The following is a 72,089-nucleotide window of genomic DNA, read 5'->3' on the forward strand; positions in this document are numbered from 1 at the left end:
GAGCAGCGCGCTGGGCTAGCTTGCTGGGCTGGCCGCGTGAGTTGGGCCGGCCTACGCGCGAAGCAGGGCTGCTTGTGGGGCCGGGTGCTGCCGCGCACGTATGCTGGGCTGACTGGCTGGGCCGGCTGCTGCTGCGCGCTAGCGGGCCGAGCGGGCCGAGCCAGCTGCGGGTCTTCTCCCTTTCTTTCCTTTTTCTGTTTTTTTTATTTTTCTTCTCTTTTGTTTAAATTCAAATTTGATTTTGGAATTTGAATTCAAAATTGGTGTACCTTATTCATTGGAGTTTTGGGTATGAGGTCCACAACATTCTTTTTATATATATTAGGATCTTTATTTAGCTATTTTGTATAACAAAAATAGGTGTAGTTTTGTTATACAAAAATAGAAATAGTTTCCTCTTTAAGCATCTATTCTTTGGTTTGATTAATAATTACTTTATGGTTTATTTCTTTAAAGGAGTTGTTAGGCATTACATAAAACAAATGAAAATCCAAATCGCCACTTGAGTTAACTATGTATGCTATGTTTTATTTGTCAGTATTTAAATAATCATAATTAACAAATGACATGCCATGCTCATGAAATTGTTTAGTTGGTTTACAACTAATGCAACACCTAGGGTTGGCTCCTACAGATGTCACTCAACATTGCATGGGGTAACAACAAAATTTTTTGTAGTTGTGATTTTTGGTGTGTGGATTTTTGGGTTGTTACAAAGAAGCTTCCGTCAGACTCCCATCGCCAGACGAGGCGGTCCGGTGCGTTCGTGAGGATGATGTCCTCAATCGCGTGCCAGACCTGCAAGTATTCCGCGGCTGCTGGGGCAGTTACTCCGCCGAATATGGTGTGCACCCAATGCCTATCCGTGAGTGCTTCCGCCACCGTTAGCCTGTAGATGACTCGTTTGGGGACAAAGTGCATCAAGGTGGGCGCCATTGCTCTGATTGACACCCCATGAACCCAGTTGTCTTGCTAGAATAGAGTATTCCGGCCATTGTCGATGATTGTGTAAGTTGATGCTTGGAAGAAGGACCTCGCTTCATTAGATTGCTGCAGTGGCAGCGATGTCCAAGCTCTATCGGCGTCAGTCTTCTGAAGCCACAGCCACTTTGCTTCGAATGTCGTTGCCTGGAGTTTCAGGTCTGTGATTCCCAGCCCCAGAGCTTTTTTGGCCTTGTGCACGTCTTCCAGGCCACCATGCATTTCCCCCTGACATCGCTGTTACTTCAAGTCCATAGGAATCGTCTACAAATTGAGTCGATCTCTGCCCGTGCCCATGGAGGCAGACCATCAGCTATCATGCAGTAGACGGGGATTGCGGTCAGCACCGATTTTACCCATATCAGCCTCCCACTTCTAGCCATGAGGGGGACGTGGCATGCAGGCAGTCTCCACGCGACGACGTCCACTGTCTTCCGGACGTGTTCTTTGGGTAGCTTGGTTGTGCTTAGGGGCAGCCCAAGATAGCGGATGGGGAAAGGCGTCACTTGGCAGCCAAGCACCTGTCGGACATGTTTGATGGCGTCCTCTGCCCCATGTATGTTGGTAATCGAGCATTTGGCCATGTTGGTCTTTAGCCCTAAGGTGTCCGCGAAAATTTGTAGAATCCCCTTGATAGCCAGGGCCTCGTTGGCGTCCGGGTGCGCGAACAGTATGACATCATTGGCATAGATGCTGCATTGGAACTTGATTCCATCCATGCTCATACTGCGCAGTACCCCCTGCTCTCTCGCCGTGCTGAACAATCTTCTGAGCACTTCCATGGCAATGATGAATAGCAATGGCGATAGTGAGTCACCTTGCCGCACCCCCCGTCGATGTCTGATCGGCTTCCCTGGCTGATCGTTTAGCAGGATGTTGGAGGTTGCCAACGAAAGTAGAGTGGTTATCCAACGCCTCCAGCACGGGCCAAACCCCATCGCCTGGAGCACAGCAAGCATAAATGGTCACTCGACAGTGTCGAAGGCCTTTGCCACGTCCAGTTTGAGAAGGATCTTGGGTATCTTTTTCTTGTGCAGTAGCACTGCCGCCCTCTGCACGTACTTGAAATTGTCGTGTATGGACCTTCCTCGGATGAAGGCATTTTGATTGGGTGAGATCAGGTCGTTCATCCTGGGCGCTAGCCTGAGAGCAAGAATCTTGGACACCAATTTTGCCAAGCTGTGTATCATTGTTATTGGCCTGAATTGGGACAGCTCGTTGGCGTCCGCTATCTTCGGCAGTAGGACGATCAGAGCACCGTTCAGCCTGCCAAATGCCCTGGCATCTCCAAACAGTGCCGCATTGATCCCAGTGACTACCTGGTCCTCGATTACGTGCCACGCAGACTTGTAGAATGCTCCTGTGAAACCGTCAGGGCCGAGTGCTCTGTCAGGAGGCAGTGCCTGAATCGCAGCCCAGGTTTCCTCTTCAGTCAGTGGCTGCTCCAAGTGCGATAGGTCAGCCTGTGAGATACCGAGCTGCTCAAAGTCGACTACCCCGTCCAGACTGTCGCTGACACCGAACACCGCCATGAAGTGGTCGTGTACTGCGCTGGCCATGGTGTCGTGGTCCGATGTGAAGGTGTCACCTACCTTCAACCTGGTAACGATGTTCCGCCTTCTTCTACCTCTTGCCAACAAGTGAAAATATTTGGTATTTGCATCTCCGTCTGATAAATAGCATACTCTGGCCCTCTGCCTTGCTATCGTTTGGTCCAGTGAGGATAGGCCGAGGCATTTGTGTTTGAGCTTGGCACGCAGCTCCGTCTCTGAATCTGACAGTGCTCTCTCTTTAGAGATCTGACTGAGTTTCAGTATGATCGCTCCAGCCATCAGCAGCTGCTCGTGCACCAACCCAATCCTGCGCGTGGCCCAGCTTCACAGTTCCTTGGCCAGCTCCTTGAACATGATGTCCAACCTTACGATCGGATCATGCACAGAGCCAGGACAGCTCCAGCCCCGTTTTAGTGCATCTTGGTAATCTAGGAAGGTGGGCCAGAAAATCTCAAAGTGGAATCTTGGCTTCGTGTAGGCTGTCAGGCTTGTTTAGAGCAACAACGGGCAATGATCAGAGGCGTCTGATGCGAGAGCCTATAGGTGGCAGTCTAGGAACCGCTCTTCTCAATCAAGCGATGCTAGGGCGTGATCAAGCCTCACCATGGTCGGCTGCTCCCTTTCATTACTCCAAGTATACCGCCGTCCATGGAGATGTATGTCTAGCAGCTGTAGAGCAGCCACCGTTTGCCTGAAACGCTGCATCGTCCTTCTGTTGATGCGACTGTTGTTCTTGTCAGAATCCTATAGTATTAGATTGAAGTCCCCAATGATGGCCCAAGGCCCCTGGCATTGGTCTCTGATCGCTTCCAGCTCCTCCAGGAAGTGCTCCTTGGCGGCTTCATCGTGCGGGCCGTAGACTATGGACAGCCACCATGGATCTGCGCCATGCGTTAACACCTTGATCGTGGCGGAGTAGCAACCGATGTGCGGCTCCTGTAGTGCGACATCTGGATAGCGTGCTGCCACAATTATCCCACCCCTGGTGTTAGCCGCTAGCACATACGCGTAATCAATGTAATTCATTCCCAGCATGGAGGCTATTAGCCATTGGTTTACAGATTGTAGTTTAGTCTCAACTAGACAAACAACATGGGCGTGCGCGTCTCTCATCATTGTGCGCACGTTGTCCCGCCGGGCTCTATCGTTGAGCCCGCGAACATTCCAACACACAATGGTTGTGTTATCCATTGTTGTTGTCGACCGGGAAGCGAGCTGTTTAAGCCCGCACACGACGGTGCCTCCTACGGCCGCCGATGTGGCCATTGTCCGGGAACAGTTCCCTGAGCGCCTCGTCGTCCTCCGGGTTGTTTCCGAACAAGGCATCGAATTTGTTCCTAGCAGTGGATGCAGAGAGTGGGGAAGCGTGTCCAAGGCATTTGAGCACTAGAAACTCCCCACGCTTGGATGCCGGAATCAGCAATAGACTCTACGCCGCAATCCTCCGGCTTCGCGTTGGCCTTTTCCTAGGCGTTTCTGCCGCCTTGACTGGTGAAGGGCGCTTTAGTAGCGCCGCAGGCTTGGGCCTCTTGACCTTCACCACGAATGACTTGAACCTTCGCTGCGCTGATGCCGTGTCCTTCGGCGGCGATGGTGTAGTGCGCTCCGGCCTATTGACCAGTGGCGTTATAGCCCCCTGTTCCCCGTCCGGCACCATCCCGTCCCATGGCAGCGATTGGTGGGATATTGAACGATCGGCATCAACTGCTACGGCCTAACTGGCCTCCTGGGCCTCATGGGCAGGTGTGCCGTTGGACTGAGGTGTGCTCCCTTCATGGGTCGGCAGCAGCGGGCTTTTGTCCAGCCCACCCTCTGCCTGTGTTCGGTCCCCCTATGTCGACGTGGCGGCGTCCTTTGCCTTGGCTGCTTCTTTGGCTGCCAACGGACCATCATCGACGTCGTCCACCACTGGGTCCCTTGAAACAGCTGTGATTTGAATCTGTACCGGTTGCGGGATCGCTATCGCTTCATCTGTCACTGCTGTTAGGTCCCCGCCGTCCGCTTCTGTTGTGACGTCGTCGGCCGCCGCCTCCAGTATTTCCGACGCAAACTGGGTGATTGGTGGCCGCTTTGTCCTAGAGCTGCTCATCGGTGGCCAGCTGGCCTCCCTGGGCATCCTAATCTTCTACCAGGTAGGCTAGCTAGGGAGTAGCTGTCCCGGTGCCCCCCATACTGGTGGCAGCAGAGCGGTTGTCAGCCTTGGCAATCTCTGGCTGGGTTGGTGCTGCTTCTTGTCTCTTAGCTTGCTTAGGACGCCAGACTTGCCGCGGCGCCTGGAACTGCTTTCTGCTTTTTTGACCGGGGTGAGGGTGTTCATAGCTTCTGATTCGCTGGGGAGCAGGTACATGAGCCTTCCCATGTGGGCCTAGCCTTTGGTGTGCCGATACACGCCTGCGCGGGCCCTGGCGGTCCCGGTTTCTGTCCTGTTCGCCGCCGCCTGATGTCCCCGGAGCATTGCCGTCCGGCTCACCACGGCGGTAGGGGAAGGGGTAGATCTCTGTGCCAGAGTCGCGGTGGCCGTGGTGATGCATGTTGTTCCTGCCGTCCTCGGCTGGGTTATCGGACAAGGATCCATCACCCCTGTAATCCGGCTGCGGCGAGTAGTCATGAACGCATCTCATGTGGACGATGATCCTGTACCACAGCGTGTCCTTCGTCCACAGGAACGGTTGAGTCCCGCGGAATCTGACCCCTCTGGTCTCCGCTGATCTGACCTCGTGCTCTATAACATTGAGCCATAAGATTTGTGGCAGGGAGCTCGGCTTATTCGTCCATGCTGTGAGGCGGAACGAGGATAGGTCGTCGCCGGCGGCCGTGATTGGCTCGATGCTCTGTATCCAGCAGTACCGCGCGAGGAGCTTGGCTGTGGTGTCTTCACGCCAGACGTGCGGTGGCACCCCCTCAAGCTCGACGGTGAGCTTGTACTGTAGCGTCGATTGGTTTGCGTGCGCCAGTCGAGTCCACGGTAGGAGTACCAGCGATTTGTCGTTGAGCGGTACCGGCGATGCCGCCTGCACCCGGTCCTTGATCGCCTGTGAACTGCATAAGATGATGATTTGCTCTGGGTAGAACTTCTTGACCCGAACATCGTCCGCTGCCACCCCTGATGCGGCCATGACCGCCAGCAAAACCTCTGATGTGGAGCATCCAACGGTGAACCCGCTCGGCTGCGCGATGAGGGCTAGGTGCAGCGCCGTCTTTGCAGTCCGTGGCCAGGTCGCGCTGGATGAAGCACTCGGCCTCCCACGGCCTAGTGTCTAGGTGGCCAGGTGGTGCCCCATCGACGAACTCGGATGCAGGCTCCTCGGAGGATCAGTCGGGGAGTGGCAGTGGCTCGAGAGGTGGCATTGGGCCCCTCGCAGCTGACCCCCGCGGTGTGGTGGAGCCGTCGCGGCACGCCCTAACGAATCTTCGCCCTGCCGGCCTGTCCCTGCCGCCGGCGTGGTCTCTTGGCCGCTTGCAGTCCTTTGCCAGGTGGTGCAAACTGTGGCAGCGGACGCACCGGTGCGGTTGTCATGTCATGTTATTCTCTGTTGTATTACCTTAGTTTTTTTAGGCACATACTACTGGACCTGTGTGCGCGCAGGGCTAGGTTGCGCATTGTAACACGCTCTTTTTTGAAATAGATGTAAATTGAGATAATTTTGAATTTTTGTGCTCATGAAAACATAGGGAAATAATAATTTTTCATTAAATTAAAATTCATCAAAAGGAGTAGCAACATGGATGTGCATACATGCCGATGCATTTGATCTATTGCAATGAGTGGTTGAATCCAAAATTCAAAATGTTTTTGTAAATTTGAAAATGGCTTGAAATAAAAGAAAAGAAAATTAGAAAATAAAAGAATTTAAAAAGTTGGAAAAATTATTTTAGGAAAACTTACTAAAATTTGCTTATTTTTGTTTGAATTGAAAAGTGTATTTGAAACCCTATTCAAACTTGATTTGATTCATATTTGAATGAGGTTTTGAAATAGGGAAAGAAAATAGAAAAGGAATTCTTCATTTTTTCCCTCCCCCTTCCTGGCTTTCTGGCCCGCTCGGCCTTTTTCCTCTCGCACGGCCCATCTCTTCTCCCGAAGGCCAGTACCGCTCTCCCTCCTCCGCGTCACCATGCACACAGGCCCAGATGGCCTTCCGACCTAGTTGCGCCCGCGCTTCCCCTCCCTTTTGCCTTGAGTCGCCGACACCCTGGGCCCATTTGTCAGCACCATCTCCTACCTCCGTCGTCTTCCTCCCAGACTCTGCTCCATCGCCGGGACTCCGCGCCGCTCCTGCCTCGTCCGTTGCTGTGCCGCCCACGTCTTCCCACCCCATAAAAGTCAAAGCTCGCATCGAGCCACCCTCACCTAGCAGCCTCTGAGCCGCCACCCATGCCCTAGTTGCAGCCACCGCAACCCCAGCCACCGTCGTCAAGTTTGCTACGCCGCTGCTCCATTTCGCCGCCATTTGGAGCACTTTGTTGAGCTCTGTGTCAAGGTGACGAAGTTTCCGTGCTCTCTAGCTCTCCTCTTCTTTCTCTGTTGCTTATACGTCGTCGTCGTATCCATGCAGTGCGTCGTTGTCCGCCTCGCCGAGCTCCGTAGCGTCTCCGGCAGACCGTCGTCGCGACCAACACCCTGGGTGAGTTCGTAATCCACCTCGCTCCTCTCCCATGCTTTTCTCAAGTCGATACGAGCACTGTAGAGTCTTTCCTATACACGTCGATGAGCTCTGACTCAACAGCAATGGCCGCTACCGTAGATACGCTGCCGACATTCCCGAACTACCCACACCGGCAATCTGCTGCCCTCACCACCCCTGGTCATGCTCGCCAACTCTTCCTCTCCATCCTGGTGCCCTCTCTTCTGCCTACGGTGATCGAAAATGTCTCCCGGCTGAACTCCGGCGAGGTCCGAGCCTCTTCGGCCATGGCGCCGCCGCACCAGAGAACCACCCTAGCGACCATCTCTCCCCTAACGCTCGCAGCCATCGAATCCATCCCGAACGGCCAGGATTAGAAGATACCTCTTCGGTCCATGAGCACAGTGTAGACCAAGCGCACCGTCTGTGTTAGCACACCACGCAGGCAGTCCACTGTGAATCCACCACTCAGGAGCCGTAGCCTGTCGCCACGTGTTAGCCGAGACCTAGTCAACCTGGCTGTTTTGCTAAAGAGACCCTGCAATTTTCTCAAATCAACCCGTAGTCCACTCTGTTGAAAATAATTCAACATATGCCCTATATTTTCTATTTTAGTCCCTACAGCTTTCCAAAAACAACGCCCGGTCCACTGGACTGTTTTAATTTGTTTTTTAATACGAAATTGATTTCCAAATATTTACAAAAATACCATTGATCTTATTTTATGTGTAGTTTCTCCGTTTTAACCCTGATTTGATCTGTTCAAGTTGCGTTAGATTCGTATTTTTATAATCTACGTATTAGTAACATATAAGCCACTGTTTTCAGAAATAAAATTTGATCATTTTATTCTTAACTTCGAATAGTTATAATTTGATTCCCGTAACTCTGATTAGCGTGATATTCACGTCTATGTGATCGTAGTGATGTGCAGAATCATGTTTCAAACTCTTCAACTTCTGTTTCATTGATTGGTGTACTGTATATAGATGTAATTGTATGCTATGCATGTATATGTTTGGATGTTTGTGTGGTGTTCTATGATTACGTCCAGTCGGTGAGATATACGTGGTGATCAAGAAGAAGAAGGACGTTGAAGATTAAAGCTTACCGAAGGATCGGTGTTTTAAGGCAAGTATAGCATGTGATCTTTCTTGTTATCCTATACACCTTTAATTATTTAATTCATATTGTATGTGTCTTCCTTGACTGCCACTAAGGATTTCCTAGTGCTTTGTTACCTTGTGCCTTGTTATCTATGGGTTATTGCATTGTGTAGTATGATGCTAGTGCTCAACTACAACCATGATCTTGTAACTTGACTAATGGAATATGCAATAAACATTAAAAGATGTTTTTTAGCAACATGGAATCAAGGGGGCTAGAGCATTGGGTTGTTTTTATGGTGCTCTAGATTCCTCTCCCTAAGGACTTATCTGTAAGCGAACATCCAAGACTTATAGTACAACTATGATGGCTACATGGCTCTGGCTTTAGCTCAGTATGAGGACCTTTTCTAGCTCGTTAGAGGTTACCTTTATTGGCGTAAGAATGGCTTGCCGAATCAGGTATAGGACAACCTCTATCCCCTTGTGTATAGGCTGCGTGTCATTATGCCATCGTAAAGGGGGGTTCCTACATCTGTTTGCTGAGTGAATCTAATGGCCCTAACTTGTTAGACGAACCTTTGAAAGGTTTCATAGTGAACCCTACCGACCTTCCTTGAAAGTGGGTCAAAAGATTAGCTGGCTCAGATGAAAGGGTAAATCATGACTCACAGTGAAAGTGTACAACCTCTACAGAGTGTAAAACTGGTATATCAGCTGTGCTCACGGTCACGAGCGGCCTTGGACCCTTATGGAATAGATGATGAACACTGAAGACACTTATGATAAAGATGCTCACTAATGATTACTATTTATGCTATTCATTATTCATGTTTACCTGATCATGTGTTTATGTGGGCTTGTGAATAAACTTGTTGCCACCCAATTGCTAAAAGATGACTCATTAAAAACTAATCGCAGTTAAACTAGTGCCAGCCTTTTGAGCCTTCATGAACCCTATGTTATATTTGTTGAGTACGACATGTACTTACGCTTGCTTTACTTTTTAAATCTTTGGAAAAATCCCGGATGGGTACCAAATTGCTAGAGTTTGGAGGAATTAGGCTTATGATCAACCAGTCAGTTGTCCCTGTGGAATTGGCGTCTTCACCCAAAGATCGGAGTTGTCTTTCTGCTGTTTGCTGTCTAAGGTCATATCCTTTATACTAAGTATGTTATATATTAAGCGTTGTCTATTGATATTACCTTTATTTGTAGCTATATATGAGATTTGACTTCCTAGGCTCACATATGGTGTGTATCTGGTTTTGTTTTTAAAACCGGATGCTACATGTATGGGTTTTATCTTTTGTTTTAGCCCTTAATCAGGTTTGCCTCTATTGGATCAATCCAATAGTTCTATGCATATCATATGATGTTCCTTTTCTATGAAGGATTCTTTGATACCCCACAAAGCTACGTTGCCCTTTAGTTCACAGGAACATCAGTTATGATTCTCGAAGGGTTGATTAAATTATTGTCCCATGGCAACGCACGATCTCATATATTCTCATTTAATTTGCGTGAATCATAAATATATCTCAGTGATGCAAAATAGTATGTTTCAAGTGTTTCAGATGTTTCTGAGGTATGTTACAAGTGTTTTATATTGGTGTTGCAAAAAGTAGATCAGGATGTTGCATATATTGTAATGGCTATACACGTATGTTGCAAGTGTTTGTTCAACATGTTTCATCTATTTTAGATGCATGTTACAAGTGTTTCATTTAGATGTTGTAAAAGCATATTTGGAGGTTGCATATACATGTATGTTGCAAGCGTATGTTTCAAGTGTTTCGGGTGTTTCATATGTATGTTGCAAGTGTTTTATCTAGGTGTTGCATATATTTTGCAATGCCTACACATATGTGAAAGGATCAAGATGCCCAAGAGGGGGTGAATTGGGCTAATTCTAAAATTCTTTGCAATAATTAAACCCTACACTTAGCCCACTTCACCCCTTGTGCCTAGATTGTGTTCCTATTGTTCTACCGCACAAAAGTTTTACACCATAGGTTCCAATCCTACTCTAGCATGACAATTCTAAGAATGTAAAGACAAGAATTGAATTGCTCAAATATAAATGCTTAAAGTAAAGAGAGGAGAAGAAACGCGGCGATGTTTTGTCGAGGTATCGGAGAGTCGCCACTCCCCACTAGTCCTCATTGGAGCACCCGCGCAAGGGTGTAGCTCCCCCTTGATCCGCGCAAGGATCAAGTGCTCTCTACGGGCTGATTCTAGGTGATGGCGGTGAATCGCCCACAACCATAGTGAATCACCCACAACCGCTCACAACTTGAGTTCGGTCATCCACAAGCTCCGCTAGATGATCACTAAACTCTCGATCACCATCAAGCCGTCTAGGTGATGGCGATCACCAAGAGTAACAAGCACAAACTCTCACTTGACCACAACAAGCCTAATGAGAAGGGTGGATGCACATTTGCTACTCTTCTTGCACTAATGAGGCCTTAATCTTGGATTCTCAAATCTCAATCACCTCACTAGGCTCTTGCTCTCCTTAGCACTCTCAAGGGTATTTCACAGCTGAACAAATGGGCAAGAGACCTCCCTTGGATGAATAGAGGAAGTATTTATACCCCCTCATTCAAAACGAACCATTAGGAGGTTGAGTCACCAATCTGCAGGGTGACCAGACGCTCCGGTCAAGGTGATCGGATGCTCCGGTCAGTTATCCCCGCCACAGAGCCGTTAAGTTGTGACCGGACTCTGAACTGAGTCCGGTCAGCACTGACCGGACACGTTCAGCCGCGAAAACTGCTCTCTAGAACCTTACTAATGTCGACCGGATGCTGGTACCTAGAGTCTGATCACTTCGCTATTCAGCGTCCGATCAGTAACCGGATCCTGACCAGCGTCCGGTCAGCACTAACCGGACGCGTCCAATCAGGAAACTCCCTCTCTAGAACCCCTCTGGAGTTGACCAGACTTTGGCACCCAGCGTCCGATCATGTTTCACTCAGCGTCCGATCGCAACCAGACAGCTCCAGTTGATCAAATAAACTGACCGGACTCACCCTTCAACGTCCAGTCATAACCAAACCAGTGTTCGGTCAGTCATTTGACCCTCCATTCACTTCCAACTCGAAATCATATGTGAATGAAGTTTGCTCCAATTGATCTTAGGGCTACTCCTGAGCTACCTAGTGCTAGATTTGATAAGTGTGCACCACACCTAACCCACTAGACTCACCTAGATCAAGCTACTAGTCCATACCCCCCTTAATAGTACGGCCAAAGGAAAAATCAAAGTTCTAAACTACTCTAAGTGTCTCTTCAACACCAAACGACACTTAGAACTAGTCCATTCTTAACCTTGTCGTCCATCATTTGAAAACCGAAACGATTTTCATCGTAGGGGCATGACAACCATGATTGTCCAATCAATTATCATTACCATGACCTAACTTAATTGCCAATGCAAAACACACGTTAGTCATAGTAATCTCGTATTGTCATTAATCGCCGAAACCCAACTAGTGGCCTAGATGCTTTCAATATGTTTTCTGGTGTTTCTGACGTATGTTGCAAGTGTTTCAACTGGTTTTGGACGTATGTTGCAAGTGTTTTATCTGAATGTTGTAAAAGTAGGTCTGGTGTTGAACATGTTGTAATGGGACCCACTTGCTGTGCCTGCCTCTACAGCTACTGGGCGCTAGCGTGGTCACTGTGCGGGCGCCTAAGGCCAGCAGATGGCTTCGTGGCACGCATCCGCAGGTGGGCGGGGCAGGTGACCTGGACCCACATGGCTACAGGCGGGTCTCAAAGCGGAGGGGGCGCGGGCGGGTCCCCAGCAGGTGCATTCGCGCAGGAAAGGAGCGGCACAGGACGGAGCGGCGTGGGGCGGTCCCGTCTGTGCGAGCAAATCCGCGTACGCTTAGGCGCCCGGCCACGGGTGTCAATGCGGCCGTCCAGGCGCTAGCCTTCTTGTGTCTTTTTTTCATTCCTAGTTTCTACCGCTATTTTTGTTTTTATTTTCCTATATCTTTCTATTTTTGCAAAAAAAAAATAATAAATGAAATATTATTGGTATTTGTCTCCTTTACCCTTCATTAATCATTAATAAATAACTATTCTTACTACTAAGTTGCTGATGTAGTTTTGATTAAAAACAAATTCCTCTTAGAATGTAGATTAACATATGGTCCGCCGACTAATAAAATCGTGAACTAAAATCTTGAATATTTTGTTATTCAATGTAATTTAAATAAATGTGTGTCTAACTTATACACATGCACCGGTGCAATCCTCAACGATGACTGAAACAGATATTTAACTCTACCAACATATGGATAGTATAAAAATTAAAACCATTTTTTTTTTCAAATCACGGTATGTACATACGCAGGCACTCATGCATGCACCCACACATATTCTAGCAACTCCGTAACTGAGACTGGATCGACATATCACATATATCGATTAACGAATTCGCCACAGGTGTCTCGCAATAGTTATGCCGCTTGATAAAAGTGTCAACCAAACAGCACCTTAATTCCATAGCCAAGGAAGAAACTTTTAAGCTGTTGAGGTATAGCTGCTACTCGAAAAACAGTAGAATACTTTTAGAAACATACAGTCCAAAAATACCAACAAATCCTAAATTAAGAGCCTTTAGGTCCTTGTCCTCTGTTCCAAGTTCTTATTCCTCTTTTTTCTCTACAGTTTCCCTTTTGTAAGACTATAGATGTTCTTTAAATTTATTGAACTTTTAATGTTTTTTTTTGCATAATGGGTAGGTGCTCTGCCTTTTTATTTAATAGAAAGCAATCGAACAGTGCAACAAAGTTACAGGGATGAAAAAAAAGAAGTTGAGAAATCAACAACTGTAAATGCCCAATTGGGCACCGACCAGGGGCTACTGCAGCTCCTTAGCTTTAGAGGATGTCTATATTATATTGACCAACATGTAAAACACATGATTTTTATGAGAAACAAATTCAGTTGCTTTAGATAACAGTAGCATATGAATTCCACCACCATTAGATCGAAATGCAACGGGCACCATGCTTATTACATATATTTTATGATAAAATTGCAGCTGCAATTTTCGAATCAGGTTATAAAAAACCGGATACACAAAACTATACAGACCTAACGAAATCTAATATATGTTGACACAAAGACAATTAACAAGTAACAATTTTTTTCTATAGCTAGACAATATATATATATATATATATATATATATATATATATATATATATATATATATATATATATATATATAGACACAAAGACAATTAACAAATCACAATTTTTTTCTATAGTTAGGCAAGGACAAAAAATAATATAAATGTTGACATAAAGACAATTAACAAGTCATAATTTTTTTCTATAGTTAGATAAGAATAAAAATAAATAATATATTATAAAATGAGACAATTTTTTTTCTATAGTCGCTGTTGTCAGGGGGGAGACGATGAAATGAAATGAGAGAAGGCATGCGGAACAGCTTGTCTGCGACAAGGAAAAAAAACAGATAGTTAAATCGGTGGGGATCAGACGATCAACTATAGACAGACCCAGCGATCGGATGATCAGAAAACTGTGTGCCGGGAGAGACAAAAAACACAGTTGCCCTTTAGCATTTCTGTAGCTTTATTTACATGGTTTACTGCATTCTAACAAGAATAGCATACAAATTTTTGTGCTCTGAATATCTCGTGGAGGAGTAGCGTTTTTTAGAGGGGCTTGCAAATTGCAAGTATATAGATGTGCAAGATTCAGTATGCCAGCCTCCAAGATTTTCCAAAACATCTGATAAAAAATCTCTAGGCAGCGCGCTGACGTATGACATCGACACAATCGAGCACCGGGGCCTCAATGTCATGCCCGACATCAATATCAATATCAAGCACTGCGTCATGCGGACCGCCATTGCAAACACACTTGTATCTTCAGCCCCTCAGCTCTAGCATATTTTTCTAGATCCGCCACTGGCCAGTAGAGTGTACAAATTGATCTCGCAATCAATCAAGCAGCCGCTAGAAAAAAGAGGCAAGTAAGCAACGACTACTTTGTCCATGAAAAAAATATGTGAAGATTTAAATGTTTCATGCAATCCAAACAAGCCAAAATTTCCATTCGTGTGTGGGATACCGTGGTTTTTCACTTTTTGCTTTCTCTCATTCTTGGGTCTTCTCTGGTCCCTCTCTATTTTACTATCCTTTGTTCGCAATAGGGCTGTAGCGTGCTCCAACTTATATTCATTAATTTTCTTGTAGCGTAATTCTACGACGCTTAGTGTCGGGGACCAATACTAGGGTACCTAAAGAGGAGATAATAACCATTAACATTGATTCAACCGAGCTGTCAACAGCGCTACTACAGCTCTTAACGACCCCTAGGTACGCAAGCTCCGCCTCGCCCGACCCCTGAGGGTGGCTCCGTCTCGCCCGACACCGAGGCCGCGGGCTCCGCCTCGCCCGACCCCTGAGGATCCAACCCCTGAGGGGGACTCGCCGCGGGCTCCGCCTCGCCCGACACCGAGGCCGTGGGCTCCGCCTCGCTCGACCCCTGAGGGTGGCTCCGCCTCGCCCGACACCTGAGGGGGACTCCGCCTCGCCCGACACCGAAGCCGCGGGCTCCGCCTCGCCCGAACCCTGGGTTTGGGCTCCGCCTCGCCCGACTCTTGGGTTTGGCCTCCGCCTCGCCCGGCCTCTGGGGAGGAACTCCGCCTCGCTCGACCCCGAGGCCAGGGGCTCCGTCTCGCCCGACGGAGACCCATACCGCCGTCAACCACTCCATTTCCAAGCGTATGGGCCTAGATCAAAGCTCTGACACCAGGAAGGAGACTGGCACGCCTCGATATAACCCACGACCACGATGGGCCATACCGGAGGGTTCACATCAGGAACAGCGTCGGGCGTACCGGTGCTGTTCTACCTAACCCCCGTACGAACACTGACGGGCACGTCAGTTCACCACGATGTCCGCTAGGACGGGATGGAGCGCCATGACCGGCGGACGACGCCTGCACATGGCGCCATTGACGGATAGGGTCGCGACGTAAAGCTGTCCCTGTTGACGTCTACAGGATCGGCGGGACCTCAACAGAGGAGAAGAGGGACCCGGTGATCCCGAAGAACTTCTTCTTCTCATTCTCTTCCTCCGCTGTAACCCCTGCTTTCCCTTGGCCTATAAAAGGGAAAGCAGGGCGTCCCATTAGGGGACATCGGAACTCATCGCAACACATCACAGGAGACTCGAATCCGATCAACTCATCAAACTCCAAACACACAACCGAGCAGTGTCTGAGCTCTCGGCACCCGTTCACCATTTCCATCAGAGACTTGGGACATGTCCCTCTCTCGCCCGTTTGTAACCCCTACTACGAACTTTCAGTGTTGGTAACACGAGCGGCAGCAACGAACTGGACGTAGAAACATTCTGCCCAAGCCAATATAAACCTCGTGTCATCTTAGCACACCATCCGAGTCAGACGCGAAATATTAGAAATTTACTTGTTGATGGCAACTCGAAACACCGACAATTAGAAATAATGATAGCCATTCATGGCTCTTAGTATAAATTTTGACTTCGCACAACAGAAATACAAACCGTTCTCTCTCTCTCTCTCTCTCTTTTGTGAGTGTAATTAGCAACTGCTTCATTTCAGAAACAAACTGACCATCAAGACTTGATCATTTGCTTTCAGTGTAGTGGTCAAAATGCAAAGTCAAAAAAAGGGAAAAGAAAAAAATAGATGCATTGTTTCATCTCATGTGGATGAAGCAAGCACAAATTATTCCAATATCCACATGCACTACACCACAACACCGCATCACCGTCAGACATCTGACGCTAAAAATTATATTTATCGATGGATGATTTGTCGCTAAAGATAACTCACGGACCATCTAACGCTAAATCCTCATTTACTGATTGATTGTCTGTCCCCATATGGCAACTGATGAATGTCATGATCCAGAAGGAAATGCATGCATTTTGGAATGCTAGAGGCGACCGCAGTCATAGTTGGCATGCCTGAGCGACCTACTGCCTAGGAGTGCCAAGACAGCCACGCAGGCAAGCTTGGTGACCAGCGACGACTATGGGCGCACCAGCGTCCCTATAAGAAAGCTCTCTAGAGACAGCATTGTTACCCTCAGCCTCCTCTCTCGGACATACTCCTGAATCGCGACACTGTAGTCACCGGCGGCGGCTCGTGACAACGACCGGGCGAGCACGACGGCGTCCTCAAGCGCCGACGAGCCGCCCTGGCCAATGAACGGGCCCATGGCGTGCATCGCCGGCGACCGTCACGACGCCCTTGTGGAAGGTGCCGAATGCGACCTGCCATGGAGGCCGGCACCAGATGCTGTTCACGACGTTCAGGGACTCTGGATCTGAGTTCTGGGCCATCTCGATGATCTCAGGAGGGCAATTATCTCGTAGCTTCTCTAGCATGGAATTCTTCGTGGCCATCACGTACGTCTTTGGTGATTATTCCTGGATGACATCATTGTAATAAGCGCTAGTTATTCGGTTATCACGCAGTTTTCTTGTAGTAGTTCAACAAACCATATACATATATACCTGTTGGAGGATTAGGCCTGGTTACGAAGAAATGAACTAGATCGTGGGTTACAGGCAATCTGCCGACAATGAACTCCTCTCCTCTTAATTGCAGAAACTCAGTCCCAAATGGATGTCTATGCGGATATCTAGTGAAACCACGGAGAGCCGTGCGAGGGATTATTTTGGGCGCAGACGTACTTGCTACCACCGAGCTTACGCCATCACATCCAATGAGAACCAGCACGTCGAGATCGATCAGTACATAGTTTCAGACAGAAGAATAAACAAAAAGAGAGGAATCAGATGCGTGAATGTGAAGAACTGGAGATACACCTTGGCCCTGATAGTGCAACCATCGACTGTAGTAAGAATGGCTCCATGGGTACCACCAGGATCTTGGTGGATCGCAACCACGTGGCAGCCGAAGCGGATTGCTCCTGAAGGTATGTTCTTGGCCATTGTCTCGATGAGATCCTTTCTTTTCAAGCATCGTTGTTCCTTATTCCTAACCAAATCAAGATTGGCCGACTTAGTGCCTTTGTCATATATAGGAACATGACTTTTTTTTTGGAAACGGCCGGCAGGAGTTCTGCCCGGCTTATTAATAGAGGAAGTATATAGGAACATGCACCAAGACTGGTTTTATTAAGTTTGTTTCGAGTGCTACTTTGGTATTTGGCATATCGTCGGAAACGTCGTTGTACTAAGTACTGACCTGATTGGTACCTGGCTAGTCTTGTTTCTCTGCTGCCACACGTCATGATGCCTGAAATGCCGAGTTAAAGCAAGCACTATTTATCCCTCAAGAAAAAAAAAGCAACCATATTGATTCTACTACTTCATTCCTCGTTTGATGCAAAGTTGGGACTTCTAATCTGCAAATTTGATACTGAATTGTCGCTTTTCAGTTTTCATTCCATCCGAAGCAATCAAAATGTAACTTTAGGAGCAGTTATCAGGATCAACAAGAGTAGTTGAGAGAAAACCTTGTTTTTTTTTAAACACAACTTCACGTGTATTTCATTAAGAAGAAAAACAGGACAATACAATCAAGAGCTATCCGAGAGAAGATGCCAGGATAGATCAAGGTAGCACTAGCATCAACAGGTAAGGCATACTGGACTACATCTAGACAAACTTTGCGACAACCAGGTAGAGACCATCACAAAGGCTGTGCTGCATCTGCCAGAAATGCCGAGATTGCCGTGAACCCAGCGGCAATCCACTCATCACCTTCGTGCAGCACCTTCCGTCTCGCCTGATCTGCCGTGATCGCCACATTGTCAAAGATGTGCGAGTTACGCTCTCTCCACAGCCGCCAAGACACTAGCAGCACCGCCGAGTCAAACCCCTTCCGCAGATCCCTGGGCACCTGCCGCCGAGCATCCATCCACCACGACGAAAGCGCTGTCCCCATCGGTGGCGTGAGCCGTTCCCAGCCGATGGGGCGTAGTAGGTGCACCAAAGCTCCCTTGCATAGACGCAAGAAGCCAGCAGGTGGTCGACCGTCTCATCCTCCTATCCGCAGAGGGCACACTCAGCAGTATCCTGTAGGCCATGCCTCCTTCTGCGATCCGCTGTCCAAATGCACCCCTGGATAGCCAGCCAAAAGAAGAACTTGACCTTCGGCGGAGCTGAGGCCTTCCATAGTTCCTTAGCTCCCAACAAGGACGACATACCCAGGAAGAACGACCGATAAGCCGACGACGCAGAATCAGCGCCGTCCGGCGTCCATCGCCAAACGAAGCGGTCACTGGCAAGCGGCCGAAGCTGGACGGCCTCCAACTTCTCCTAGAGATCGGCGTACTCGTACAACACCGGTGCGGTCAGTGCCCCGGTGATACGGCGCACCCATCAGCATTGGGCAAGCGCATCCCTGACAGACACCAACAGGAAACGGCGACCAACTGCTCGGTGTTAGATCGATCTCTTCCGATTGGTCCACGGGCCCTTAGATCCGCGTCCTGATTGGGGCACCAACCGCTCCATGGTTGGTAGGCCCCCGTCACACAGTGCCATAAAAAAGGAGGTGGGGCCGGGGCACAAGACACGAGGTTCACCTGAGCCGCCCGATACCCCACCTACAGTCTCTAAACCCTAAATAGATCTAGTGAGCGAGCGTTGCCAGCAACAGAAAGACCGCCACCGGCCACCGCCGCCTCTGCTCCACCGCCACTGCAACAGCGCCTTCACCGCCGAACATCACTGCGCCATCGTCAAGCAACCCCATGGCTAGCTCGTCTTCTACGAAGGCGGACGATGGTTTGCACCTCCGCAACCCATCTCTCTCTCAATCTATCTATAAATCCCGTACTAGTTCATGTTCTAGGACTTGCTGTTTATCCCAAATGTTAGTAAACATACTAGATCTATGGCCAGTTGATCCTATCAAATCTATCAATGGTATCAATCGCCTAACTAGGCGTAGATCTAGCTCATTGGGGTAGAAAACCGAGTAGAAGAGTAGAAGGAGGGGATTCGATTTGAAGAAACGGATCGGACCCCAACCCAAAACCCTAACTCAAGAGTAAGGACGAAGGAGGGGAGGACCTACTCGGACTCTCCACCACGCGTAACCACCGCCATCGCCCGGGTAGAATCCCGCCGTCGCGCGAGAAGGAGCTCCGCCGCCGCCTCGCTAGCGCACGGGGAGAAGCCGAGCCGCGCTTGTCGCCGTGCGCGCCAGCCCGGCCGAGGGCACCGTCACAGGACCGCTCGACGGCGGCGCGCTCGCTCCGGCGAGGGGACCTGTTGCGGCGCCGGTAAAATCTAGGGTTTTGGGGTTGTGCTCCACCGCAGCGCGTGTGGGGGCGTAAAGTGCACCACCGCGGTGCCGGTCGCCGGCGCCGCACACGGATCAAGCCGCACGCGTGCACCGGCAAAGGGCGCCATGGCGGCGCCACCACGCTTCTCTCTCGGGCCGTCGTGGTTTGGAGTGAGAGTGGGAGAGAGAGCCAATGCCGCGACGAAGAGAGAAGAGACAGTGAAGAATGACTTAGGGTTAGGGCGTCCGCGCCGTGCCAGGCCGTTTTTGTATCCGCCGAGAACGATGGACAACTGTCCGATCGCGATGAACGGCTGAGAGCCATCGGGCCGGATACAGCCCAAGCGGGCGAGTGAAATCCCGGCCTAGGCCCAGGTTACGGCCTGGGCGTGAGGGAGCGTGGGCACGAGCCGCCGCCGCATGACGAATTTGTTGCTGGGCCGCGACAGTGCGCAGCGCGCAAGCAGTTTCAGCCCAAGTTGCACAGTTACTTTTTGTTTTTGTTTTTTAATTTTCAGAAGCAAATTTTGATGATTTTTGACTAGTTTAAATTTCTGTTAAAATTTGAACCAACGGGATAATTTTTTCAGAGAGTAGATGAATGCTTTTGAAAAGTAGATAAAGAATTTTTTTTATTTTTCCGCTGCAATGTTAAAGTTTATTATTTTCTAATTAAATTTGAACCAACAGGAGAATTTAATTTGAAGAGCAGTTGAATTTTATTCAGTAAATTATAATATTGTTATTTTTCTGACCAATGTTGATAATAGCAATATTATAATGATTATTCATAAGTTTTTCTATGCATTAATTCTATTTCTGCCCAACGTTGATGTAGAATTAGTATATAAGAAAGTTTTATGTTTTAATTTTGTCCAACGTTAAATTAAGGCATACAATTATTATGACATTTTCTCACTATCTCTGACGGTGTTTTTCAGGACTCAACCCAATGGCTTTTATCTCGCACATATCGCCTCTTGAAGGGGGCAACTATATGGTATGGTGAGAGAAGTATAAACTAGCACTTACGTTGTCTGAAAATGACCTAGCGTTTACCTCCCCATGTCCTACAGAGCCAGTAGACCTAGTGAGGGAAGAAAATGAGTTTGATGTTTATTTCACTGCTCGGCAGCGAGATCATGCATAAGTGCGGATAAAATATGATCTCGAACGTAAGAAATGAGACATTTCAAACCGCAAGTGTTTGATGGTGGCTAAGTCCACAATTTCAGATGCTATAAGGGGATATATCCTAGATTCTGATACCGCCACAGAGTATCTTAAGAAAGTGGAGAGTCAGTTCATTGACTCTTCAAAGGCTTATGCCAGTACTTTGATCAAAAAACTGTTCAATGAGAAATACAATGGTGGCGGTATCAGAGAGCACATACTGAAGATGAGCAACACAGCTTCAAAGCTGAAGCCAATGGATTTTGGGCTCAAGGATGAGTTCCTGATTCATTTGGTTTTTTGCTTCCTTGCCTAAGGAATACGAAACTTTTGTTGTTAATTGCAACATGCAGCCCGACAAATAGGATATAGAGAAGCTCATTGCAATGTGTGTTCAAGAAGAGGAGAGGCTAAAAAGCTCACAGGGTGACTCTGCTAACCTTGTGAAGGACAACAACAAGAACTTCAATAAGAATGTCAAACCTTAAGGAAAAGCCCCTCAGAATGACCACCATCAGAATAACAATAATGCTCAAGTTGAGAAAGATCAGTATAAATGGTGCAAGAAGCATGGACATTACCAGAGGGACTGTCCAGACTTTCTGAAGAGCCTTCTAAAGAGAGGTGAGGATTTCATTATATTCATAGATGAATCATTGTATTTAAGTTATGCAAAATGTACTTGGTGGATTGATTCAGGTGCAGTTGTTTATGTTGTAAATTCATTATAGGGATTCCGTACGAGGACCCTGCAAAGAGGAGAAAGAAGAATTAAAGTTACAAATGGAGTTGAAGCTGAAGTTGAAGCCATTGGAGATCTCTCCCTAGAATTTGATGATGGTTTTAGACTACAGCTTTTAGATATTCTTTATTTACCCTCTTTGCGTAGAAACTTGATAAGTATCTCATGACTTGAAGATGATGGATATGATTGCCATTTTGGTAATGGCAAATGTCGGATTGTGTATAATAATAAGTGTGTTGGTCTTGCCTTCCGACAAGACAAGTTTTATTTATTATCACTTTCTGAGAATGTGAATGCTGTGAGCACTGAGAATAAGAATGCTTCCTCGTCTATGAATGTAACAAATAAGCGAAAAAGAGTGCATGATGTATCTTTGAAATTATGGCACTATCATTTAGACCATATTTCGAGGGGGAGAATAGAGCGATTGATTAAGAAATTAATTCTTCCGCCTTTAGAATTTTTAGATTTAGAGCAATGCATTGATTGCATAAAAGGAAAGTACGTTAAGAAAATAAAGAAAGATGCCAAACGAAGTGCAGGAATTTTAGAAATAGTTCACATAGACATCTGTGGTCCTTTTCCTGTGAAGAGTGTGGATGGTTATGATTCATTTATAACATTCACAGATGATTGTTCTCGTTTTGGCTATATTTATCTAATTAAGGAAAGATCGGAAGCATTGGATAAATTTAAGATATTTAAAGCTGAAGTAGAAAATCAGCATAGCTTAAAGATTAAGATAGTAAGGTCCGACTGTGGAGGAGAGTACTACGGTCGACACACCCCATATGGCCAAGTTCCTAGACCCTTTGCAAGGTTCTTACAGGAAAATAACATAGTAGCCCAGTATTCTACATCGAACGAGCCTCACCAGAATGGAGTAGCTGAAAGACGCAACCGTACCTTAATGGATATGGTGAGAAGCATGATAAGCTACTCTGCCCTATCGATAAGTTTATGGATGGAGGCGTTAAAAACCGTCATTCATATTCTTAATCGAGTGCCAAGCAAGTCAGTGCCCAAAACACCGTATGAGTTGTGGACAGAAAATGATCCCTCACTTAACTATTTATGTGTGTGGGGTTGTCCAGCTAAGGCAAAAGTTTTTAAGCCAAACATAGGGAAGCTAGACTCCAAGATAGTCAGTTGCCATTTCATTGGCTATCTAGAAAAGTCATAAGGTTGTCGTTTCTATTGTCCTGACAGACAAACGAAGTTTGTAGAAATAAGACATGCTGTCTTCTTGGAGGATGATATGATCAGGGGAGGCATGGTAGCATGAGAAATTAGTTTAGAAGAGAAGCGGATATATGTGCTCACTCCTATGATTTAGGAGCCATTCTTCACGCTACCTGTTGTTGCTGTACCAACAGTGCAAAACACTATAGTAACAACACCTGTTGTTAGCTCTCTTGTGGCAACAATGAATGAATATGAGGAGCCTGTCCTTCAAGATCCCCTAGTATCCGTTGTCACATATGAGGAAGAGCAACAACAACCTCATATAGAACAAGCGTCATCTAACGAGGCCCCTAGAAGGTCTCAAAGAGTTAGAAGATTAGCCATTCCTAATGACTACGAAGTTTATGAATGTGAGAAATTTCAAATAGATGGTGATCCCACCTTATTTGAAGAAGCCATGAGAAGCGCTCACTCATCCAAGTGGCTTGAAGCCATGGAAGATGAAATGAAATCAATGAAAACCAACGGTGTTGGGAACTTAGAAACAATTCCTAAAGGAGCCAAGACAGTAGGCTGTAAATGGGTCTACAAAACTAAACATGACTCCAAAGGGAATATAGAAAGGTTTAAAGCGCGACTTGTGGTAAAATGTTTCACGCAAAGAGAAGGTATAGATTACAATGAGACATTTTCTCCAGTCTCATGTAAGGATTCTTTTAGAATCATAATGGCGCTTATAGCACATTACGACTTAGAATTACACCAGATGGATGTAAAGACGGCGTTCCTAAATGGGAATCTAGAGGAAAATGTTTACATGGCACAACCGAAAGGTTTTATTGTGGAAGGAAAAGAACGTATGGGATGCCGCCTGAAGAAATCAATTTACAGATTAAAACAAGCTTCAAGACAATGGTATTTGAAGTTTGATAGTACAATAAGAAAGTTTGGGTTTTCAAGAAAATATAGAGGATAATTGTGTTTATGCAAAGTTCAAGAATGGAAAATACATTTTCCTAGTCTTGTATGTGGATGACATCTTGCTCGCTAACAGTGATGTTAATCTACTACTAGAAACAAAAAAGTTCTTGTTCTCAAAGTTGGATATGAATGATTTCGGTGGAGCTTCATTCGTCCTAGGAATAGAGATTCACCGAGATAGAGAAAAGGGGATTTTAGAATTATCGCAAAAGGCATACTTAGAAAAAGTTCTAAAGAAATACAGTATGCAAAATCGTAAGTCTTCACTTGCTCCCATAGTCAAGGGCGACAGATATGGGAAATTTCAATGTCCCAGAAACCAATATGAGATTGATCAAATGAAAGCGGTTTCATATAGTTCAGCTGTCGGAAGTTTACAGTATGCTCAAGTGTGTACTCGCCCTGACTTAGCATTTGTTGTCGGGTTACTTCACAGATATCAGAGTAATCCAGGAATAGAACACTAGAAATTAGTAAAGAAAGTTTTATCTTACCTGCAAGGTACGAAGGGTCTCATGATAACGTACAGAAGATCTGATTCCCTGCACATAGAGGGGTATACAGATTCTGATTATACGGGAGATGATAGAAAATCCACGTTAGGATACATATTCACTCTCGCAGAAAGAGCTATATCGTGGAAAAGCTCAAAGCAAACCGTCACTACATCGTCCACAATATATGCCGAGTTTGTAGCATGTTATGAGGCCACAGGGTAGGTGAATTGGCTGAAGAAATTCATGCCCGGGTTGAAAGTGGTAGACGACATACATAAACCACTCAAGTTATACTGCGATAATAATCCAGCAGTATGTTATACTCACAACAATAAGTCAAGCGGTGCTGCCAAACACATTGACATAAAGTATTATGTTGTGAAAGATAAAGTCTGGGATCATATAATTAGTCTTGAGCATATAAGAATAGAAAAGATGCTCGCGAATCCGCTTACAAAAGCTTACCACCCAGCGTGTTCAGGGAACACTTAGCCGGTATGGGTTTAAGGGAAAGCCTATGATTCCTAGACAATAAGGGCCTAGTTGAGAATCTGTTTCAAAACAGAGAGGTGCATTGTAGCTGTTTAATCTAATGGCAACTGACCGTGACGATGAGGCACGCTCTATGCACTGATCTGTGATGAGATGGGAACAAGATAAAGTAAGTAAGTTAAGTTTAAGTCATAAGGTGAGATCAAGGGGGCGAATGTTAGATTGATCTCTTCCAATTGGCCCAACGACCAATTGGACTCTTGAATCTATGCCCTGATCGGGGACGTCCAACCGCTCCATGGTTGGTGGGCCCCCATCGCACAGCATCATAAAAAGAGAGGTGGAGGCCGGGGCACAAGGCACGAGGTTCACCTGAGCCGTCAGACGCCCCACCTACATTCCCTAAACCCTAAACCGATCTAGTGAGGGGGCGTTGCCAGCAATGGGAAGACCGCCATTGGCCACCGCTGTCTCTGCACCACCACCACCGCGACAGCGCCTTCACCGCCGGGCATCACCGCGCCACCGTCAAGCAACCCCATGGCCAGCTCGTCTTCTACAAAGACGGCCGATGGTTTGCACCTCCGCAACCCCTCTCTCTCACTCTATCTGTAAATCCCATACTAGTTCATGTTTTAGGACTTATTGTTTATCCTAAATGTCTGTAAACATGCTAATCTATGGATGCTATCAAGTCTATCACTCGGAAGAAGTGCGGTGTGAAGAATTGGATGGACCCCGCTGGCAGCCAGGAGTCAGTCCAAAAACGAGCCGAGACCCCGTCTCCCAGCTCGACGGAGACCGAGCAGCTGAACATGGCACGTACTGGCCATCTTCTCCGGCTTGGATGGGAGCTTAGTCCATGGAGGCGCATCAGGCGCCCTCTTCTACCACTCCCACCTGAGACATAGGGCGAATCCAAGGATCCTTATGTCCGGGATCCCCAGGCCACCATACGGTTTTGGGGAACACACCACCGGCCATGCGACCTTACATTTTCCCCTGGCCACGGTGTCAGTACCGCACACCACATGAAGGCACGACGGCGCTTATCAATTTGACGGATCGCCCAAGCCGATATACAGCAAGTGATAGATACATGTACAGGTATGGCCGACAACGTCGCATGAGTGAGCATCAGCCTTCCTGCCGCATTCAAGAGACCAGCCTTCTAGGTCGGAATTCGCCTTGCGATGGCGTCCACCAGCTGCTGCTCATCAGCGCGGTGTAGGCGCCCCATTGAGAGCGGCGCACCCAAGTAGCGACACGGGAAAGGCGACAACTGGCAAGGGAACACCTGCTGGATAAGTGCGACGTCCTCCTCAGTACATCGGATCGGCGAGATGAGACATTTGTCGATGTTGGTGATCAACCCAGAAGCTCCAGCGAATAAATCCAGTATGACACGAATGCAACTGAAGTCTTCCTGTTTGGGCACGAGGAAGAGAACCAAATCGTCCGCGTACAGCGACATCCTATGGCCAAAGTGGTCACCAGGAAGGGGCGTTAGCATACCCTGCTTGCTGTCTGCTTCCACTATCATGGCATTGAGCACTTCCATAACAATTACGAACAGGAAAGGAGACAGCGGGTCACCCTGTCACAAACCCCATGCATGAAAGATGCGCCGGCCCAAGCGACCATTGACTAGCACCTTTGTGCTCGCAGAGGAGAGCATCGCAGCTATCCAATCTCTCCAGCTCTGCGGAAAACCCATGCGCTTTAATACTTCGAGCAGGAAAGGCCAAGCGACTGAATCGAACGCCTTGGCGATGTCAACCTTGAGCAGAATGCACGCATACTGCTGTGCGTGCAGCCACCGGCAGTAGAGCTACACCGAACGGAAGTTGTCATGTATCCGTCTCCCCTTGATGAACGTCGTTTGGTTGGCACGGACCAGAGCGTCCATGGATGGGGCGAGCCGCAATGCCAACCCCTTGGAGACTAGCTTAGTGAAGCTATGAATGAGACTAATGGGCCTCTGGTCCCTAAGGCCAGCCGGGGTCTCATTCTTTCGCAGGAGAACCATGGAGGTAAAAGCTCCTCCAGTCTTGCTGCCACAACGAGTTGAAGGCGCTACATATATCATCTTTTATAATAGGCCATGCAGCTCGGTAGAACCTTCCGGTGAAGCCGCCTGGACCTGGAGCACGGTCAGCCGGTGATTCCTGAATAATCTTGGCAATCTCGTCCTCCGTGAATGCCAACCAGGTCCTGCAAGTCCAGCCTTGGCAAATCAAGGCGTTCCCGATGAAGCCGCTGGAACCGAGTACCCAAAAGGGCATCTAGTACTCGAACACCGCTCCTAACTTGGCCTCGTCTGTGGTGAAGGTGCGACCCCCGTGTGTGAACGTTGGTATGTAGCTCTTGCATCTTCTGTGGCAGGCTTGGAGATTGAAGAACTTGGTGTTTGGATTCACCTACTAAAATTTAGGAGGTGTGTCGGAAGAATGTTGTATGGGGTGTTTGGATACTAATAAAAAAACAAATTACATAATCCGTCAGTACTTCACGAGACGAATTTTTAAGCCTAATTAATCTATCATTAGCATATGTTTACTGTAGCAAAACATTGTCAAATCATGGGCTAATTAGGCTCAAAAGATTCGTCTTGCAAATTAGTCGCAAACTATGTAATTTCGTAATTAGTCTATATTTAATACTTCATACATATGTCCAAACATTCGATGGGACAACGACTAAAATTTAGAAGGGGCAACCAAACACACGTGTTAGCATCACCATCCTTCAAAAAAACGGTACCGGGACTTTTGCCGAGCAATAGTCCTAGACAAGGAGGCGAGGCCTATATAGCGTGGCCACCTTGAGCTCCCGGCGCAGCTCAAGCTCCTCAGGAGACAGCAGCCTGGTTTCCTGTGCGACTTCAAGTTCAAAAATGACCACACGTGCGGCAGCAAGCTGAAAACGGACACTACCGATACGCTGTGCACTCCAGCGTTTCAGCGCTTTGGCGACATTGCACAGCTTGTAATCCAAGACTCTACAAGCATCAACCTCTCGAAGGGGACAGGTCTAGGCGGTCGCGACCACGTCGAGGAAGCCATCAACCTTTGGCCAAAAGGATTCCAAGCGGAACCGTGGCTGCGCCCAAGGATCCGTGCTGAGTACCAGCAACAAGGGAGCGTGGTCGGAGCAGTCTGTCGAGAGGCAATGCAAATTGTGGTAGGGGTGGCTCTCTAGCCACGGCACCATGGCGAAGACCTGGTCAATTCGTTCCATCGTCAGCCTACTCCTCTCTTTACTCCACGTATACATACGACCGGTAAGGTGGAGCTCGGCAAGCTGCAGAGCGTCAATAGTACGACGGAAGCGCTGCATGAGGCGACGGTTTAGCCTGTCATTGTTCTTGTCTTGCGCCTGATAGATCAAGTTGAAGTCACCGCATATCAACCAGGCCCCCGGACAGGAAGAGGCCATGCGCTGGAGCTCCGCAAGGAAGGCCTCCTTCAACGACTGTTCAGTTGGACCATAGACCGAAGTGAGCCAGCACTCCCCAACATCCACCCCGTCGACCGTCTTTAACAGCACCGCGACTGAAAAAACGGCAATGGTGGGGTTTGATCCCCTCCACATATCCCTGCGCGCCATGTTGAACCAATGGTGACCACCGAGTTCTCGATCTATTGGAGCTGGCTTACAGCCGGTCCGGCTCGTTACCACGAGCCTGCGCTCCCACAGGTCCCAGATCCACCAGAGCTACAACATATAAGGCCTTTGGGTCTTACTCAACCCAAAAGACTAGCCTTATAGGTGAGGGTTCTCCCACCTTATATGTTGTGCTCCCTCACCATCGCTACACGATGTGGAACTAAACCCCAACAATCTCCCCCTTAGTCACACATCGGGGTGCCCCCGCCATATGTGACGCTCGAGATTTTTTTATTGGGTTTAGCTTTTTTGACCATGAGCTCCGATACCAATTGTTGGAACCGGTGATGACCACCGAGTTCACGATCTTGGAGCTAGCTTACAGCTGGCCTGGCTCGTTACCACGAGCCTGTGCTCCCACAGATCTCAAGTCCACCGGAGCTACAACATATAAGATCTTTGGGCCTTACTCAACCCAAAAGACTAGCCTGAATAGGTGAGGGTTCTCCCGCCTTATATGTTGTGCTCCCAGGTTCTCCCGCCTTATATGTTGTGCTCCCCTACCATCGCTACACGATGTGGGACTAAACCCCAACAATCTCCCCCTTAGTCATACATCGGGGTGCCCCCGCCATATGTGACGCTCGAGATTTTTTATCGGGTTTAGCTTTTCTTACCACGAGCTCCAATACCAATTGTTAGAACCGATGGTGACCACCGAGTTCTCGATCTGTTAGAGCTGGCTTACAGCCGGCTCGGCTCGTTACCACGACCCTACGCTCTCACAGGTCCTAGGTCCACCGGAGCTACAACATATAAGGCCTTGGGCCTTACTCAACCCAAAAGACTAGCCTTATAGGTGGAGGCTTCTTCCACCTTATATATTGTGCTCCCCCATCATCGCTACACGATGTGGGACTAAACCCCAACAATCTCCCCCTTAGTCACACATCGGAGAGCCCCCGCCATATGTGACGCTTGAGATTTTTTTATTGGGTTTAGCTTTTTTACCATGAGCTCTGATACCAATTGTTAGAATAGGTGGTGACCACCGAGTTCTCGATCTGTTGGAGCTGGCTTACAGCCAGCCCGGCTCGTTACCACGTGCCTACGCTCTCATAGGTCCTAGGTTCACCGGAGCTACAACATATAAGGCCTTTGGGCCTTACTCAACCCAAAAGACTAGCCTTATAGGTGACGGTTCTCCCACCTTATATATTGTGCTCCCCCACCATCACTACCCCCGACACACCAACAGAAGGCAGGAAGGAGTAATCGAAATCTGGTCCCATTAGTTCATTGATCATGGACACAGAAAATTCAGCAACTTTGGTTTCCTGAAGGCAAACCATAGAAGCACGTTCCTGAACAATGATGTCCCTAACGGCTGTGCGACGTGCCCGGCTATTGAGGCCACGGGCGTTCCAGACTAGAAATTGGTTGTAATTCATGAAAAAAATAGCGGCGCGACAGATGACGACTATCCTTCAGATGTCGAATGCTAGAGCAGCGGTCCGGAGGCCTCCAGCAGGGAAGAGCTCGCGCATGGCCGCACGCTTGGAGGAGGCTAGGGGCTCCTTGAAGGCCCGATGATGGAACCTATCGGCGTAGGAGGCATCAAGACTCTGTGGCGGCAAGGATCTCCCCGCCGGCCTCCACTTCCTCAGCATCACCTTCTTGGCTTGAATTTCCAGTTTTGGGTCACGGAGATGCGTCAGCGATGCGATTCGCACGCTACACCGGCGAGAGGTACGACGAAGCGAAGTGGAGTCAATGAGCGGCTCCTGCAGAGGGAGTCGTTGAAGTCGGGCAGCGACATTCCTGCTGCCTGCATGGCCGGTGCCATCGGCGCCTGGGTTACCTATGCCACAGGCGCAGGGTTCTCGATCTCGTGAAGCAGCCCAGGATTAGCAGTAGATGATGTGTTGCATGGGCCCATATCCTCCGTACCGGGCCAAAGGCAGAGATTTGCCCAGCCAAATCTTCAACCACTGGATCAGAAACAGGACCATGACCCAGCTGGCATTCCTACCCAGTCCGGCATGAACTCGCGCACTCGGGGTCTCAAGCATGAAGCTGGCCCAGGATGTCTCCCCCTCCATTGGGGTCTGCAGGAAACCCGGCCCATCCCGGTCCAAGGGCCTACTGCCATGCACGACCATGAGCAACGAAGGGTCATCGCAGAGTAGCTTCCCTAGGGAGTCAAAGATGTCCTTCCCCAGCTTTTCACACGCCATGAGGGCCTTGATCTTCTCGTCAGGGTTGTGAACGCACGGCTCCGGGATGAAGATGATCTTCTCGTCAGGGATGAAACGTGGGTGCATACACCACGCCGCAACGAAGAACTCGCGGCCATCATCCGCCGACACATCCCTCGGTAAAACAACTTCGACGTCCGCATAGGCGGGACCAAGGATGGTCTGCGCCGTGGAAGCATTCCGGGCATGGAGGGGCACACGCCTCATCCCCACCAACACTCTGTACCTGAACGACCCACCGGAGGCCATCGAGGTCCTCCGCCAAGGCCGCCAGATCAAGGAGAACTGAGCCCCCACCGCCAGAGTGGCGAGAACTCGGTCCCTGTCCTCGCGACGTCTGAACCGCACAACGAAGTCCTCAGGGTCATGGCGACGGACCTCAGCATCTTCCCCCGCCACACCGAAACGTTCAAAGAGGAACTGGCGGACCATGGCTGGCGACACCGGGGGCCTGGTACCACCAACGATAGCGACAAGCGCAAGGCCGAGTTCGTCCTCCGCAGCCTGCAACTCCACGGAGCGAGGAACAACGACAAACTCCGTGCGACGCGGCCGCGCCGAGCGGCCCTCCGGTTCCACAGCCCCGGGGGACCCCACCGGAGGGGGAGGAGGCGGAGTCGGGGGAGCGCAGCAGCGAGGGACTGACGGTTCTAGTGGCATCAGATTACTTAAGTGGTGCATCACTGCATCAGTTCAGTAGCTTTGTAAGGGTACAAGCTTGAGCGGAGATGAGATTGGCAGTTTCCCTGAGCTCTGCAGCCACTCCAAGTTGCTCCAGAACTCTCCATCCGTTGGCATGAACACCAACTGCCACTCCATCTGCTCGTAAGGTCCCAGATTTCTCCAGCACCAGACTAGCAATCCCTTTCCTATACTAGTATATTGTCCGTACTAACGCTACGGTAACATTTAAAAAAATATAAATCATAAAACTAAAATTAATCGTAATACTAAAAAATAAATCAACTATGAAAGAAACACAAATTCATTGTCTCGCAAAGAATGGTCATTTCTCACACAGAAAAAAATAAACACGCCCACAAAACGCTTTAGTGTCAGGTGCACCTGTTTTAGCGTTGTGGCAGTCATCATAGCTGTCAGATACATCTCAGATCCTGAATACATATCAGACACCAATCCATTACACGTCAGAAAATTGAACATGTTAATTTATTAATACATTTCTGGTAGCATTTGGCTACAGCCGTCAAAAAAATCTTCAAGAATTTCCTAGAACATCGAGGTAGATACAGACCGGTTGCCTCCATTCAGACTTGATCATGCATCTTTTAAATCCTGCAACATGGGCAACAGCACCAATTTGGATAAATTTCTTAATAGTGGAGTATTGCCCACAGAAGCAATTGCACATTGGCAAGTATTACTGTATTAATCATGATATGTGTTAAACAAATTGGGCCCAGTTTAGTTCCCCAAGAATTTTGCAAAATTTTTCACATTCCCCGTCACATCGAATCTTTGGACGCATGCATGAAGCATTAAATATAAATAAAAAATAAAACTAATTACACAGTTTAGACGAAATCCACGAGACGAATCTTTTAAGCCTAATTAGACTATGATTGGACACTAATTGCCAAATAACAACGAAAACGCTACAGTGTCCATTTTGCCAAATTTTTTGCATCTAAACAAGGCCTCGGTGGGACTGGCTGAAACTGGTACTGGCGCTGAAACTAAAACTGAAGCACGTAATCAGATAAATATATAGCAGTGCCAAAACTGAAACTGACGCTGGCTCAAGGAGACAATACAGGGTGGTAGCCTAGCCTCATAATAGACTCAACACAAGCACAGATGATGACTGAAAGGGAAATGGTGGATAACACTAACACCTAGCAGGCTGGCACTGCAAATTTGCATTGCCTGGACAAGCATAACAGACAAGAGGATATACTCGGAACACATATGATGGATTAGGTAGGATTAAGCACAAGAATGGTAGCTACTGCTTAGATCAGGAATTCAAGTGTGGTTTGGTTAAAAAAGGAAGGTCAACAAAGATTACCTGATCAGCATATCTCCCAAGCTAACCGGTACAACCTGCACAAAGCAAAATGACAGTATATTATCAGATGGAGAACAAGGGGGCAAAAGAAGAAATCAGCTGTTGTCAGGCTTTCTTTCAAGAGGCAATCTTTAGATGGAGAACAAACTGCTGAAATATGTATATTTCACTCAGATGTGTAAAATATTCATTAGATTAAAGAGCAGCAAAAAAGTAGTCTAGACACTACTAAATACTGTTATGTGATGAAAAAAAAACTCAGATGTGTGAAATATTCATTTGCAGCCGGGCTTCTGGAAGGCATATAAGAGATGGAAATAACTGGAAGCATTGTTGTTTGAATTCCACTGTGTGCACTATGATGAAAGTTGACTAAATTGAAATCCCAATGAAATACGGGATGGGAGTAACAGCTTAAAGGTTTGAAGCCAATTCAATGATTGAGAAGCGTGTAAGTGACAATGCTTAAATGGAGTATGCAGTAAAAAACGCATCATCGTGTACAGTTTTCTACAAGAAGAGCAAGAGTTATATGTAATATAAAAAGTTTAAGGACGCAGAGACTCACATGAGGATCAATTTCCATTAGTCTCTGCTCCAATCTTTGTATTCTAGAAATAAGTGCAGCTTCAACAACCTGAACACATGGAAATCATGATGAAAGATCAGTTCATATTTCCAACCGACACTTTAAATTTACATGAAAATGCAACATTTTCTTAAAAGTAAATTACCCGTGCTAACGCTACGATGGCATCAAAAAAAATAAATCATAAAACAAAATAAATCATGCTTAGAAAAAATAAATCATAAAACTAAAATATGTCATGCAATCGGCGGGGAAGGCCTCGACGGTGGCTGATTTCTCCTAAAGTTTGGTGACTCCTCCATGACTGCAAAGATGATAAGAGAAACCTCATAATGCCCAAAGTTCATATAGATAAGCTGCTCCAGTATGTATATAGCCAGAATGAGCCAACAAAAATCTCCAACCTTCTATGATTTTTTTTTATTTTTCAAAAATTAAAAGTACTCAATGTACTCGGTAGCTAGAATAGAAAAGCTGTAGAAATAATTTTGCTTCATACCTTATCTTGATCATACATTCTGATATCTTTGACGATGAACTTTAGACCAAATCATGAAAGAACGGCCGTCTGAACAGTTTATACTTTAAAAAGATGGATACTTATTGAGTCAATAAAAACATGTTTACCAACCATAAGATCATCATAGAGTCCTGCAATTGGATTGGCAGCTGCAAGAACTGAAGTCCTCGAATTGAGTCCTGTTGGAATGCCAGCTTCGGCAATAGATATTGTCTGATGCTCCATAGCCTCATGAATTGCAACTCTGGAATAGCATAAGAAAACGGGGACTGTGTTAATGTGGTTTCGAGAGCAGACCAAAAAAAGGAGATGTAATATGTTTATTCTAGTTTCACCAAACATATAAATTGATTGATGCCTACCTGTCTTCAAGTCTCATCTTGTCAAATTCATCGATACAAACTATTTTCATCTATCCGATGAAATAGGTATCTCTTACCAGCACAGTAGCCTAAAATAATTCGCTGATCTAAACTTTTCGAGATGTAAAAAACACGCCTTTAAGGTAAACCAAGACGGATGGAGTGGAAGAGCAAACCCTAACCTTCGAACCGATCCCATGGACAGGAAGCGGGGTTCCTGGTGACCGGCCGCGCGAAACCGGAGGCCGCTAAGGACAAGAACCGGGGCAGGGGTCGCCCCCACGGCTGTGTCGCATGAGGCCTCCCATGGAACCGGAACGCGAGCGCGAGAAGCCTTCTCCTCGCCAAGGCAACCCGAGCCGGTGCTCCTGGGCACGTGGCCGACGACGGCCTCAGCTCGCCGTGGCCCTCGCGCGGCTGCCCCGCTCACTACCGGACAGAGCATCTTTGCCGAGGGCTTGAGGATTTGCCGAGGGCAAATGCTCGGGCACTCGGCAAAGAGTCTTTGCCGAGGGCCACGCCCTCGGCAAAGAACAGCCCTCGGCAAAGACAAGCACACGGCAACAATAATTCTTTGCCGAGGGCTAAGCCCTCGTCAAAGGGCCGGCCCTCGGCAATATCGCCTGACACGACTTCCATCCCCTGCCGTCAATCTTTGCCGAGGGCATCACCGTTAGGCCCTCGGCAAAGACTTTTTAACCGTTTTTGAAATTTTTCTTTTTAAAAATTCTTTGCCGAGTGCTCCTGGCCCAGCACTCGGCAAAGACAGTCTTTGCCGAGTGCCAAGCTGGCACTCGGCAAATTTTCAGTTTTTTTTTTGTTTTTTTGACCCCAAATTTTTTGTTGGGCCCGCCTACATTGTTTACAACTTCATGTTCAAATTTGATGTTTTTTCTAGTTTTTTTGTTATATTTGGTTGATTAATTTGATTATGTTGAATTTTTATATATAATTCAAATTTGAACTGCAAGTGCATGGAATATTATAATCTAGTGCTTCGAAAAATGTTATTCATGGTATTTGGTGTATGTTGAGTCTCTATCCACGAACTCGCATCAAATTTTGCGCATCTTCTTCACGTAACATGACGAGCCACTTGGCGAAAAAGTGTTTTAAAATTATATAAAGTCCATACGAAATCCGAAAATCACAAAACTTGTCGAGGTGTCATGTTATCGCATGTGTAGGCTGTGGTAAAAAATTGAGAATGTTTCGAGCAAGTTACGACGTCAGATGCATAAAACCCAGACATCTCCACAAGTTTCGAGCAAGTTGCGACGTGGAGATGTCTGTGTTTTATGCATCTGACGTCGTAACTTGCTCGAAACATTCTCAATTTTTTACCACAGCCTACACATGCGATAACATGACACCTCGACAAGTTTCGTGATTTTCGGACTTCGGATGGACTTTATATAATTTTAAAACACTTTTCCAGCAAGTGGCTCGTCATGTTACGTGAAGAAGATGCGCGAAATTTGATGCGAGTTCGTGGATAGAGACTCAACATACACCAAATACCATGAATAATATTTTTCGAAGCACTAGATTACAATATTCCATGCACTTGCAGTTCAAATTTGAATTATATATAAAAATTCAACATAATCAAATTAATCAACCAAATATAACAAAAAAACTAGAAAAAACACCAAATTTGAACATGAAGTTGTAAACAATGTAGACGGGCCCAACAAAAAATTTGGGGTCAAAAAAACAAAAAAACTGAAAATTTGCCGAGTGCCAGTTTGGCACTCGGCAAAGACTGTCTTTGCCGAGTGCTGGGCCAGGAGCACTCGGCAAAGAATTTTTTTTAAAAAAATAAAAACATCTTTGCCGAGGGCCCTGGATCTAGGCCTTCGGCAAAGACCCAAAACCTAAAAACCCGACGTCGGCCCAAAATCCCCAAAATCCCTCTTGCGCCTGTGCTCGGTTCTTTACCCTCGCCGCCCGCCCGCCACGCCGCTGGCCGCCCCGCCTACGTGCCGCCCCGCGCCTGGCCGCCCCTCCCCCGACCTCAGCTCCCACCGGCGGCCGCCCCGCGCCCCACGCCGGCCCCCCTCTTCCACCCCAGCCACCACCGCCGGCGGCCTCCTGTAGCTGCGCCCGGCCGCCCCGGCGCCCTTCCCCGGCGTCCCGCACTGCCCGCCCCTGGCGTCCCTCACTAGGCTCCCCCGACGTCCTGCACCCGGCACAGCCAGACTTGGGAAGCTGCGCGGCCGGAGCAAGTCTTGAGCGAGGATCAGTGTGCCGCCGAAGCACCCCATGGCCAAGGCCAAGAGAGCCACCGCGCACCCGCCCACACCAAGACCGAGAGCCAGCGCGCCGATCCGCTCCCGGTTGACGAGGTACGCCGCCGCTGCCCATCAATCTATAGTTGCTGAACTGCTGGTGGTGTCGCCCCAGTGGCGAAAAAAATAAACTTATATTGTCAGATGTGTATTTAGACTACTTGTGCATGAAACCTTTGAATCCTACTTACAGTATTATATCGATTGTCAAATGGAATTACACTTTGATCAGTATTGCTATGTTGTGTCTGTGTTCATTTGCATCCCACTGCAACCCCCCCCCCCCCCCCCCCCCCCCCTGGTTTATTTGCAAAAAAAAATACAGAGCTCTGTTTTCATTTTTTATGCATCACACCTGTTTATGTAGTGGGCAAAAACACAGATCAAGCAGAGAATGAAAAATCGATGCAGGACCATAGAGCACCTTGCTATCTAACAAAAGAAAAAGCATCCTCTCAGGAAAAAAAGGGACAAAAGAAAAAACTGAGAGGCAGCCCTACTGAAGAACTTGGCACTGCTAGTCACCAGCGCAGATAAAAAAACAAATTGCAGATACATAACAAATATATTACTTACTTTATGCATATCTAATGTATTGATTGGGCTAATCTATTGGTTTGAACTGAGCAATTAAACCAGAATTGGACGCATCCAGCCACCCAGCCAGGATAGGACGCAGGGAGGCAGCCGTGGCAGCTGCCAAGCTATAGCTGTCCGCCGACCAGGAAAATTGGCTGCCAGCTGGGGAAAGGAGGCTTCAAGTGATTAAACCATAATTTTCAGCGTTTAGACATAGCAACTTATAGCGGAATGACCAGGGAAACTAAAAAGCTACCCTGTCACGGTTATTACACCCCTAACCGAACAACTCAGTTTCCTGGTAGTGGTACCATGACCGGTGCCAGAACACAAGCTAAAAGGCAATTCATCATTCATGTTTTCAGAAGCAACATATATGAATGGGGAAAAAACCCCATGGTATAGGGACAATAAAATAAAAGAAGCTATGACACTCAGATTGGTAAGGTAGGTAACAGGTAGCTGTGAGAACTTTACACAATGTCAACCAAATTCAGAGTTAGTTAACTAATATATGCTAATAGGTAGTACATGCCAACGTTACTACATTAGGCAGTACTGCAGTAGTACTGCTCATTATCTGACAAAGGGAACTGAAAATAACATAAACCTACTGGCTACTAGCCACCAGAAGTTGGAGAAAGTTGGTCCGGAAAAATCCCAGATTTCCCCATAACCTTGAGTTCTGTTAATCTACTCAATTTGCATTGCCACAATGAGCCTGCGAAGAGCAGAACATGTTAAGATATTGTAAAGGCAGCAGAAATATTGCGAGATCACTACACCCCTGGACCCTGGCATTATTCAGTACAGATCATGATGCTTGCTCAACACTTGCCCTGCCCCCGTTCTGATTACATAAAAATTGCGTTTGGCAGGAATAAAACTGGGATAGCATGCCATAATTTAATCTAGGATAATGCAGCATGCTCCATATTTTCTGTAACAAAAACACGCTGAATAAAACTGAACAGTGATCGTGATTCCATATATCTTTTTTTGCATACCTCTTGAGCTTGCCAAATGACCCATCATGATTGATGTCAGCCTTGATAGCCTCAGATAGCAACTTCTTGGTCCATCCAACGATTTTGGGTTTTGTGTCGGGGGTTTGCACATCCGGAATGAAGAGTCTACGTAGAGAATCTGCAAAAAAAACATTGAAACGAAAAAATGGCAGCATAGCTTAATGTGTAGTCAAATGCAACTTTTTTTTGGACTCAGTTATTCACCAAGAAGGCTTGAGGATTCAGAAACTCACATGTTGTACTAGTAGTGCTGAAACCATGCTGATTTGGCATAATAAGTTGGTGGAAGTATCAGACTAATTAAAATTCTTGTTCGTGGAAAGAGTTGTAACACCTAGCATATTATATTCTTGTTCATGACTAATTAAAATTCTTGTTCATGATCAATTTTTTTTAAACCCGTCACGAGCACCTCAAGTCCATGTTTTTGACCAAATTCTCCTTCTTTATGTTTTTTCGAATTTTCTGAAATTCATCTAAAATTCTTAATCTTTGGATGTGGTTTTTGTTTGAGATGGATGCTACTTGATCTTGTGAAGCGGTGTCCAATATCTCAGCTTGATTGGTCTCAATTTGATCAAGGTTGGATTTTCTTGTGACTCTCGAACTTCAGTTTTAGTTCTGTTCCTACAGGCCTTTCTCCAGTGCTTTGCCTTCAGTCTGCTAGCATAGTCACTAATCTTCAGGAGCTTCTTCCTTTGTGGGGTGTTAATGGTAGTACAGACTTTCCAGTGTTTGAAACGCTCAGCTGTGGCACTCTATTCTGCAATGTCCGGCTCTCTAATTTTCAACCACCACCAGAACTTTCCGTGCTCCTTGTTTATGTGTTCATTCAATCATAGCTGCTGTAGTATGCAGTCTTTTCACCAGCATATCTCTTCCTAATGTTGCTGTCAGATTCAAGCAATAGTGTTTAAACTATTCAAAACTTCTATTGCTAATCATATTACTTTATTCCCTATTGCTTGAACTGCTCACGGTAGAACCTTTTTGTTTTTGCTGTTTTCTTTTGAGCTGTCCACAGTTAAATTGCTTATGCGGCTATTTGACATCGTCACTCGGCCTCTGCCAGAATGCGCTGTAGTCATAAGACCATGGACGTATGCGTGATGGTGAAGTGATCCAACTTCTGGAGCAATGCGGGTCGGTGGTGTGGGTGAGGCGTTCCAGAGCATGCGGTGGCTGCGTGTCAGGAGCTGGGCCGCTGGATGGGCTCCCAAGCTGGGCAGGGACAGGAGCGACAGCCCAAGCTGGGCTGGGACGGGAGCGGCAGAATAAAGACCAGAGCAGCCATCGGGGAGAGGCATCGAACAGAACTGAACCCGTCATCTTCTTGCTCTGTACTCGTCCAAGAACCTCCCCTGTTGCTGTTCTTGCTCCTCCTCTCCGATTCCTTGCTCCTCCCTGTCTAAACTCCCTCCGATTCCCTGAGTCTGAGTTTCCCAAACATATACATTGGCATCCAAGTCAGAAGTCACATTAACTGTTCGAGTGAAGTCACTTTTTGCATTATCAGTTCTGCGGTGACATTTAGCGATGCAAGTAAAATAATTAAAATTAATCATATTAAAAAATTGAACAAATGTTGGGGATGTAGCTCAATTGGTATATTTGGTGAAGGCATTTTGCACATACTGCAAAACAGCTGCTCTATCGAACTGTATGCTGTCCAGTGACATCAGTTGTGGAAACCTCACCGTGCAGGGAAGGTGCTGCCGAATTTTTTAACAAATACTAACCTGTTGCCTTTTTATATTGCAGAGGATCCGTCGGAGGGGACCAGAGGACCCCGATCGTCTTCGTGGGCGTTGCGGGTCTACCTGCACCGCGTCGTAGGTGTTGAAGCAGTCCATCAGCAAGTCTGATGCAAGACAGGTGGAGCTGTCCCGGGCCCAGTACCTTGAGGTAGACGAAAAACATTAATAATGATTCGTTTTGAGATTAAGTCGGTTTAATTTTATTTTTTTCTATGTCAAATAATCGATGACTTGTAGGTGATTCCCTGGTGGTGTCGATCCCACTCTGTGTGCTGGGAGATGATCGTGGACAGGTGGTTGTCCAACGACTTCGCTCAGAACCACGCGAGGCAGCGGGACCAGCGTCTGCTGAGGCGAGGTGCTACTCACCATCAAGGTAGCCACAGCCTCCCCGCCTACAAACAAGCATATGTAAGTGATTTTTTTATCTTATTTGACGCTGAATTTTGCCTTATTTCTCACCATCTTGCCGTCTTACTCGCAGGAGGCTGCACACCCGGGCGTGGAGGTCTCGGAGTTCTCTGTATGGGCTATGTCCCACATGGGCAGGGCGTCTTCCTCTGTCTCCTTCGACCCGTCTGCCCCGCGCGAGGTGTACTTCGACCCGACCGTGCACACTAAGGTCCAAGAGTACACCTCAAAGGTGAGAGAGGTCCATGGGGAAGATTACGATGTGCGCACTGAGCCCATTGATGCAGAGACCATCATGAGGCTAGGAGGAGGCAAGAAGCATGGGCGGCTGTGGATTGCAGACGGCGCCATCGACTCCACCACTGTTTCCTCTCTCGACGTGCTCCGAGCACGGAGCACGAGCTCCAGTCAGCCCATACGCCCACGGCCTACTCCGTCACTGCAGCGGGTCGACGCTCTCGAGGTACGTCCTGTTTTACTCGTCGTACGTTCATCTTTGCACACCTAAGTTACATTTGCATTACTGAAACATTGAAGTTTGTATTGCAGGCCGAGCTGCAGGCCCAGAAGCTCGTGGTCGAGGCTCAGAGCGCGCAGCTGCAGGCCTAGAGGGAAGCGTTCGCGGCCCAGGAGAGGAGGATGCAAGAAATAGAGGCCTTCATGCGGAGTGTCCAGCAAGGGGGTGTACCTTTGCCATTGGCAGCTCCTCCACCGCCTACTTCTACAGCCACTCCTATAAGTATGAAAGTTCACTCTTACTAGATGCTTCCTTGACATACAACCATGGTTGACATACAAACTTACTAGATGCTTGACATATAAACTTACTAGATGCTTGACATAGAAACTTACTACATGCTTGCACTAGCTATGACATACAACCATGCTTGACATTCTCAATTTACTAGATGCTTGACATAGAAACTTACTAGATGCTTGCACTAGCTATGACATACACCAATGTCTCACATAGAAACTTACTAGATGAATCTCACACATGCAACCTCTTATCCTTTTTGCAGCCTCCGTCGGCGGGTTCGAATAACCCCGCTCATGCGTCACCGAATGATGGAGCCTTTGCTTCACCATCGTATCATAGGCCGCCTTTTTGAGGAGTTGTGCTTCGTCATGTGCTTGGACTTGAGCTTCACTTATGGTTGTGACTTGTGCTTGGACTTGATGGACTGTGGTTGTGAATTTGTGACTTGTGGTTGTGATATTTGACTTGTGGTTGTGATATGTTGTTATTTGAGTTGTGGTTGTGATATAATGCGTGAAAATGGTTTCGTTGTGATATATATATGTGATTATTGTGATGTTTATGATATATATGTGACATGTGATATAATGTGTCAGTGGAATGCAAAAAACAAAAAAAATTACAATTTCGGTTGATTTGCCGAGTGCAATGGTCATGGCACTCGGCAAAGCTGGCACATTGCACTCGGCAAAGATTTTTTTTTAAAAAAAGCAAAAAATCTTTGCTGAGTGCCAAACTGAGGAGGCACTCGGCAAAGAGCTTTTTTAAAAAAAATAAAAAAATGTCTTTGCCGAGTGCCTTACCGCCGCGGCACTCGGCAAAGAGTTTTTTAAAAAAAAATAAAAAATGTCTTTGCCGAGTGTCTTACCGCCGCGGCACTCGGCAAAGAGTTTTTGAAAAAAAAATGTCTTTGCCGAGTGCCCTAACTGTCGGCACTCGGCAAAGGCGCCGTCAACGGAGCAGCGCCGTTGACGGCTGCTTTTCTTTGCCGAGTGCCGCCGTTGGCACTCGAAAAAGGATTTGCCGAGTGCCCGACAAATGGCCCTCGGCAAAGAGGCTCTTTGCCGTTAAATTTTTTTCCGAGAGCTCTTTGCCGAGGGCGGTACTCGGCAAAGCCTTTGCCGAGGGCCCTGGGCCCTCAGCAAAGAGGGCGCCTCCAGTAGTGGCTGGCGCCCCAGCCGTGGCTGCCCCGCTTCCTGGCTCCGTATGCGAGTGAGAGAGAGGAAAGGATTCGGAGGAGTCGCCGTCATGGCTAGAACTAGAAGACAGGGCGAGGAAGTAGCGGATTGTGTTTCAATTTTTTTTCGGAGAAAAAAACACTCCCGTGAGGGATCGAACCACCGCCGTTGGGCGTGGGCGTGGGTGTGGGCGTGGGTACCGGGGGAGGAGGGAGGGCGCGGGTGGGCGGTAGGGATGCGTGGGGGTTGACACTGCACATCCATTGAACATCAACCGTTGGATATGATTGAGTAAGGAGAGAGAATAAAAGATAGATGATCCGGTGCGTACGTTTTTATAATGGTGAATCTCTGGGTGCATTTAGTGGTGTGGATGTAGTTAAGATCATCTCTGTGGAGAGGGTAATTGTTGGGTGGACGTAGAATAATTTGAACTGATGTATTATAGAGGTAGAGATAGAGATAGAGATAGAGATGCATGCCATGTTCAGAGCTACTCAAGTCATATTACCCTATAGGGGAAAGGATAAATTAACTGTGATGTGGAGCAAGTGCACGCACCAGTGAAGAGCGAGAGCAGTGGCAAGGCCGCAGATGCCGCCGCCGACAATGACGATGCCATGGGCTTCCTCCTCCATGTCTGCCTCCTTCCTTGTTTACTTTACTCTCCCTCAATGAGCAAGCGTCGGCAATCACTTATACGCAGCAAATACGAAGTGTTTGGACGGGTGGGACGCGCGCGTGGTTGCTTGGTTTGTTTTAGGCCCCGTTCGGTTGTTCCGGAACGGGTCATTTCAGGCTTGGAACTATTCCTCCGTAGTACAAATTTGTGAAGAAAGGGTTGGGCTAGGAACCAATCCCATGTAACCGAACGGAGCCTTACCGGGTCTTGGAAACGCCAGCTGCATGCATACATGCATGGACACAGTCATACTCAGCGCTTCATTAATTTTGCACCTTGGTAGTATATGTAAAACTCTTCTCCACGCCTTGATAATGCATTATGGGCAATTGGGCATGGTCACACCTTGATAATGCATTAATGTTTGCCCCCAGACGGCGAAACCCCAGAAAAATGCAGCAAGTTGTGACATTTGGCGAAACATTACAAATGACAGCGTTCGGCTGAAGGGCATCTGACAAGACGAGACATGACAAACATTTTCCTAGAGAATCTTGGACAACAAGCGTCCTTCCTTGCAATTTTCTTAACAACTTACTCCCTTCGTCCCAAAAATAAATAACATTTTTTTACTTTTGGATATCGTATTTGACCATTTGTCTTTTTCAGTTTTTATGCAAACTATAATATAAATAATTATTATTAAAGCATCTTTAATAATAAAATAAGTCATAACAAAATAGATAATATTTACACAAAATTTTTGAATAAGACATACGGTCAAACAAGATGTCTAAAAGTAAAAAACGTCACTTATTTTGGGACCAATAGAGTAGGTATAAGAAAGCAAAAAAAAAAAAAAAAGATGGCTAACCGGCAGGTACAAATCGGTCAAATCATGAAATAATTACCAATAGATAAATGCCATTAAACTCATAAGAGGACTTTTTTCACAAACAAAAATATTTAGGTCATTCCGAACCTACACCACTGTTTGGTTTAAGTAATGGCATGACCACATCCGTAACCAAAACATATTATTTAGGTCATTCCGAACCTACATCGCTGTTTGGTTTAAGTAATGGCATGGCCACATCCGTCATTAAACCATTCCATGGAGCAGTAACCGCAGGCCACTAATGCAGAATCGATTGATTCCATAAAAATTCACCGGACCAACCCATGCTGCATGGGGCCAACCGTTAATCTAAACATGTTGTTAAGAATCCAGATGATCACTCATAGACCCAAATAAAAATATAAGAAAAGTTTAATTAAAGACACAGACTGTATTTCACTCTTTAAAATATTATTAAGCCCTATATGCGCTACGAGCTCAAATCGATTGTTTATGCTATTACATTAGCTAAGTGCACGGTCTATCATCAAGAATCCATGCTTTTAATAAAAAAATATAAAAAGAGAGTTTAATTTTAGATAAAAGGTACAATAAGCAAAGCACAATAATAAAAAAATAAAAAGAGAGATTTAGGGCCCGTTTGGGACGGCTTCAAGCGGCTCCGGCTCATCTGACAAAAGTACTGTAGCAACACTGTAGTAAAAAGCCGGTTTTCTCTCTCCTCTCCTCTCCCTCTCACTGCCCTTGTCACTGTTCATCAAAGCCGCAGAAGCCAGTCTTCCTGGCTTCTCCCCGTGCGCTACAGTGTTTTTGCTACAGTGAGAGAGAAAAGTAGGAGAGGAAAAACCGGCTTTTTGCTACAGTATTGATACAGTGCTTTTGTCAGATAAGCCGGAGCCGCTTGAAGCCGTCCCAAACGGGCCCTTGTTTTAGATATAAAAAGGTACAATAAGCAAAACACTGTTAGAGGCGACCGCAGTCGTAGTTGGTGTGGCCGAGTGCCTTGGTGCCCAGGAGAGCCAGGATGCCCAAGCAGGCGAGCTTCGTGGCCAGCGACTTGGCTCGCAGTAGTTCCCCCACGACGAAAGCCTCCAACGACAGCCTCGCCACCCTCAGCCTCCTCTCCCTAACGTACCCCCCAATCGCCGTCGCCGCACCGACTATCATCGTCCTCTCGCACGGCTCATCATCACGGCCGCCACCACTCCCGGCGGCAGCTCGCGCCAGCGACCGGGCGAGCACGAGGGCGTCCTCCAGCGCCGCCGAGCCTCCTTGGCCGATGTACGACCCCATGGCGTGCATGGCGTCGCCAGCGACCGTCACGGTGCCCTTCCGGAAGCTGGCGAACGCGACCTGCCATGGCGGCCGGTACCACACCTTGGTGACCACGTTCAGCGACTCAGGGTCAGAGTTCTGGACCATCTCGACGATCTCGGCGGGGCACTGGCCTTCCAGCTTCTGTACCACGGAATGCCTCGTGGCACGCATGTCCCTGGTGTCGCCTGCATGCAATAGGTGACATGCATCTTAGTGATGACATGGCCAAGGAAGAGGTAGGTGATCAACATGCATGGCCAGTAGTGCCTACCTGCAGAAGGGATGTGACAGGCTACAAAGAAACTGACGAGAGTGTCGGTGATGGGAGAGCGCCCAACGAAGAAACGCTTGCCCCTCAGGCGCAGAAAATGGTCTCCAAAGGGATGTCCGTGCGGATACCTTGTGAATCCACGCAGAAACGTGCGAGGGGTTGATTTTGCCGGAGACAGGCCTAAATACTTCGCCACCACTGAGTTAGAGCCGTCACAGCCAATCAACACCTGCAAGATGGGAGTACTCCTATATCAACAAAAGAATTCAGACCAAGGTTAATTAAGGGGGATAAAAATGGATCATGTTGTAGGAGTTAAGATAAGATCGATTGATGCTGCCTTGGCCCTGATGATACTGCCACCCGGTGTGGTAAGGACCGCGCCGGGATCTGACGGATGGATCGCTGTGATGTGGCAACCCAAACGGATCGCTCCTGCAGGTACGTTCTTGGCCATCGTCTCGAGCAGATCCTTCCTCTTTAACCATCGGAGCTCCTTTCTAGGCAAGGACCAAGTGACAGAGAGATCAAAGTTAATGATAATCACTCCGGCTGTATAGGATTGCATCTTACAAGGGCTCTTTGTGACGGTTAGCTAGTTACTACCTGACGGGTGTCAGGGTGCTCTTCTCTTCTTCCTGCCACACGTCGTGAAACCTGGAAACAAATGACAGTCACAAAGCAAGCTCTACTGATTCTGAATCTGATGGCATTTGGTACGAAAGGTCAGTCTTCTCTTCCTGAATGAACATCTCGTTCCTAATTCTACTACCTACCCGATTCCACTTTTAAGTTTGATGGAAGTTCTCGAAGTTTTACTAATCTCAAACATATGAAGTTATCCTAATATGGAGTATTTCGGACGGGAGTTATCAGGATCAAGGCAATGGTAAATGCTGGTTGCGAGAAGATTTGGCATTCTATACTAAGAATAGATTAATTTCAGAGCACGCAGAGGAAAATTTGCATGGCTAGAAAGTAGAAACTTACGCGGTGACAAGGTTGGCAGTCTCCCGGAGCTCTGCAGCAATCCCGAGTTGCTCCAGAACACGCCATCCATTGACATGGACACCGATGGAGCCGCCATCTACTCTCAAAGTCTCCGACTTCTCCAACACAAGGCTCGCAATCCCTTTCCAGGATGCAAATCAGCAGCAGATTGCATTGTTGTTGGCATGGCAGCTACTCCTACTTCAGAAATCGCAACTTGAATGCATTCAAGCTTTTACCATTTGCAGGTAGAGACATACACCACGATATTGTGAAAGTAGACATAAACTGAAATGCTTACTCTAATACGGAGTACTAAAGAGGAAGAATAAATGGGGAATTTGAGACGAAGGGGCTGAAATGCTGCCATATCAAGCCGAGGAAACTAAAGCAGCCAGCCATGGATGTGATGTTACCGGTGGAGTGCAAGAGCGGTGGCGAGGCCGCAGATGCCACCACCTACGATGACGATGTCATGGGACTCCTCCATGTATGTCTCCTTGATTAGATCGAGTAAGTTGCTGCTGGAGCTGGTGCCCGGCCGGATTAGAGGATGCCGCATTCATGCTCATATATACATCTTCATAAGTTTGCTGTTGGCGCTTTTGACTTCGAATCCTAATTGTTAAAGGGATGGGGCTCCAGAGAGCACAACCAACAACCGGTGTGTGCCCCTCGCCAACTCAAAAATCAAAAGAAATGTGCATGTGCACAAGCACAGCGGTGGATCGTGCTAAAGATTCTCATTCGATTGCGGCTTTGCTGGCCATATAGAATTCGACGCATGAACATGCGATCATTGCTGTGGCGGGGTGCCCTGCCGTGCGTTGTCACGGTTGACCCCCAACGCAGCGATGGCTCTGCTAAGAATTTAGGCAATTTCTTGTTATATTTAATCCAAAAAAATAGTAGTAAATTTATGACAACAAATGTAGACACGTATAAACTACTAGTGGCAGTGAACATACTGATCATTGGAATAAATAATATTAATCATCATGAGTTTAGATAAGGATTTATATCCAGCGGAGGGGCCCATACTCAAGGCATTGGTGGCTCCATTCACACTAGTTGCCATGGTGAGTTGCTCGATGTCGTGGACCACAGACGATGCAGGGAGATGTTTGCAGTGTAGCTCCTCGACTCGAACAAGCACCAGGAAGAAGACGATCCGGCGATCTCGGAGGTAGACGATCTGGCGGCGAGGGCTTGCGCGAGGAAGAGGACGGCGATTCGGAGACGAGCAGTCGCGGCGGCGCTTCCCAAAAACCGAATCGCCCGCACACACCCGAGCACGAGTCGCATGGACGAGGTTTCGGAGGCCTGCTCTCCTAGCTCTCTGTGCGCGTAGAGGTTGGGACGGGGAAGCTCTGAGGAGGCTCGACAGAGCACGGTTAGGATGGCGGTGTGTTGAGTCGTAGTGAGAGAGGCGCCCACAACTCCCCACAACTGTTCCTCACCGTACAAATCCGCAAGTCCAGAAGACCGTTCCTCACCGTACAGATCCGCGAGCTCTTGACCCCAACGCAGCGATGGCTCCGTTAAGAATTTAGGCAATTTCTTGTTATATTTAATCCAAGAAAATAGTAGTAAATTTATGACAACAAATATATGCACGTGTAAACTACTAGTGGCAGTGAACATACTGATCATTGGAATAAATAATATTAATCATCATGAGTTTAGATAAGAATTTATATACAGCGGAGGGACCCATGCTCAAGGCATTGGTGGCTCCATTCACACTAGTTGCCATAGTACGTTGCTCGATGTCGTGGACCACAGGCGATGCAGAGAGATGTTCGCAGTGTAGCTCCTCAACTCGAACGAGCACAAGGAAGAAGATGATCCGGCGATCTCAGAGGTAGACGATCCGGTGGCGAGGGCTTGCACGAGGCAGATGATGGCGATTCGGAGACAAGCAGTCGCGGCGGCGCTCCGCAAAAACCTAATCGCCCGCACACACCCGAGCACGTGTCGCATGGACGTGGTTTCGGAGGCCTACTCTCCCAGCTCTCTGTGCGCGCAGAGTTTGGGACGGGGAAGCTCTGAGGAGGCTCGACAGAAGAGGGTTAAGGTGGTGGTGTGTTGAGTCGTAGTGAGAGAGGCGCCCACAACTCCCCACGACCGTTCCTCAATTTACAAATCCACGAGTCCAGAAGACCGTTCCTCACCGTACTGATCCGCGAGCTCTTGACCATCCCGAGTGAGTGGCAAAAATATCCGTGGACATGTCGTGACACACACACACGCTCGCCACGCCTCAGCTCGGCGGTGGGGTGCGTGAGCGTGGCACACCCTTCATTCTCTCTCAACTTCTCAATAGGTGCACAAGTGGTTTACCTATTTAAGTTGAATCAACAAAAGTTAAAATCCAATTCGAGATTACTATTGTACACCGTAACTACTTACTATGGCCCTAGGATTTGTTTGATTATATTATATGGGCCAGGCCCATATATTAAATCTAACATGCTCTTTGTAAAAAAAACGTCCGGCGGCATCAAGCTTGGCGGAACGGCAGGGTACTAGAGCACTTGCAGAGCCATGCCGACGGGAGGGGGACATGTACTAGGAGATGTTGTTGATGGCTTGATACCCCGCAGTCGTCGAGGATCGCCCCATTGTCAACCGCCGCCGGTTGGTGCTTTACGCGTGGAAATAAACGCTTCGCGAAGAAAGGAGATGGAGAGGTTGGAGGAGAACGTGATTGGGTACGGGCCGGGCATAGGAGGCGTCAGCCCATACAGGGCCCAACTGGAAAGTAATTAACATTTGGTTAATCAATTACAGCTTGCTTTAGTTTCTCAAAAAAAATTACAACTTGCTTTAAGATTTGTGCTAATTTTTAGGAGGAAGTAGGTTGGGCACCAAATACCAGGGTACCCAAAGAGGGGGAGCTAATAACCATCAAACGTTGATGCTTCCAAAAAAGACGAGAACGCAACTACACTTCTTGCCCGAACAACTGAAGATTGGCTTCGCCTCGCCCGGCCCCCGAGGGCTGGCTCCGCCTCGCCCGGCCCCCCAGGGCTGAACTCCGCCTCGCCCGACGTCTGGGGGCAAACTCCGCTTCGCTCGATGACCGAGGGCGGGCTCCGCCTCGCCTGATGTCTGAGGGCAGGCTCCGCCTCGCCCGACAACCGAGGGCGGGCTCCGCCTCGTCCGATGTCTAGGGGCTGGGCTCCACCTCGCCCGACGTCCAGGGGCTAGGCTCCACCTCGCTTGACGTCCGAGGGCGGGCTTCGCCTCGCTCGACGTCTGAGGGTAGGCTCCGCCTCGCCGGGAGTCCAAGGGCGGGCTCCACCTCGCCCAACGTCTAGGGACAGGTTCTGCCTCGCCCGACGTTCGAGGGCAGGCTCCGCCTCGCCCGACGTTCGAGGGCAGCCTCCGCCTCGCCCGTTGTTCGAGGGCTGGCTCCGCCTCGCACGACGTCCGAGGGCCGGCTCCACCTCGCCCGATGTCTAGGGGCTGGGCTTCGCCTCACCCAACATCTGGGGGCAGACTCTGCCTCGCCCGATGTCTATACGCTACTCCTACATAACTACGCGTGCAGATAAGACGGGGCACTCAAGTCAACCGTAATACCGAGGACCATACCCTGCACGCCTATAGGGAAGTACCATCAGGACATGACCAGACGAGCGCTTTAAGCCCTTCTAGGCATGTCAGGGCCCAAACAGTGTTGTGGGCGTCGACATTTATCCTACATTGTTATGGGCACTGGCATTTACCCTCGGACACGAATCCTGACGGCAACATACGACAACCACTATGGTCCAAGAATGAAACTCATGTCATCTGCAGTAATGAACATGGGGCCTCTACGCCATCTACTCCCCATAGGGTCGTGGCTCAGCACCCTGGTGCGTCGCGTCGTCCGCCGGGACGGGACGGGACGGGACATGACCACTTGCTGAACGAAGCCAGAGTATGGCCCTATCAGGATCAGCGAACGTGCTATCCCTGGCACCGTCTGTCGTGTCAGCGGGGCAGGCTCAAAGGAAAAGGAAGACCCGACACCTTCAAAGGACCTTCTCTGCCTCTAGTTTTTCCTCTTTCTCCCATCTGTAATCCCTGCTCCCCCTTGATCTATAAAAGGGAGGGCAGGGCACCCCACTAAGAGGAAGGATCAATTCGACACACCACACACCACATTACACACAGCTGAGCAGCAACCGAGCTCTCAGTACTCGTTCGACCTTTCCATCAGAGACTTGGGACCTATCCCTCTCTCGACCGTTTGTACCCCCTACTATGAACCTTTCAATGTTGATAACACGAGCAGCAACAGCAGACTAGACGTAGGGACATTCTGCCCGAACTAGTATAAACCTCGTGTCTTTTAGCACACCATCCGGGCCTAACGCGCAACAAATACAAATTTACTAGTTGGTGTTTACTCGAAACACCTATAGTTGGCGCGCTAGGTAGGGGACCTTTGCGCATTCCGACGTTAAACATTAGGCCATGGATGGCTAGCCACAGAATCAGCTGGGTCTCAGGCACACACGTGCGCTTTGGGAATCTAGACTTCATCATCATGGTGGGAGGAGAGTTGGCATTGGCTCACGTCGCCATCCAATCTCTTCCCTCCATCAGCCTCAACCACGAGAGGCTTGAGCGCCAGCTCGGTGTCTCCCCGGGACCCTAGCAGTCCAGGGAGAACCAACACCGCCTCACCCTTTCCGATGCCAATGACATGGCATGGTTTGCTGGAGGAGGATCCCTCTCTCCAGAACACCACATACGGAGCGCCCCGACAGCGCTTCCGTTTGGTCTCCGCAACGTTGCGGAGACCGTTATCCACCTTGTGGCACGACACATGATCCTGTCGCCCACGAACAATGAGTTCATGGGGGTAATCGAACATGTCACAGAATCTCTCCACAACCTCCTCATAGAGGAGTCGGGGTTGTCCTCTGGTTCTAACTCCAGCAAGAGGAGCCAACACCCCTCCCAGGAATGCTTCATGATGGCTAACCCCAAGGGACACATTGAAAGCATCCCCGTGGAGGAGGCTACCCCGACGGACAACCTCGGCGATGAAACCGAAGCGGAGATAGCGGCCCCACCTCATGTGGGGGTGGAGCAGTTGAAAGCCCGACAGCGGGAGATCGAGGAAGCATGACTCCAGCTTGTGCAAGAATGCATGGAGCTCGATTGGGAGATTGAGCGTCGTGGAGACGGTGGGCGCGCACGTGCCAAGGCCCATGATGTAAACCAAAGGATCATCACCAACGATGAAGCCCTTCCTCACTTCGCCCGCGCGAGCCAGAACATCGCCGCCATGATGGCCTTGCTCCATGGCCTTCCAGAGGCTCGACGCCCGAGGATCGTCAGGCCCACCGTAAGATTTGCACGCTGCTCAAGCGTGCGGCGGCGCACCAGGCAGATAGCTTGTTGTCTCGGCGACGTGAGCTTGACGCCAGCCAGCGCACGCCCTCCGAGCGTCCCGATAGGGACGCGTTGGTCCACCAGACAACATAGGGAGGCAGGCAATGCGCCGCTGTCTCAGTGCATCACCATCTCGGCCGTAACTGTGCGCATGTAGCACTCTCGACGCCTGCAGACGTACCTACAGCGACCGGAGACAAGGAGCCCACCGTGGCTATCATCCTCGTCATGGCAGACACTATGATAGTGGTGAGGACCGAAGTTCGAGCCCTGGACTACTGGGCCCTCAGGCCTTTGGCCATCACATCCTCAACATTGCTTTTTCGCCAAGGTACCAACCACTGACCAATATCCCAAAATACTCTGGGGAAACAAACCCCGGATTATGGCTCAAAGACTACCGGCTTGCCTGCCAAGCCGGTGGTGCGGATAATGATGACTTCATTATCCGCAACCTTCCACTATTCTTGGCCGATTCGGCATGAGCGTGGTTGGAGCACCTACCATCTAACGCAATCCAGAGTTGGGCGGATCTGAAGGAGATCTTTGTGGGGAACTTCCAGGTCACATACAAGCGCCCTAGGAACCCATTGGACCTCAAGAACTGCCGATAGAAGACCGGTGAGACCCTCTATGGGTACATCCGGCGCTTCTCCCGATAGTGCAACGATCTCCCTAACGTCATCAACGCTGACATTATAGGAGCCTTCGTGTTCGGGACTACCTACGAGTCTTTGGTTCATAAACTGGGACACAAGGGCCCACGAACCACTAAGGAACTCCTGGACATCGCCACCAGCCACGCCTCAGGAGAAGAGACGGTCAGAGCGATCTTCGATCGTCTCGAGGGCAAGGCAAGGCGAGACGAGGGCGCCGGTGAAGGCGCCTCTAATCATTCCGCCAAAAGGAAGAACAAGAAGCAACGGCGCAAGAACTCTCTTGTGGCCACTGCTGACCGCAAGGGTGGTCAGAAGCCTATGGAAGGTACTCCGAACCACTTCAAAAAATTACTCGAGGGGCCATGGCCAAACCATGCCTTCCCGGTTAAGCATCTGCTCAAGGACTGCAGCCTCATGCGGCGGTTCTTGTCCGGAGGCTCCAACAAAGGGGAGCACAGAAAGGACCCTGCCCCCACCGTGGACGACGCCGAGGAGAAGGACGATGGCTTTCTGACGCCAGATGGCTGCGTCATGATCTTCGGAGGATCAGTGGCCTACGACTCCAAACACCGTCAGAAGGTCACGCGCCGCGAGGTCTAAACGATCAAACTGGCTATGCCTGCCTTTCTCCGGTGGTCAGAGTCCGCCATAACCTTCGATCGAACTGACCACCCGGAGAGCGTCCCGCATCCAAGGAGATATCCGCTCGTGGTCGACCCGATCGTCGATCCGAAGCGGCTCACCAAAGTACTGATGGATGGAGGCAGCAGCCTCAACATCATATACGCCGACGCTTGACGAAATGGGCATCGACCGAACATGCCTCCACCCAACCGGAGCACCTTTCCACGGCATCGTGCATGGAAAGCAGGCCATGCCGCTTGGGCAGATCGATCTGCCTATTACCTTTGGGGATCAGTTCAATTACAGGACCAAAACCCTCACCTTCGAGGTGGTTGGGTTCCTTGGAACCTTCCACGCCATCTTGGGACAACCATGCTACGCAAAGTTCATGGCCGTCCCCAACTATACATACCTCAAGCTAAAAATACCGGCCCCCCATGGGGTTATCACCATTGGCACCTCCTTTTAGCGCGCCTATGAGTGTGAAGTTGAGTGCTGCGGTCATGCTGCAGCAATCGTCGCCTCCAGGGAACTCACCGCCCTTAGGGAGGAGGTCACCGAAGAAGCACCCGATGCCAAGAAGTAGACTGGGTCTTTCAAGCCTGTAGAGGGCTCTAAAGAAGTCCTCATAGACCTCGGGAGCACCAAGGGTAAAACGGTGCGCGTTGGTACCACGCTTTCCTCCAAATAGGAAGGCGCACTCGTCGAATTCCTCTGAGCTAACCGAGACATATTCATGTGGAAACCCTCGGATATGTCAGGCATCCCAAGGGAAGTCGCCAAGCATAGCTTAAAGATCTGCCCAGGCTCCAAGCTAGTGAAGCAATGCCTACGTTGCTTCGATGAGGAGAAACGTAGGGTCATCGGTGAGGAGATAGCAAAACTTTCGGTGGCCGGATTCATCAAGGAAGTATACCACCCAGAGTGGTTAGCCAATCCCGTTCTTGTATGAAAGAAGAGTGGGAAATGGAGGATGTGTGTCGACTATATAGGTCTCAACAAAGCATGCCCAAAGGATCCATTTCCTTTGCCGCGCATAGACCAAATAGTTGACTCTACCTCGAGGTGTGAAACCCTCTGCTTCCCTGATGCATACTCCGGTTACCATCAAATCACGATGAAAGAGTCCGACCAGCTCACGACATCTTTCATCACCCCCTTTGGATCGTTCTGCTATGTCTCAATGTCGTTCGGTCTGAAGAACGCTAGGGCTACATGTCAGCATTGCATGCTCAAGTGTTTCAGGGACCTCATCGGGTGGACCATTGAGTCCTACGTTGACGACATCGTGGTTAAGTCCAAATAGACTGACCACCTCATTGCCGATCTTGAGCAGACCTTTGCAAAACTCCGAGCGAATGGCATCAAACTCAATCCTGAGAAGTGTGTTTTTGAGGTCCCGAGGGGCATGTTGCTCGGCTTCATCGCCTATGAGCGTGACATCGAAGCCAACCCGAAGAAAATTTCAGCCATTACAAGGATGGGCCTGATTCTAAACATAAAGGGGGTTCAGCGGGTCATAGGGTGCCTCACCGCACTCAGCCGATTCATCTCGCGCCTCGGCAAATGAGGCCTCCCCCTTTATCGACTCTTGAAGAAAGTTGACCAATTCGAATGGACATCTGAGGCCCAGGAGGCACTTGACATGGTCAAACTGCTTCTGACAAAGGCCCTGATCTTGGTTCCTCCAACCGAAGGAGAATCCCTTCTACTATACATAGCGGCCACCATGCAAGTGGTCAGCGTCGCCCTAGTAGTGGAGCGGGAACAAGAGGGGCACGCCCTCAAGGTTCAGCGCCCTGTTTACTTCATCAGCGAGCTACTATCTGACTCTAAGACCTGCTACTCCCAAATCCAGAAGCTCTTGTACGTCGTCCTCATCACCAAGAGGAAGCTACGCCACTACTTCGAATCACACCCGGTGACGGTCGTGATGTCGTTCCCCCTCGGTGAGGTCGTCCAAAACTAGGACACCACAGGAAGAACCGCAAAGTGGACACTTGAGTTGATGGATCAGGGCATTACATATGCCTCCTGAACGACGATCAAGTCCTAGGTGTTGGCTGACTTCATCGTGGAATGGACTGAGGTCCAAATGCCACCGGCGACCATCGATCAAGAGTACTGGACCATGTACTTCGATGGATCGCTGATGAAGAAGGGCACCGGCACAGGGCTGGTCTTCGTATTGCCCCTTGGGGTACGCATGAGGTACATGGTTCGTCTCCATTTCCCCTCATCGAATAATGTGGCTGAGTATGAAGCACTCATCAACGGCCTACGCATTGCCATCGATGTCGCAGAACCAACCAATTTATAAGAGTACAAGTACAATGGCAGCCCGCAAGCGGTCGCACTGTCATACTTGAACCCATATAAACCCGGTAGTCCGTCGAGTACCACGACGGGTCTCGATAAACGATTACAACAACCAAGATCGTACAGGATTCAACATACATGCCACATATTACATGAAGTTCATAGATACATTTTCATCATCAGAGTACGAATAAAAGTTATTACAAACCGAGTTTGATAGATAAAGCAAAAGCAATTACGTTCGAAAATAAAGTTTCCAACATAGTTTGATAAAGTGCCAAGTAGGATCACGGTCCACAAAAGCAAGGATAAGGATTAATAAAGAAGCCTACCTAAGTCTTACTCCTCATCCATGGTAGGATAGAAGCAACTCTTGCAATAACCATGATACACAGTGCCATCTGCAATAATGGGAAATAAAACCCTGAGTACGAGAAGGTACTCAGCTAGACTTACCCGTCATAAACCAGAAATAAATCGACTCCAAGGATTATGCAAGGCTATATAAGTGGAGATAGCTTGACAACATTTTGCATAAAAGCAATTGACTTAGTTGTACAATTATGATTCCTTTATCGAGTTAATTATAACTATCTATCTCTAGATTAGCAACTATCCTATGCCAAACATGTGGTATATCAATTTAAAAGCATACAATAGTAACCATAGCAGGTATTGTAATTCTGTATTCCTCCGAACCATCATGTTCCATAACACAGTTACTACGATGTTGGGACTAGCCAAGTTTCTCACTATCCGGGAGAGACGGCGATTCGAATCGATTTCAACCAGCTAGGAATTTATTCCTAACACAAACCCAGGCATACCGCGCGAAGGCAGCCTTAGGTCACCTTTGGTACAACTCAGGTCCACATTTCGCGGGTCCGTACCGCGCTGCACAATCTGGAACACTAGATGCCAGGATGTTCAGGCCTAGCCTACCCTTGGGCTCAGTCTGATCGCCCCCCACAAGGAGCGCACAACAGAATGGGTCTTGGCCTGAGTTGAGCTACTTGGCTTCGTGGTCGGAATGAGTTATCCAGCTAGCTAAGTGATAGGCATGCGTTCAATCTTGTCAGAAGCGCCAACAACGGTACGGTCCTTAATTGGCTTAGACGGAATCACATGAGTCAACCTATGCATAGACTCCGCCCGGCCTCGATTTTCTTTTACCCCATGGTTTCGTTCCACGATAGCAAATATAGCCAACCGTGCTCCGGTATCCACCTATATCTCGTAGGTGACAGGACATCACCCGACTTCTACCGGTCTAAGCATGGCTAAGCATATGTTCGATCCTGGACCTATACCGGTTAAAGGTGTAATATCTGGGCAAGGAATTTATATGCATCAAGTGGTTCCATTCAACTCTTATAACCTAATGCATCAATCATAAGTACTTAAGTAATCATTTGTAAAATACTGGGAGACTTAGAATGCTCCAGGGCTTGCCTCGCAGAAAGGAAGTGGGGCGGTGGTCAGGACACTCCGGAAGCTCTTCAGGATTCTACTCCATGCCTTCGGGAGCTACGACTTGAGGATTCTCCTGCTGGTCCCCTTCCTCTACTTCGTCGAATTCCAGCAACGTTATTTCTTCCTCTGATCCTAGATCCATGAATATGGCATAAGATATTGCGAATGCATATATGTTAACAAGTGCATCATGTTCTACTGTAAGTATCAAGACTATATTTTTCCTAAATACTACACTTCCTAAGGAACACTACCAAATTTATTTCACAATTTTTGAAGCTACAAAATTGGAGATACAAATATTACAAAATAGTACAAAATCTGGAATTAAATGAACTATCCTATACTCTCACTGCCGCTGACCGTTGGGACCCGCCTGACAGAGGACCCACGCGTCAGTGAGACGAGAATAGAGCAGGCGGCGCTATGCTACTGGCGCGGCCAGAGCTCACCGACGGCGAACTCGCTGGTAATGACATCTTCACTAGGTGATCCCCATGACCTAACACGGCGATTGGACTACTTGGTGGGACCTCTCATCGGTGCTAGCGACGATGGCGGCGGCCATGGCGGCTCGGCAGGGCGGAACGGCGGCGTTACGCCGGTGGAAGCCACGGCGGCTCAACCTAGAGCTCGAATGAACATAACTGAACTACGGTGAATCTATCTCGCGCTCTATCGTGGCCTGTAGTGGTCGGGTTAGGTTCGACCACGGCGATGGAGGGTGGCGGCGGAGCTCCGGTGAGCTTGCACGCGGTGCTTGAAGCGACCCCGATTTCCGCAAAGGGAAATCCACAGCGTCGAAGTGTAATAAGACCGTTGTAGATCATATTACCCAAATTCGAGTCGAATATCACATCCATACAACGATAGTATCAGAGTACAAATAGTGCGGAATTACATAAATTATTACATCGCCGCATTAGCGGAATCAAAAGTAGCATTCATTCAGAAACAGCTTGAAGATAAGATCACCAAACTCGAGCGTAGGCACGAACCCCTCAACTGTCAAACTCCTCGGAGCTATACTCCTCAGCAGAACCTGTGTGCCAAAATTTATCAGTACGATTTGTACTGGCCACTCCCAACCCTATGAGCATTGCTTTGTGGAAATTGGATGCAGGTTGGATATAATCAAAGGAACCTATAAGGCTGGGGTTTCCTATGCAGTAGCATATCAAGTATATAATAATAGTTGGTCAAGTTTTAACACCATTCCCACACACATTCCACCCCATTTCCATTCCAGAGCCAGGTTTCGATCCTGGGATCGATATACCACCATCTCCATCATCATCATACATCGCTCAGTCGACAGGCCGACTCCCTCTCGGCACTGCCTCATGGCCCATAGCCCCTGGCTACGACTGACACTCTCTCACAGGGGAAGAAAAAGAAGGACTCATCTCACTATCTAGTTTAAGCGAAACCCAGGAAAGGTCCATAGCCAACAAGTCGGCACATGTATCGATCGATCAACCATACACTCTGCAGAGGTTTTACATAACCACAAGATCCGCCTTCCTTGCTGACCGTCGTCAACTGGGTTGATTCTAGCCGCTTGCTAGCCTAGGATAATGCCACTCTACCATTCAGCCCTGGTACACCCCAAGTCTAGTCTGGGGTGGCTGAAACTGTGAGTCATGAGCCGGTTCCACAAGGTCTCCATGAAGTCTCGGAAGGGTGTGGGGGAAATCCTCCGTGCCCCGTGCCTCCCTACACTGTCCGCTATCAACCTAGCAGTAGTGGCAATATCCTACCAAGTAGTCCGGCCGTCCCGCACCATATAGGGCGAGTGGTACGTAAGGCTTCCCGGTGAATCTGAGTACTAGTAAGTCCTTAGGGGTGACTAAGCCAGAATGTCTTCATCAGGGTTTCCATTTACCGTGCCACCACAACACCTCCGTCCCGGGCTCCTTTCATCACAGGTTCACACCTAGGACCACCTCATATACCATTTACCCACCACAGGTATCCATTCCAGGGGTGCCCAGGTAGCACCCCATGGCAAGACTTGCCCCAGGCTCGTCGTATACTCCAACTTGGTCGACTCAACCCTCACCCTCCACGTACCCAAATCACACACGCAGCACTCTCCCCATAGTCCAGTTAACACCAGTTTCCACCATGCATCAACGTAGTACAAGCGTAGTAGAAGTAATAAGTAATATAGCAGCAAGCGTGTGTCTAGCCTAATAGCAGGGTGAGCAGGGGTAAGGTTGCGTTAAGGTAAAGGCCATCCAGAAAGCATACTACCATGCAAGTCCTATCATAGTATGATTGTAGCAGTAAAGTAAAGCAATAGCAGTTTTATATTAGCCATGCGTAATAGGTGCTACAAGATTGGGTGGGATGTGGCACCTCCAGTGTAGTCATCTCCGTACTCCTCACGGTACTCACGATCCTCGTCTGTCTGGTTCTCCTCCGAGTCTGTAAACGATCGCATTATAGTCGCGTTAGCGACATCTATAGAATAGCACAAAGAAGCAATGAAAATTCAAAAGAGCCAACTGCACTCAAACATGGGTTCATTGCGTAGAGCTTGATTTTAGATGAATTTTGATCCTAGTTTTGTATTTTTCCGAGGTCGTGTGAATTAGCTATGAATTTCTGAAGTTTAAATCATTTCTGAAAATGGAAAAAGGCTGAATTAATCCTGGGCTGACACGTGTCAGGCAGTGGCTGGTCCACGTGGCATGCTGACGTCAGCATGATGTCATCGTCTCGGTTCCGAGCTGATAGGTGGGGTCCAGCTGACGTCAGCATGACGCCATCATGACGTCAGCCACGTCAGCAGTTCTGACAGGTGGGTCTAGGGGCTCTTGGGTCACTAACATGTGGGTTCGGTCAAGGTCAACGTCAGTAAACAGCGAGTCAACGATCAACGGTTAGAGTCAGTGACATGTGGGGCCTGGGCTGCTGACGTCAGCAGCTGTTGTCATCGTGATGTCACCCCGGCTGTGTTGGCTTCTGACGTGTGGGTCCCACGTGACGTCAGCATGACATCAGCATCTGACATGTGGGTCCAGAGTGTCTGTGCCACTGACATGTGGGGCTAGGTCAACGGTCAACGTTGACCGGTCTATGGTCAATACAGGCCAGGTTCAAACTAGGCTTGGATAGGGCTGGATCTGGGCCGGGCTTGGCCCGCCACGTGGCATGCTGTGGCGCTGCCACGTCACGGCCTTAGGCCTTTACTAGGCTTCGTTTCCCGGCTGTGGGCGTGAGCGTGGCTCATGGTGGACCCTAGTTCATGGTCCATAGACCTAAGGCAGGGTCCATGGTGGACCGAGTCCACCTTCTTTTCCCTCGGCTCGGCTCACATGCACCGAGTGCAGGGCTGCGCTGCTCAACTCACCCCTTCTCCTCTATTTCTTCCACGGCTGTGCTCCCACCGGTGGCGCGCCTCGTCGGCGAGCCTTGCCATAGGCGCTGGTGCCCAATTGAGGAGGGGAAGAGCCCTGCCAAGCCTCGGCGTACACAGTGGTGGGATCTAGGTGGTGGACAGGGCTTTCTAGAGCATCGGCCACGGTGGTCGGCGGCTTGGCGTGGCGGTGCTCGTTGGTGTGGCATGGTCAGGCTGTGGTGGTGGCCAAGAGCGCGTTTGGCGGGGCGCGTGAGTTTCTCGTGGCTCCAGCGAATAGGGCGGGCGAGTCAGGGAGGCGCCAGGCACTCTCAGCGGTACTGGCCACGGTGGTCTGGTGCTCAGGCCGGTGGTCTGGTGCTCAGACCGGTGGTCTGGTGCTCAGACCGGTGGTCTGGTGCTCGGAGGTGGTCGCGACGTGTGCGTGAGTGTGCTGTGCTTGTGTGCCTAGAGACTGGAGATGGCCTTGGCCTATGCGCTCACGGTATGGAGCGCCATGGCCGAAGTAGCAAGGTCCGGTGGCAAGCAGGGGATGAACCGGGGGCTCACTGTAGGTGTTGTGGAAGAGGGGATGGCGATGCAGTGACGAGTTGCGGCCGTGTAGCTCCGGAAGCCGTGCAGTGCCGTGCAGCGTCGTGGCGTCGTCCTTGCTCCGGCGGCTTCGAAGGTGCTCCATCGGCGCCTCCTTCTCCTTTCTCCCTCTCCCTTCCTTCTTCCTCTCTTGGCTCGGGTGTGCAGGGGGTGGCTGCAAGGTGGCGGCGGGCACGGGAATGCGCTAGGGCAACTGAGACCGGGGCTCTTATAGCCAAGCTCGGCCATGGAGCTCGGTGTTCGGCGGCTGGAGATTGAGGGGGATCGGAGGCGTGTGCATCTCATCCAACGACCGTGCGTGGTTGCGTGGGCGCGGCGCCAAGGGGACAAGGCCATGCCCCGGGCATGACCCCCTGGCCCGCCCCTGCCACCGCTGTTGGGGCTCGGTCGGTGAAGGAAATTAGCGTGAGCAGTCGGGGCGTGGCGTGGAGAAGATGAACAGGAGAAATGCTGACGGGTGGGGCTCGGTAGGCAGCGACAACAAGCGAGCGGAGGGCACGTGGGCGTGCTAGGCTAGCTCATGGGCTGCACGCGCGTGCTGGGAAGACGGGAAGGGGGTTGGCAGGCTGGTTGGGCTGGCTAGCTGGCGCGGGCCGAGCAGGCCGAGCCTGCGAGGCCTTCTTCTTCCCTTTTTCTTTTTCTGTTTTATTTTCCTTCTTCTTTATTTGAATTCAATTTTGATTTTTAAATTGAGATTCCAAATTGGTGCACCATATTCATTGGAGTTTTTGATATGAGGCCCACAACATACTTATATAAATATTAGTAATTTATTTAGCTATTTTGTATAACAAAAATAGGTGTGGTTTTTGTTATACAAAAATAGAATTAGTTTTTCTCTTTAAACCTTTATTCCTTGGTTTGAGTTTTAATTATTTTATGGTTTATTATTTGATTGGAGTTGTTAAGCATATCATAACTCAAATGGAAATCCAAATCACATTTTGAATTAACAATGTATGCAATACTTTATTTGTTAGAATTTAAATAAACACAATTAATTAATGACATGCCATGCTTATGTGTTAACTTGGGTTGGGGTTAGACCTAATGCATTTCTTAGGTTGGGTTACTATACATGACACTCATCATCACATGGGAGTTTTAAGAAAAATTTTGTAGTTAGTATTTTTAGTGTATGGATTTTTGGGTTGTTACAGTGATGGAGCTTACCGAGTTCTATCAGCGGGCACTGGGGGAAGCAGTGGGTTGCTGGGGTGGCGGTGGTGCTATTGTGGTGATGGAGAAGCGGCGAGGATAGTGTAGACGGAGGTCAGACTTTTTGAGTATAAAGAACAGTCCTAACCCCTTAACAGAATCTCGTCCCCGAGATTAAAGCGTAATGTACTCTTCGAAAAGGTAAGGATAGTGTAGCCGGAGGTCAGACTCTTTCTCCCATGTTGCTTCTCTCTCTATGTGATTGCTCCATTGGATCTTGCACATAGGAATAGTCTTGCTTCGGGTCTCTTTGGTATCTCTACCCAGAATTATGATAGGATGTTCTTTATACTCAAGTGTATCTTGAATGTCAAGTGTATCAGTTGGAACTACTTCATCAGGCACTCTCAAACACTTGCGTAGCTGTGAGACATGGAATACGGGATGTACACCCATCAATTCCTCGGGTAGCTCAAGTTTGTAGGCGAGCTTTCCAATCCTCTTGCAAATCTTGTATGGGCCAACAAATCTAGGGGCAAGCTTTCCTTTCACATGGAATCTAACAGTTCCACATAGCGGGGATACCTTGAGATAGACGAAGTCTCCCACATTGAACTCAAGTTTTCTTCTCCTTTTGTTAGCATAGCTCTTGTATCGACTTTGAGCAATTCTCAAGTTCTCCTTCACTTGAGCAACTCCTTCTTCTGCATCCTGAATCTTAGCGGAGTCAAAGAACGATCTTTCTCCCGGTTGGGACCACATTAGAGGTGTCCTACATGGTCTGCCATACAGAGCTTCAAATGGTGACATCTTGATACTGGCTTGGTAGCTGTTGTTGTAAGAGAACTCTGCATAGGGTAAGCATTTCTCCCAGTCAGAGCCATAATTTAGTACACTAGCGTGAAGCATGTCTTCTAAGATCTGATTTACTCGTTCAGTCTGTCCATCTGTCTATGGGTGATAAGTGGTACTGAAGTCAAGTTTGGTTCCAATGGATTGGTGCAGAGCTTCCTAGAATTGGGACACAAACTGAGGACCACGATCAGATACAATACTAGAGGGAGCTCCATGCAGTCTGAGAATATGCTCAACATATAGATCTGCTAATTTTTCTGCATTGATCTTGGTCTTAACTGGTACAAAGTGAGCAATCTTGGTCAAACGGTCAATAATCACCCAGATGGAATCATTGCCTTTCTGTGATCGGGGCAATCCAACTATGAAATCCATGGATATGCTCTCCCATTTCCACTCGGGAACGTCAAGAGGCTTTAGCAATCCTGTAGGCCTTTGATATTCAGCCTTGACTCTATTACAGGTGTCACATCATGCCACATGTCCTGCAATGTCTGTCTTCATGCCCTTCCACCAGAAGTGTTTCTTCAAGTCTTGGTACATCTTTGAACCTCCAGGGTGAATACAGTACTTGGAATCGTGAGCTTCTGACAGAATTTCCTCTCATAGTACTGGGTCAGATGGAACACAGATTCTGTTCTTGAACCAGATGGTTCCTTGTTCATCTTCTTGGTGGTTGGTCTTGTAGCCTAGTTTCATCAGACCACGGAGATATTCGATCTCTTCACAACTTTTCTGAGCTTGACGGATGCGATATGTGAGCTCATACTGTATGCGGAGCTCATTCAATAAGCCATGCGGTAGTATCTCTAGTTGGAAATCATCAATCTCTTCCTTGAGCTCAGGTTGTACGGATTCAGTGATCAAGGTGTGACAGTAACTCTTGCGACTAAGAGCATCGGCGACTACATTAGCTTTTCCCGGATGATAGTGAATTTCTAGGTCATAGTCCTTGATCAACTCTAGCCATCGGCGTTGCCTCATATTCAAATCTTCTTGAGTGAAAAAGTACTTCAAGCTCTTGTGATCGGTGTAGATGTCACACTTGTTGCCTATCAAGTAGTGTCTCCAGATCTTCAAGGCATGCACAACTGCTGCTAACTAAAGATCATAGGTTGGGTAATGGTTCTCGTATTCCTTCAACTATCGAGACGCATATGCTATCACTCTCCCATCTTGCATCAGTACACAACCAAGTCCTTGACGGGATGCATCACAATAGACCACGAAATCTTTGCTGATATTAGGCAATGCTAGCACAAGAGTTGTGGTAAGCTTCTATTTCAATTCCTGGAAGCTTTGTTCGCACTTGGGCATCCATTCAAACTCCTTAGTCTTCTTCAGAAGGTTGGTCATTGGATGGGCTATCTTGGAGAAGTTCTCAATGAATCAGCGATAATATCCAGCCAATCCCAAGAAACTTCTGATTTCTATCACATTATGAGGTTGATCCCACTCTTTCACAGCTTCAATCTTGGCCGGGTCAACTACGACACCTTCAGCTAATAATACATGGCCCAAGAAGGCAACTTCCTGTAGCCAAAATTTGCATTTGCTAAACTTTGCATAGAGCTGATATTGGGCTAGTTTCTCAAGCACCGTTCTTAGATGATGTTCATGTTCTTTAGCAGTGTGTGAATAGACAAGGATGTCATCAATGAACACTACCACGAACTTATCTAGTTCATTCATGAAAACCTTATTCATCGTGTTCATGAAGTATGCGGGAGCATTCGTGAGTCCAAAGGACACCACGGTGAACTCAAACTGCCCATATCTAGTCACAAAAGCTGCCTTCAGGATGTCATTCTCTCGAATCTTCATCTGATGATAGCTGGATTTGAGATCAATCTTGGAGAAATACTTGGCACCTCGAAGCTAATCAAGCAGATCATCGATTCTTGGCAGAGGGTACTTGTTCTTGATGGTGACTGTGTTCAAGTTCCGGTAATCAATGCACATTCTCATTGAGCCATCCTTCTTCTTAACAAACAGAATAGGGGATCCCCAGGATGAAGCACTGGGTCTGATATATCCCTTTGAGATGAGCTCATCAAGCTATTTCTTGAGCTTAGCCAGTTCATCAACTGACATGCGATAGGGTCTCTTGGCAATGGGTCCTATTCCTGGCAAGAGATCAATGATGAACTCTACATCACGGTCTGGTGGCATACCTAGTAATTCTTCAGGGAATACATCAGGATAGTCTCTGACCACTGGCACATCATGAACGGTCTTCTCCTATGTATGTGATTCTGAACTGGCTTTAAGGGCACACAAGATAGAGGTGGACTTTCCGGACTAGGGTTCACATCTAATGACTTGGCCTGATGGGTGGGTCACTTGGACATATCTAGGTGAACATGTTATGAAACCTCAGTGAATGGTTAACCAATCCATACCTAAGATGACATCTAGGTTTGTGGAAGGTAACAGGGTTAGGTCGGCTTTAAAGATAAGACCATCATGGTAAGACTCACTCCCTTATAGATGTGGGTGCATTTTAGGTCTCCTAAAGGTGAGCTGGTGATAATAGGCTTCTCACGTGGGGTTACAGGCAGGTCATGCTCTCGTGCAAACTTGGATGATATGTAAGAACAAGTTGCTCCAGAGTCAAAGAGAACTGATGCAGTATTGCCATTAACTAAAAACATACCATACACAACGTCAGGGGCAGCTTGTGCTTCCTCGGCGTCCAAATGGTTGAGACGTCCACGGGTAGAAGATCCCTTGAACTGAGACTTCTGAGCAGCTGAGTTCTGTGGGCACTCAGCAGCTTTGTGACCTAGTTGGCCACAAGTAAAGCAGGTGAAAGGTGTACCGCCTGTAAGGGTTGGTGCGGGTGCCTTCTAGTTTCCAGTGCTTGGTGCAGAGCGGTTCTGTGCTGGGCATTCATTCGCTGAGTAGGAATGGTTGAAATGGTCCTGAGTGTTGCGGTCCTGAGCGTAACGGTCCCAGGTGTAACGATCCTGAGCAGGGCGGGAGTGTTTGGTGGTGTAGCCTCCACTACCCCTACTCGATCTAGGGTTGTCATCCCTATTGTGGCGAGAGCATTCCCTAGATGGTGCATCTCTGTGGAACCTCTTGTGATCACGACCACGGAGAGACTCCTTAGGCTTACGCTTCCTCTCCCTGTAGTCTTCTCTAGCTTTAGCATGGTCCTTCTCAATCTGGATGCAGCGATCCACCAGAGCACACAATGTGTTACTCTCAATACCGCCAAACTTCAGCTTGATGTGCGGGTTAAGTCCCTTGCGGTAATAGTACAGATTCTCCTTCTCAAAGTTCACAATATAGGAAGGTGCATAGTGTAGAAGGTTGGTGAAACGAGTAGTGTACTCAGTCACCCTGTCTTTTCCCATCTTGATGTTGCGGAACTCCTCAGTTTTGGCCTCCATGACACCCTTGGGAATGTGATACTCAGTGAATGCTTCGGTGAACTCATCCCACGAGATGTTGGCAAGGTCCTCATGGGAATCACTGAAACTGTCCCACCAGGCGCGTGCTGCACCTGTGAGCTGGTGTGCGGCTGCTCCAACACACTCATCGTCGGTGAAAGTAGTGAGGTCAAGCTTCTTCTCCATCTCCTTGAGCCAGTCATCGGCTACAAGCGGGTCAGGGTTGGTGCCATCATAGGTCGGTGGCCTTAGCTTCAAGAATCCTTCTAGCTTCCTGTGGAAGTCATTCTGCTGACCTCCCTGGCGATGGTTTGCTCCATTAACAAGAGCTACAAGAAGTTGGGTCTGTTGTGCCATCACTTCTGCTAGGTTCGGTGGTGGTGGTGGCGGAATATTCTCCTTAGGCGGTGGGGTGTTCTCTAGGTGGAAGGGTATCCCTCCACGTCCACGGCCATGGTTGTTGCCACCACGCCCCCCATTTGGTTCAACTGGTTCAGGGGTGGGCGCACGTCCACGATGCATTAGGCGATTAGATCAGTGGTTCGGCATCTATAGCATGGATCATAGAGAATTTAGTGTTTGTGCCATAAGTGCTTATAATTCAATATGATTACATGATTTTGACGATTTAAAGAAAAACATTTATAATATCCAACACTCATTACAAAGAAGCAATAAGATCCATGAGATGCAATAAGATCCAAAACATTCATTACATGGGTTTTATTACATAGCATCATCTCCAGTAGCTACACTTGAAGACGTGCGAGAATCGTACTACGCATAATGTCTCATAACACATCTCATAAGGGGTACATCATGGGGTACAACTTACGGAAGCTACTGACATGACTCTTGACCACGCAGGGTCATCCTACTCTAACTCGTACACCACAGCTGGGATACGACTGCTCTCGATCTCAATCTCCTCATCAGACTTGTGAAGTCGGGACACGTACTTCAGGGACTCAGCGAGCTCCTCAGTAGGCTTGGCTCCAGGTAGGGTAGGGCAGGCGTCTTGGTTAAGGCGAGTCAGGGCTAACTCAAACTCCTCTATCCTAGGCTTCGTCTTGCTACGAATCTCCTTGGGTAGCTGATCCCACATACCCTTCATCTCCCTAAGGCGCTTCCTGTCAGACTTCTGCCAAGCCTGCCATGTCTTCTCACACTTGTCCTGTAGGTACTCGGTCTGCCTGAGTGCCTCGATTAGGTGACCCTAGTTGCGAACGGCCTTCTTTCTAAACTCCTCTAGCTCCTGAGTCATGATCTTGTTCTGAGATTGGATCTTCAGCATATCAATCCCCTTGGATCTCTCTCTGTCTCCTCTGCGGTTGAACTCGGCCTTCTATCATCCAACTCTCTCTGCAACTCCAAGACCTTGCTGTCGAGGTAGCAGTTCCTGTTGCCTAGGTCGGCTGCCTTGTCCTGTAAGTCAACAACCTCGGTTCTGTGGACTTCTTCACGATGGTTGAGCTCGTCCTATAGCTTGGCGACTGTCTCAAGCAGACTAGCCCGCTCTTGTGCTCCCTGTGAGTCTCGCTCCTGGTACTCCCACTGAAGGGCCTGGTCCCGACGTCTCCTCTGCTCTAGCTGGGTCACATACCTATCCTGCTCCAGTAGGTGGATAGCTGAGACGCGAAGGCATCTGTCCTCCTCGACAAGGATAACTCTGCCGGCTGCGAAACTCTGCTCACTAGGGGTAAGGCTAAGGTCGAGGGCCTGGGGAAGTAGATGGAACTCTATCGTCTTTAGGTGCTCGTAGTGGTCCCTCGTCACTCTACGAAGTGCCTTGTGTGAGATAGCTCGCAGTCCCTCCTCGACTGTGTCCTCTATAGTCAACTCAATGAAAGCTGGGACAGAAGGTAAGGTAGTGCTAGCTGGAAACTCAACTGAGGTGACAATAGGTCCTTCGATTCCTCCTTCCTGAGCTGGCTTCCTGGTGCAGGTGACCTTAATAAGCTCGTCGGGGACACCTAACGTGACGAGAACTTGGCAGAGGGTCTGTGCAAAACCCTCGAGCTCACGTAGGTCGAAGGTAAGCTTGGCGTGGTCCAGAGGTAGCGGCCTAGAGGCGGCCAGTCGACGTTCGTTGCCATCTGCATGTTTTATGAAACATGTGTTAGCAGGTCAATAATAGATAAGCCTTGCATAAAAGTAAATGCAAGGTCGGTATATAACTGAAAGAAGGGCTGTTCACGTCCTCTTCTATCGTCCATCCCAAAGGGTTTCGTCCTATGGTCAAGTATGGCTCTGATACCAACTGAAGTGACCCCGATTTCCACGAAGGGAAATCCACAGCGTTGAAGTGTAATAAGACCGTTGTAGATCATATTACCCAAATTCCAGTCGAATATCACATCCATACAACGATAGTATCAGAGTACAAATAGTGCGGAATTACATAAATTATTACATCGCCGCATTGGCGGAATCATAAGTAGCATTCATTCAGAAACAGCTTGAAGATACGATCGCCAAACTCGAGCGTAGGCACGAACCCCTCAACCGTCAAACTCCTCGGAGCTATACTCCTCAGCAGAACCTGTGTGCCAAAATTTATCAGTACGATTTATACTGGCCACTCCCAACCCTATGAGCATTGCTTTGTGGAAATTGGATGCAGGTTGGATATAATCAAAGGAACCTATAAGGCTGGGGTTTCCTATGCAGTAGCATATCAAGTATATAATAATAGTTGGTCAAGTTTTAACACCATTCCCACACACATTCCACCCCATTTCCATTCCAGAGCCAGGTTTCGATCCTAGGATCGATATACCACCATCTCCATCATCATCATACCATCGCTCAGTCGATAGGCTGACTCCCTCTCGGCACTGCCTCATGGCCCATAGCTCCTGGCTACGACCGACACTCTCTCACAGGGGAAGAAAAAGAAGGACTCATCTCACTATCTAGTTTAAGCAAAACCCAGGAAAAGGCCCATAGCCGACAAGTCGGCACATGTATCGATCGATCAACCATACACTCTGCAGAGGTTTTACATAACCACAAGATCCGCCTTCCTTGCTGACCATCATCAACTGGGCTGATTCCAGCCGCTTGCTAGCCTAGGATAATGCCACTCTACCATTCAGCCCTGGTACACCCCAAGTCTAGTCTGGGGTGGCTGAAACTGTGAGTCATGAGCCAGTTCCACAAGGTCTCCATGAAGTCTCGGAAGGGTGTGGGGGAAATCCTCCGCGCCCCGTACCTCCCTACACTGTCCGCTATCAACCTAGCAGTAGTGGCAATATCCTACCAAGTAGTCCGGCCGTCCCGCACCATATAGGGCGAGTGGTACGTAAGGCTTCCTGGTGAATTTGAGTACTAGTAAGTCCTTAGGGGTGACCAAGCTAGAATGTCTTCATCAGGGTTTCTATTTACCATGCCACCACAGCACCTCTGTCCCGGGCTCCTCTCATCACAGGTTCACACCCAGGACCACCTCATATACCATTTACCCACCACAGGTATCCATTCCAGGGGTGCCTAGGTAGCACCCCATGGCAAGACTTGCCCCAGGCTTGTCGTATACTCCAACTTGGTCGACTCAACCCTCACCCTCCACGCACCCAAGTCACACACGCAGCACTCTCCCCACAGTCCAGTTAACACCAGTTTCCACCATGCATCAACGTAGTACAAGCGTAGTAGAAGTAATAAGTAATATAGCAGCAAGCGTGTGTCTAGCCTAATAGCAGGGTGAGCAGGGGTAAGGTTGCGTCAAGGTAAAGGCCATCCAGAAAGCATACTACCATGCAAGTCCTATCATAGTATGATTGTAGTAGTAAAGTAAAGCAATAGCAGTTTTATATTAGCCATGCGTAATAGGTGCTACGAGATTGGGTGGGATGTGGCACCTCTAGTGTAGTCGTCTCCATACTCCTCACGTTACTCATGATCCTCGTCTGTCTGGTTCTCCTCCGAGTCTACAAACGATCGCATTATAGTCGCGTTAGCGACATCTATAGAATAGCACAAAGAAGCAATGAAAATTCAAAAGAGCCAACTACACTCAAACATGGGTTCATTACGTAGAGCTTGATTTTAGATGAATTTTGGTCTTGGTTTCATATTTTTCTGAGGTCGTGTGAATTAGTTATGAATTTCCGAAGTTTAAATCATTTCTAAAAATGGAAAAAGGCTGAATTAATCCTGGGCTGACACGTGTCATGCAGTGGCTGGTCCACGTGGCATGCTGATGTTAGCATGACGTCAGCATGATGTCATCATCTCGGTTCTGAGCTGACAGGTGGGGTCTAGCTGACGTCATCATGACGTCAGCAGTTCTGACAGGTGGGTCCAGGGGCTCTTGGGTCACTGACATGTGGGTCCGGTCAAGGTCAACGTTAGTCAACGGTGAGTCAACGGTCAATGGTCAATGGTCAACGGTCAGAGTCAGTGACATGTGGGGCCTAGGCTGCTGACGTCAGCAGCTGTTGTCATCGTGACATCATCGTGACGTCACCCCGACTATGTTGGCTTCTGACGTGTGGGTCCCGTGTGACGTTAGCATGACGTCAGCATCTGACATGTGGGTCCAGAGTGTCTGTGCCACTAACATGTGGGGCTAGGTCAACGGTCAACATTGACTGGTCTACGGTCAATACGGGCCGGGTTCAAACTAGGCCTGGACAGGGCTGGATCTGGGCCGGGCTTGGCCTGCCATGTGGCATGCTGTGGCGCTGCCATGTCACGGCCTTGGGCCTTTACTGGGCTTCGTTTCCAGGCTGTGGGCGTGAGCATGGCTCACGGTGGACCCATGTTCACGGTCCATAGACCTAAGGCAGGGTCCATGGTGGACCGAGTCCACCTTCTTTTCCCTCGGCTCGGCTCACATGCACCGAGTGCAGGGCTATGCTGCTCAACTCGCCCCTTCTCCTCTGTTTCTTCCATGGCCATGCTCCCACCGACGGCGCGCCTCGTCGGCGAGCCTTGCCATAGGCGCTGGTGCCCAATTGAGGAGGGGAAGAGCCCTGCCGAGCCTCGGCGTACACGGTGGTGGGATCTAGGTGGTGGACAGGGCTTTCTAGAGCATCGGCCACGGTGGTCGGTGGCTTGGCGTGGTGGCGCTCGTCGGTGTGGCATGGTCAGGCTGTGGTGGTGGCCAAGAGTGCGTTTGGCAGGGCGCGTGAGTTTCTCGTGGCTCCAGTGAACAGTGCGGGCAAGTCAGGGAGGCGCTAGGTGCTCTCAGCGGTACTGGCCACGGTGGTCTGGTGCTCGGGCCGGTGGTCTGGTGCTTGGACCGGTGGTCTGGTGCTCAGAGGTGGTTACGACGTGCGCGTGAGTGTGTTGTGCTTGTGTGCCTAGAGACCGGAGATGGCCTTGGCCTACGCGCTCATGGTATGGAGCGCCATGGCTAGAGTAGCAAGGTCTGGTGGTGAGCAGGGGATGAACCGGGGGCTCACCGTAGGTGTTGTGGAAGAGGGGATGGCGGTGCAGTGACGAGTTGCGGCCGTGTAGCTCCGGAAGTCGTGCGGTGTCGTGCAGCGTCGTGGCGTCGTCCTTGCTCCGGCGGCTTCGGAGGTGCTCCATCGGCGCCTCCTTCTCCTTTCTCCCTCTCCCTTCCTTCTTCCTCTCTTGGCTCTCTCTCTCTCTTAGCTCGGGTGTGCAGGGGGTGGCTGCAAGGTGGCGGTGGGCACGGGAATGCGCTAGGGCAACCGGGACCGGGGCTCTTATAGCCGAGCTCGGCCATGGAGCTCGGTGTTCGGCGGCTGGAGATTGAGGGGGATCGGAGGCGTGTGCATCTCATCCAATGACCGTGCGTGGTTGCGTGGGCGCGGCGCCAAGGGGACAAGGCCATGCCCCGGACGTGATCCCCTGGCCCACCCCTGCCCACGCTGTCGGGGCTCGGTTGGTGAAGGAAATTGGCATGAGCGGTCGGGGTGTGGCGTGGAGAAGATGAACAGGAGAAAGGCTGACGGGTGGGGCTCGGCAGGCAGCGACAGCAGGCGAGCGGAGGGCGCGCGGGCGTGCTAGGCCAGCTCGTGGGCTACGCGCGCGTGTTGGGAAGACGGGAAGGGGGTTGGCAGGCCAGTTGGGCTGGCTGGCTGGCGCGGGCCGAGCAGGCCGAGCCTGCGAAGCCTTCTTCTTCCCTTTTTCTTTTTCTGTTTTATTTTCATTCTTCTTTATTTGAATTCAATTTTGATTTTTAAATTTAGATTCCAAATTG

General features: G+C 48.7%; 2 protein-coding genes and 1 pseudogene across 2 annotated transcripts; all 3 read right to left on the bottom strand.

Annotated features, from left to right (window-relative positions):
* Positions 1-1,226: 1,226 nt before the first annotated feature.
* LOC136470098 (uncharacterized) lies at positions 1,227-1,700 on the bottom strand. Its single transcript, XM_066468057.1, has one exon. It carries the CDS (start codon positions 1,698-1,700, stop codon positions 1,227-1,229), a length of 474 nt encoding a protein of 157 aa, XP_066324154.1.
* Positions 1,701-16,244: 14,544 nt separating this feature from the next.
* Positions 16,245-42,655, bottom strand: LOC136473880 (monooxygenase 1-like; annotated as a pseudogene).
* A 1,806-nt stretch (positions 42,656-44,461) lies between these two features.
* LOC136473881 (monooxygenase 1-like) lies at positions 44,462-46,638 on the bottom strand. The gene is made up of 6 exons (XM_066471515.1): positions 46,494-46,638; positions 46,077-46,224; positions 45,693-45,743; positions 45,427-45,586; positions 45,087-45,315; positions 44,462-45,024 (listed from the first exon to the last, which is right to left on the bottom strand). The coding sequence occupies exons 1-6, from the start codon at positions 46,636-46,638 to the stop codon at positions 44,462-44,464; spliced, it is 1,296 nt and encodes a 431-aa protein (XP_066327612.1).
* Between the last annotated feature and the right edge of the window lie 25,451 nt (positions 46,639-72,089).

Source organism: Miscanthus floridulus, chromosome 8, assembly GCF_019320115.1.
Source record: "Miscanthus floridulus cultivar M001 chromosome 8, ASM1932011v1, whole genome shotgun sequence".
Lineage (NCBI taxonomy): Eukaryota > Viridiplantae > Streptophyta > Magnoliopsida > Poales > Poaceae > Miscanthus > Miscanthus floridulus.

Coding starts and splice junctions, on each gene's coding strand:
- LOC136473881 (XM_066471515.1), bottom strand. CDS start 46,638: ATGCGGCATCCTCTAATCCGGCCGGGCACCAGCTCCAGCAGCAACTTA. Junction 46,225..46,493: donor CACCGCTCTTGCACTCCACC/GGTAACATCACA, acceptor GATTTGCATCCT/GGAAAGGGATTGCGAGCCTT. Junction 45,744..46,076: donor ACTGCCAACCTTGTCACCGC/GTAAGTTTCTAC, acceptor ATTTGTTTCCAG/GTTTCACGACGTGTGGCAGG.
- LOC136470098 (XM_066468057.1), bottom strand. CDS start 1,700: ATGGATGGAATCAAGTTCCAATGCAGCATCTATGCCAATGATGTCATA.